This window comes from Magnolia sinica, chromosome 18 (assembly GCF_029962835.1).
Source record: "Magnolia sinica isolate HGM2019 chromosome 18, MsV1, whole genome shotgun sequence".
In the NCBI taxonomy this organism is placed as follows: Eukaryota; Viridiplantae; Streptophyta; class Magnoliopsida; order Magnoliales; family Magnoliaceae; genus Magnolia; species Magnolia sinica.
In genome coordinates, this window is record NC_080590.1 from 27,477,592 (window position 1) to 27,549,680 (window position 72,089).

Consider the following 72,089-nt stretch of genomic DNA (forward strand, 5'->3'; position numbering starts at 1 on the left):
ACCGTCCAAAGGCGAGATAGGGTAGCCATAACCATGTCCAAGAAGTCGTTTTTGAGGGATATGGATGGTTAGCCTTTTAAAATTCAGTTCAAACACAGCTGTTCGTGCGTTTCTCGCTGCAAAAAACAGAGGTCGGTTCTGCTAGCCGACCGACTCTCCTTGCTTTATAAAAGGGAGAGAGAAAGAGAGAGGCGGAGGGGAGAGTGCAGCCGTGGAGGCATCTTTAGACGTGGGGATCCCAGGGCAGCCGTGGAGGTTTGGATGTGGAGGAAGAGAGAGAGAGAGAGAGAGAGAGAGGCCAGCTTCAAAGAGTTTCATCTCTTTTCTTCTTTATTTTTTTCCTTTCTGGTAATGATTTTCAGAGATTTTAACTTGATCATGTCAGGCTAAACCTCTTAGCTAGGGCTAAGAGGTGAAGCTTGTAGCGTGATTGGGGTGTTAGCTTTGCTTTGATTTATATTTATTAAACTCTCATTAATTCTAATTTGATTATAAGGAATATTTTTAGTTTTTAATGGTTTGTTATGACTCAAATTACAATAGATCTGCAATAGCTTGAGATATTCTCTTTTCATGTATTGAGATTGTGAACTTGAGAACCATGTTGTTCACCATCGTCTCATGGGCATAGTTGGGTGATGGAACCCTTCCTAACTTTCACAATTTTATCATGATTGGCTGTGAGATTAGTAAATTGTTATTGTTTGTCATAGTCTCCTGGGCATGGTTAGGTGACGGAATCACTTCCAAATCTGCACTAATCATATCTGTTGATGATTAGATCCATGAGACATTCAAAGATTTGACAAATCTCTTCTTACCAATTGGATAAGATACGACTCTAATTCCAGTTGTGTCTTTGAATCAATGCAAGGTAGTTTCCCAATTACTATAAGTAGAGGTGGGCATGTTGGACTCCAACTGGTGGATCCGACCCGATTCGACCCGACTCGGTACCGTTCTGAACAGAACCGACGGCCTAGATCGGCCTTGATCGAATCTGTCCATCCAGATCCGATCTTTTTTCGGGTCGGATTCAGATAGTGGTGTATCCAAACAGAACCGATCCGAAAACCTAGACTGAAAGGGTCCGACCCGACCCGACCCATGATGTAAATATCCCTCAAATCCTATTTACCACTCACGCATCTTTTGGCTTTTTGTTTGGTGCCAAAAAACTCCGCGTAACTCTATTTCTCCATCTCTCTCTATATTTGTCTCTCCCTATATCTGTCTCTCCTTGTCTGTTGAAGAAGAAGGCAAGAAGAAGGCTAGCTAGATGTCTTGCAGTAGATCAAATCCCTCTCTTTCTGTCGTTTGGTCTTGGAGCTTCATGGGATTTCTCTGTTGGAGAGAGATATACATTGAGAGCTGTTGCCCGTTGGGTTTTGTTTTCTCTGTTAGAGAGTGATTTACATTGAGACGGTTGGAGAGAGATATACACTGGGAAATGATGTATAGCTATATGAAAGAGAGAGAGAGAGAGAGAGAGAGAGAGAGAGAGAGAGAGAGAGAATAGTAGCAGTCATTGATTAAGAATGGCCGGCAACAGGCTCTCGTATTTTGTCTTGTCAGTGAGACCCGGAAGTGTATTGGTTGGTGTAACATTAGCAAGTTTTGTGGGTCTAATTACGAGATATGTGTTATATCCAAACCATCCATCCATTTGGTAATATCATATTAAGGCTTGAGACAAAAAATAAGATAGATCTAACCATTAACTGGACCACACTACGGAAAGCAATGGGGGATTGAACGTCTACCATTGAAACCCTTTTTGGGTTCACATAAGTTTTGGATCCATATGAAATTTGTTTTTCCTCTTTATTCAGGTATTTGTGACCTTATGAACAGATTGAATGGAAAATAAACATTATGGTGGGCCCTACAAATTATTTAACGGTGAAAATCATTATCTCCACAACTATTTGTGGTGTGGTCCAGATGATCTTTGGATATGATCCATTTTTTTAGATAATGCTCTAAAATGATCTCTGAAAATAGATGAATGGTATAGATATACTAACTACATCACTGTGGGGCCATGTAACTTTGATCTCCTTTGAACCGTTCGTACAAGTCGGAGCTCAAGGAGCGTCAGTGTTCATGTTCACATGACACGTGCCTAGAGCAGCTGTATAGCTGTAATGAGCTGGGATTGCATACTGAGTGACTCAATACGCTTTTATCATATCGAGTTAAACTCAGTTGGGCCTACCACGAATGTATGTGGGTTATCCACACCATCCATCCGTTATTACGTATCATTTTAGTGGTTGAGTACAAAATATAAGTATGCCCAAAGCTTAAGTGGAACACACCAAAGGAAACAGGGGGAATAATGACTTCGACCGTTGAAACCTTGCTAGGGCCCAAAGTGATGTTTATTTGTCATCCAACATGTTCATAAGATCACAAAGACACAGATGAAGGGAAAACACAAAAATCAGCTTGATCCAAAACTTTTGTGGGCCTCAATAAATTTTCAACGGTAGAATTTCAATTCACACTGATTCCCGTGGGGATGACCAACTGAGATTTGGATATATTTCATTTTTGGGCTCCAGCCATCAAATTATCTATTAAAATGGATGGACGGAGTAGATAAAATATGTAAATCATGGTGGACCCTATAGATCAGTACACAATCCACTTCTTAACGAGCTATAGACGAGCACGACACGTATTGTATAGCTGTCATGAGCTGTAGACAGCAAGTACTTAATTAAATTAGAAACAGATTTTGTACGGAGTTATTTTATCGCACTGAGTAAACTACGTGGCCCGTCTTGAATTTTTTTTGGGTTTATCCACACCGTTCATCAGTTTTTTTAGATCATTTTAGTGATAGATGCCAAATTTTAAGTATATTTACTAATCAAGTAGATCACACCATAAGAAACAGTGGGAGTAATGATTTTCACACCGTTGGAAAAACAGACGATCCTAACCTCGCCCAATCCGATTTGACTCGGTTTTCCTGACCGAGTCGGACTCGGATCGGCTCAGACCATGAGGGAATCGGGTCAGTTTGAGGCAGATGACCTGGACTCGGTTCCGGATCGGATCGAGTTCGGGTCAGGCCCTGCATATTTCAGTCTAAGTCGAGTTGGACCCAATCCGATCCGACTCGGTCCGATGCCCAGCTCTAGCTACAAGTGGATCCTTGGCACCCTAGTTCCCTACCTTTGAATTCTCTAAGTTTTAGATTACTATTTCACCTTTATTCCCTCATATTCAGTTGATTTAGATTTCATCTTATTCTAGTTCTAGTTCTGGTTATTTTCAGATTACGTACAAGTTTCAATCCCTTGGGATTCGACCTCGGTCTCACTGAGTTTATTACTATATCACAACCCTATACATGGGGAGTAAATAGTCGACATAAGAGAAACCATCGTAAAAAGAAAACGTAACTAAAGAATGATCTAATTAAATAGGAGAAGGATCTAAAAAGACTTTTCAACTATCCTAACCCTTGCAATAATGGAAGAATGAGTTGCAATAAAATTCTATAAATAGTAGGGGAGTCAACAGAGTAAGATCATTTCAAAACAATCCAACACAACAACCAAACAAATCTACCAATTTTTTTTTATCAGCTTATCCTAAGAGTAGTGGTAATTCTTAGCTATAATATGTTGCTATAATATGTAATTGTAATCCAAATCTACACTCATGGACTAGATTTGTCCTATATCACACAGTGCTTTCAAGATACACATTCTCGCAGTTGCTCTTAGTAATCGATTGTGATTTTTTTTTTTATCCTTTTTCCTTTTGTTTGATTGCATTGGTATTTTGAAAGCTTTTTCTTATAGAAGACACATAGTAGTTTATCTATGAAGGAAGGACCCCATTCTCCAATTATCGCTGAATCATTATCAAATTCTACAAGTGGCTGAGTAAGGGACTAATCTTCTTAAAATCTTATATATATTTATATTGGACGTATCTGTTTATTCCAACGCTTGAGGTCGAAGTTGATCAATTACATTGAGTTGCTATATTGATTATGGCATGGCCGCACGTACTATGCACCTGACAAAAAGCAAACCGAAGTATAGCACCTTCAACCTAATTTATGGGTAAGAGATTGTACAATGTGAGACACTAATCAAGATGGACGAATTGGATCTTGCATGCATTTAAAGTTCTAACACATGGTTAGATATGTAAAGGAGCTTCCTTCTATCAAACCTTCCGTTAGAAATTGCCAATTTATTTTTAGAAGTTTGCTACAATTCCAATGTATCATTCGTCATAATCACAGCTGTTAAATATGGGCTTAGTTTTAGTGATCCACAATGTTTACATGATGGGCCTCAACGTTGATGGGACACCCCAAAATAAAAATCTCATATTAGAATCTTTCAACACGAGTCACATTAGTATGATTTCTAAGATATGTACCACAACCAAGTCGACCCAGATGAAAGGTGATGTATGTATGGCATCCGAGCCATACTTCATGTGTGACACACCGTGCAGATCATCTAACTAATATAATCAGGCCATTCACTTATTAAATGGGCTTCTCATTAACCAAAACAATGGACAACCTAAACTACAATTCATGATTTTTATTTTTATTTTTTAAATTTTCAGACTAGCTTTGTTTTTGTCATGGTCCCCAAAATATAGATAGAGAAGTCCTGTTGCCTAAAACAAAGTTGGCCGACTCATCACGAAACCACAATATTAATAGGACATATAAGTATAGACGACCTAACATTCTTTTGTGGGGCCCATCACCAGATGGATGTATCAACATCTCGTTGCTCATGTGCACACATGTAAATGAGTTGTATCGTACACACTCCCTCACGTGAAGTACATGTGCCACATGGCCAGTGCGTTCTACAATGTGTGGCATAGGACATAGGCAAACATCAAGTGGGTCAATTTAAGGTAACTCATATCTGAATTTTAAAAGCCTGTGACCCTACGGGAGTTTCAACATCTTAGTATGAACATATCCATGTGCGTTCCCATTCTCTCTTACCATTTTAAGGTATGAGCTCAAAATAAGGCAGATTCAACACTAAGTAGACTACACCAAAGATGGCTCTTGCATTTAATGGTTTTGCTTCTTACATTTGGAAGCACTTAACTGAAATATTGTAGCCCAAAATTGGTGTTTTAATGGCTAAAATTAAAATGCATTATGTCACTTTTAATACCCTTCTTAATATATGTGATATTTGACATAATAATTATAATAAACTCATTATTTATATATATATATATATATATATATATATATATATATATATATATATATATATAAAATACACACATGTATATTTAGAGTCATGCTCACTTGCACACCTATGCCCGTGTACACCTTTGCACACTTGTCATGCACGTCTAATTCAATTGGTCCATGTGATGCGGAATCCCATGGAACCCAAGGGACAAATTTTCATGCTGATCTAAAATTCTAGTGGGCTATAGAAAAGAGAAATGAAAATAAAGGGAGGAAGCTATTTTCATTGTTCATGGCCCACCTAAGTTCTGGATCAAAGTGAAAATTGAGCCTAGGGTTTCATGAGGTACTGCTTCACGTGGACGGATTTTGGAGTCACATCACATATGAATATATGATTTCTCAAAAAAGTTCACACGAATTTGGTACAAATTGGTGTGATTTGGGGTGAGTGCATATGTGTGTGTGTGTGTATACACTCATTACCACCATTTACCATCAACCAAACAACCCCAGATGGGGTTGCATACAATCCACATCAAAACACCAACATTGTCTTGGCGTGCAACTCTCCCTTTACTGACAGTGGAATGTTCCTAACCTTTTTAATAAGTGGCATAGAATAGAAAAATAATAGCCATCTGAGCCGTCCAATCAAGGCCATTGCTGATGGTGCATAGCATAAATGTCACACTGATCAAATGACCTTAACCATCTAATGAGTGGCTATTAAATGGATGGTTAAGAATAAAATGATCAATTTTCATAGATAAAATCATATGGTTTGGATCATCCTATCAGGTCTGATAGGATGAATAAATGATGGGGCTTAAAATTTAGGTAGTCACCCTGCATTCATGCCAAACACTCAATTTCCATACATCCATGTCACACATCAGCAATAGTCCAAGCATCTTATTTTACTGGGTATGCTGCATAGAAATGCTCCAATGCTCTTAGAGAGCTATAAGTTATAAGTACCCTTAGTTGTATCAGTTCACTTTTGACTGTTCATTTGATCAACCTGGACTGTCCATTAAGTTCAAAATAAATTTCATACTCTATCAGACCAAAAATTGTACTAATTGGATTATCTAATATATCTTTGATTTGGCCTCATTTTTTACGGTCATCCATTTTCGAAGCTATGGATTGGATGGTTAGAATTGCCTAACAAAAGTGATTCTTTAGAATAGTAAATAATCCGTAATGGGCTTTGACAAATAGATGGATTAAATGGTTGATTGGATTTATTTTGTATAAGTGATTGTAGCCATCCATGTAAAATAACATTGATCTAATGGTTCTTATTCATCGGATTGACGTGATGTTTACATGGTAGCTCATTAAATGTGTGCTTAACCTAATGAACAGTTTAGATCATTGGATTGGACAACCTTAGTTTCCCAGTGCACCTAGGAGCACCATAACTTATAGCGCTTGAGAGCACCGGAGCATCTCTCGTATCCGTACATGGTGAAAACTTTTCCAGAACTCATCACAGTGGGCCCAAAATGTGAACCGTCCATGTGACGAAACACCCAATGAAAACCCTAAGTCCTGACTTTCACTTTGACCCAAAACTTTTGTGGGCCATGGAAAAAGAGAGAGACAAATCAAGGGAGGAAATAGATTCCTCTCCAATGGCTTACTAAAGTTACATCCAAATCTATAGCTCAAGTGGTAGATTGAGTGAAAGATACCTCGTTTCAACACTGAGGTCTTTGTATACGGTGAACCGTGATGGTGATTCCACGGGGTGCTGCATCACATAGCTAGGCGGTTCATATAGGTTTAGGTTTCACAAATTATTTATTTATTTATTTATAATTATTATTTTTTTTAAGAAATAATATGAAAACCTGATGATGAAATCCCAATCTAAGGAGATGCTTTCACGTTTGTCGCTACCAGGAAAAGCATGCACGTGCAAATCGAGAGAGCGTACACCTCAGTGCATGAGACAAGCATGCGTGTGGGAGGGTAATGGCCTACAACACTTGTTTTATGCAGTGCCAAAACCACGCGAGCTCCGTTGGGGCCCGCCATGCTGTCTATATTCGCAGAATGCGAATTGCCTGCGAATTCCCAAAAAGTTCATGCGCTTAGAAGCTAGATGGGGCCACTGTAATGTTTGTGACAATCTATCATGTTCATTCATTTTTTCAGCTTATTTTAAGACATGATATAAAAATAATAATAAAGCAAATTCAAAATTCAAGTGGGCCGCAAATCAGAAAACAGTGAGGATTGAACATCCACTGTTGAAACATTTATTGGGCTGCATAAGTGTTGGATTAGAGTTATGTTTTTGTGTTTTCAGGTTAAAATGACCTTATCAAAGGTTTAGATGGCATATAAACATCATGATGGACGTAGGGAGGTTTCAACGGTAAGCATTTCCTCACCTTCTCTTTTTCTTTTCATGTCATTTGTCTACTTAAGTTTTGGATGGCCTCATATCTTAATTAATGTCCTTAGACTGGTAGGAGAAAACAGATGGACAGATTAAATTTCTCACAAATGTCACAGTGGACCCCACCTAATTTCTCACCACAATAACTTTCTATAAAAGGGTTTTGCAGGCTGTCCATGTTCATTGTACATACAAGAGATCAACGGTTTAAAAGCTCGACCATGTGAAATTCTACCAGTAACTCTAAAGTCACGTAGAATAGGTAGGTTTGGATAAGATTGAATTTTTCTCAGGAGAAGGACTATTTCCCCCTCTCTACATGAGACTTCAATTATTTATTTATTTTTTATTTTTATACCAACAAGGCACCTACCAAGTAAAACCATCCCAACTAACCATACTATAAAAGTATTGAAAAGCAAAACAAAAAACAACTGCTCATTCACCAGAATTGCACGTACCAACTTACGATTGGATATCCTAGTTTGATGATCTAAGCCCTTGGTCTATTGTTTCTGACTATGAATGGACCACCTCTAGTATTTTTATTTTTCTCTTCAAGACGAAGAGAAATCTGACTATGAATGGACCACCTCTAGTATTTTTATATTATTTGAGATTTATTGGATTTTATATATCCATCCATAGTAGATACCAGTAGAATATTAATGGTCTGGATTATTTAAAAATGGACCATACTTGTCAAAATTGAAACCCAAGTGTGCTAGCCTATCCACCACTATGAGGGCATGTTATTGCAAACGGTCCAAATTCCCCTCTAATACATGTTTTATGCAATAGTGAATAAAACACCAAATCTCTGTGGACTCTACCATGTTGTAGATGTAAAATCAACTTTGTTCATCAGGTCAAAATTATTTTGACCGTGCATATAGAAGTTAAGTTCGATTACAAATTCACATGGGCGATACCAATGGGAGCAATGTTAAAAAAAAAAAAAAAAAGTTCCCAAAACTTCTAAACTTAAACAATGTGGCCCCACTTGAGTTCTATTTCAGTTTGATTTTTCTCTTTTCATCCTGTTTAGTTACACTTGATTAATGGCTTTGATGAAAGATCCTTATCAGTTACACTTGATTAATGGCTTTGATGAAAGATTAGCACCACGGCGGGCCATGCACAAACTTAGTAACCGCATTCCATCTTCATTGTTTCATGTTGTGTGATTCATATGAGTTGTGAATCTAGCCGATTTTTTACCTTAGAATGTAACATGGAGGATAGAATTTCTCAAACAAAATCATTTATGTACACAACATAGCATGACTCACAACCTTAGGGTAATTTTACACACAATTGTTCTAGAGAAGTCTAGTCAATGAAAAAGCTCTAGTTTCAGGAGGACCAAAATACTATACTACACTTATTTTAGGTGCACCTAAAACATTGAAGCTCAATGGCCCACCATGTTGTTAGTTGACAACCATTCCTTCCAACAGGTGTGCCCCTAATTTCTAAGCTCTAGGGCAAAAAATAAAAATATAAAAGAAAATAAGAAAAAAGGAAAATGTAAAACTCAGGTGGGCCACACCATAGGTCACCTAATGGATATAGCAGATTTCTCATATACAACACGGTGGATCTGACATAGATTGGGTGTTTTACCACACTGTCTAAGACTAGTGTAGCAAACAATTCAAGTTTTAATTAAGACTGATGTTGCCTGACACATGCAATATAACACCTAGGGTTTTTGAGACACCATGTTGTATAGGTTAAATCCATTACTTACCATAAATCCATTACTTACCATACATATTTAAAAAAATAACATATTCATAAAAGACTCATATGGGACATACCAATAGAAATAATGTATAATTGCGCATAAAACTCTTAAGTTCATGCATCATTTCTTACTTGAGTTTTCGATAAGGTTGATTTTTGTATATCACTTTCATCCCGGTTATTCACACTTGATGAATGGTTTCAATGAAAGAAACATCATGGTGGCCTTCGACATTGACTTGTGGTTGGCGCTCCATCCCCATTGTTCCCTATGATATGGCTCACCTGAGTCATAGATCCATGGTGCATTGTTTAGAATCGAGGAGCATACCTAGCGAATGGAGTGGATTTCAAATATACAACATGGTTGGCCTAAAGAGTTTGGGTGTTTTATGCAGGGCATAAGATGGTAGTTGTATCTGATTAAAATCCTTGTTTCCATGTGTGCAATGGGTATAACTCTTAGGATGGTTTGCCACCATGACCCATCCATCTGATGTATGGCAAGCTCAGCGTTATATATTCCAACTAAATTATAGGGGCTGTAGATTGCTAGCGAAACCCTTTTGCAGGAACTTCCTTTGATAGTAAACTAGAGGGGGCCACTGTAATGCTTGTGAGAAATCCACCGTGTCTATCTATTTTGCCAAATCATGTTAGGATATGGACAAAAAAAATAAGGTAGTCCCAAAACTCAAGTTGGCTACATGATAGGAAAAAGTAAGGATTGAACCTCCATTGAACTTTTATGGGGCCACATAAGTATTAGATCATATTAATAGTTTTGTGTATTCAATGTTTTAGCAGTGGAGATAATTACATCTCCCAATAAGTTTGGGAGACGTCTCTCCCTAATCTCTCTCTAACTCTCTCTCTTTTGTGCAAGTATTCGTACATCCGTACATACAACCATTTACATGAGGTCAAGTCTGTTTCTTTAGGTTTTGGAGAATCCTTTGTCACATGACGTGGCTCATATATTGAGGATCATAGGTTGACAAAGGCATTCAATTGGTTCATATTTTGAGATTCCTTGTATGAATGAGAGAGAGGTAAGGCTTATATTTCTGTTTCTCTTATATCTATTAAAAAATAAAGCTCCGTGTTGTTGCCCCGTAGAGTAGGTATATTGTCGAGCCACGTAAATCCTTATGCCCCGTCTCTTGTTTTAGTCCAGCTCCTTTGTCTTTTGTTTAGCTATTATATTTTGTGTTTTCGTTTCGCCTACATTTATCACGTGCAGGCATTTTTTTTGTAACAATTAGTATTAGAGCAATTGGTTGAGAAACCTTTTAGCACAATAATCAAGATCGGTTTCAGTGTTTGTTTTGCAATTACATTTCAGATGCATGGATCGAGTTCTATCAAATTCGAGGTGTTCAAAGTTCGATGTATCCAATTATACATTGTAGAAACTGAAAATGAACGTGGTGCTGGTGAAATAAGGATGCACAATTGCAATTCAAAGAAAAGAAAAGAAGCATGTGAAGATGAAAGATGAGGTATTTGATGAGAAAAATTAATTAGCCATAATTGACTTTCTTCTTGCATCGGATGATTCAGTTTTCTTCAACGTATCTAATTAAACTACTGCAGAAGGTTTATGAGACAAATTACAAAACTTATATGAAGGGAAATTGATGTTGAAAAAGATATAATGGGTTTAACACCCTGATTAGCAAATTGGCGGCAGCGGATGTAAAGATTGACGATGAAGAAAATGTCTCACTTTTGCTCTATTCATGTCAGATTCATGGGATGGTTTGATTATGAATCTTAGCAACGGTCCAGATCTCACTATGGAGTCAATCATGTCCACATTGCTTACTAAAATGTCTCATAGAAAAAATGCATGAAAAATATGCTGATAATACTATGATAGTTAGAGGAAGATCCACTAAGAAGGGTACTAGTGGGAGAGATCAAATGAGATAAAAGTCTAAAGGGCATAAAATAGGTAAGTGTTAGAATGACGGAAAGAATGACTACTTGCGCAAAAATTATAAACTCGATAAAATAAATTAGGAAAATTACAAACCTAAATCACATGATCAAGCATCAAATTCAAAGGGCTCCCAAGAAAATTTAGTCGAGAAAGACAATTCATTTGAGGATGGGAAAATGTTGTCTATAGTGATTCTACAAGAGAATTTAAGCCATCAATGTATCTTAGATTCAGGCACTTTGTTCCATATGACTCCACATAGATATTGTTTCTACACATATCAGTCATGTGATGACGACACATTTTACATTGGTGATAATAATGTGTAAAATTGTATGGATTAGAGATACCAAAATTACAATGTTTAATAGTATCATGCGTATGGTTTTTTGGTATGTGATACGTATCAAACCTATAGAAAAGTCCTCTGTCATTAAGAAAGTTCGATGAAGATTGCTATAAAATTTATAGTGAAACTAATTGATTAAAATTTGTAAAGGAAGCAATGGTGGCGATGAAATGAGAATTAATGAGCCATTTAAATCATTTGATTGGAGGTACCATGGTTGACGATTCTATTATTTCTAATATTGTGACAAACTCTGCTACAATTTGACACAGGTAATTGGGTTACATGAGCAAGAAAGGACTAAATGTACTTCTTGATCAAAACTTACTTCTTAGTTTAAAGTTTATTAATTTATATTTTTGTGAGGATTATCTATTTGAAAAGCTTCATATAGATCATCTTCCTTCATCCATTATCAAAAGTAAGGATGTTTTAAAATATTTATTCTGATACTTAGAAAGCTCTAGTTAAATCTTTGAAATGTTCAAAGTACTTTGTTTCCTTTATTAACAATTTCTTCAGAAAAGTACGGGTTTACATATTGAAAAGAAAAAATTGTGTTTTTAGTTATTTTACTAAATTTAAAGCATTAGTTGAAAATCAAAATGGAAAAAAAAATGTTTAAGAACTGATAACGAAATATAATACACATCGAAAGATTTTAATAATTTTTATAGTGAGCAAAATTGCAGGTACTAATACCAATACCACCAAACTTATAAGTTTTGAATTATGATTAGATCCTTAAGGGGTGAATATAACATTTTAAAATTATTTACTAATTAATTCAATTAAGCTACAAAGTAAGTTTAAGATCATAAATTGTAAAAGATACAATTATATGTGTAAAATAGTCAATACTGTGAAATAGAAATGTCAAGTGCGTGTGCACTGAAATAAATACCTATTATATAATCTATTCATGCATCAATAAAATATGAAAGAATCAAACCACAAGTATAAATAGAAATGCATCATCAATTGCAAATACAATGATATATAATTGTTCAACTACTTGCCTACTCTACTCTCGGATGATGAACACAAACTCGAGTTTTCTAAATTACACAATCTCACACGGTTTTCAATATGTTCACCATTAACTTTTACAATCCCACACAAGGACTCACATATATGCTCGTTAGTGGCCTACACAAGGTCTTACTCGATTAGTCCTATATAAGAATTAATCCATACACACACCCGTCGGTGGCCTACATAAGAACTTACATGTACATACCCATAAGTGGCCTATACAAGGACTTAATCGAGTTTAAGTCTCAAACTCTAGAATGGTTCTACATAAAAACTAAACACGAACACACCCGCTGGTTACCTGCACAAGGACTTTGACTCCAAATAAGTTAACTCTAAACAAAAACTCTTATAAGTTTGGATGAGCATCTTGATAACACAAGTCTTGAGATATTTCTTCAATCTTGAATCGATTTCTCTTTAGCTTCCCCTGTCACGCCCCAAAGTCGGAAACCAGGCTCACAAAATTCCGATCGCCGAATCCGGTGCCGACAGCCTCCATAGTACCCCATTCTCGGTTCTTAGCGCCCATACACCAGGTTCCGATCTTGGGATCCTGCAAGGAGGATTTTCAGTATGAATTTTTTTTTTTTTGTAATGGAGCATAACCACAAGCATAACTAAGTCACAAAACAACATCACCACATATTCACTATATCAAAAACTTTAAGTACAATGCGTATGAAAGGAAAATACAATATAATGAAAGTAAACTCCAGAAGCTCGGCCGCACGCTCCAAGCTCAACACTGCTGCAACCTAACGCCACCTGCACGCATCTATTGTGCATAAGCTTATAGAAAGCTTAGAGGGTAGTGAAAGTGTGTGTAAGGCGAGTGCCAATTATACAATATCAGAGTAATGCAGAGATATGCGGCTAAGTCCATGAATGCTATCAGTTATACCAAAACTATGTAATGCAAGGCATAAATGCTATCGACCATACCAAGGCCATGCGATGCGAGGCTTATGTAGCCAAATGTCATATGCGAGATATAAAGCAAGCGTGTCAGTACTCATCAAGTACACATCAGTATAGTTCCTCTCTAGATATCACCGGGGTCTAATACACTCACACTGACTGCCTCCTCCCTAGCTGCACAGTCAAGCAAGTGGAAGAGACCACACTATCCGCCTGACCAGTAGTCTGTCAATACCTACCCGGCTCGTCGATAGCGGACTCATTTGCGAGCTGGTCAAACTCAGCCAAGCTTATAGCCCCCTCACTCGGGCGGATAAGGCTACATCCCCTTCTAACCGACCACGACACAGTGGGAGACGCGGCCTACTGGTATTCGGCACTCGGGCGCTCGTGTATCCACTCGGTCTAGACGTTGGAGCATCTCTTGGTACCAAAAAGGTTATGTGATTTTCATCTAAGGACATCTTAAGTGCCCACAATGCTAGAATCAATATTTTCGGTATCCGATACGACCATCCACGATGTGTCTGTGGAGGTCACGACCTTGATGTCGCTAGGGCGAGCAGTGATCAAGTCACATATATGCGAGATGCATGAGTCACACCATACAATCATGCAGTAATCCTACGCGTACTACGCAATCATGTGGGGCACTCCGTCTCATAAGGAGTCCCGTAAATGTTTCAGCCCAACGACTTAGCTATGATCAAACATTCCTCATATCAAGCATACATATGATGCGGATGGGTATGAATCATAAAGCTATACTAAGCATGTTATAAAGTGATGAATTATCAACAAGTATGGGCCTATCAATGGGCCCTACAGAGAATTATAATGCGGACATTTAACCAACATTATTCTTACAATGTGGACGTCAAACCAACATTGCTCCCAAGGCATGGCCTGCCATAAATACCATTACATAAACCATGGGGAATCACACATTACAATGGACCTATATACGTCTCATTGGGCCTCGACCCGTAGGCCTTAAATACATCAAATGGGCCGCCTTATATGGGCCTTATATAAATCGAGTGGGCCGCATCAATGGGCCTTATGTACATTGCAATGGGCCATATCCCATTGGCCTTTGAATACATCACAATGGGCCTCGTAACATGGGCCTTACATATATCAAGTGGGCCGCATTAATGGGCCTCGCCAAAGGGCTTTATGTACATTGCAATGGGCCATAACATATGGGCCTTAGAATATATCAAAATGGGCCTAATCACATGGCCCTTATGTATCTCAAATGGACCACACTAATTGGGCCCCATGTATATCAAATGGACCGCACCAAATATAAGTGGTGATAATGATTTCCACTATTAAAATTCTTAAGGCCCACCATAACATATGTTTTCCATCCCACTTGTTCATTCATTAAGATAGTGATAGATAAAGTGGAAACAACTATCAGCTTAATAGGGAACTCCTATGGCCCTTAGAAATTTTGAACGGTGGACGTCATTGTCCACTACCTTAAATGGTGGGGTCCACTTGAGCTATGGATTTGACTCAATCTTTAGCTCATGCCCAAAAATGAGCTTTAGAAATGGATGGACGGTTTGGATGCAGCAAATGGATCATGGTGGGTGGACGGTGTGGATAGAACACATACATCAGGGGTCCACTAGCCGTCCAGCAGCCCAGCAAACGGCTAGACGGCATGGAAAAACACATACATTTAGGTGGGTTCCACCGTCCACCTGGACGGTGTGAATAAGGCACATACTTCACTGTGGGTCCCATGTGGGGCCCACCATAATATTTATTTGCAATCCAACCCGCTGGTAAGGTCACACGGACCTGCATGAAAAGGAAAAACAAATTTCATCTTGATCCAAAACTTTTGTGATCCCAAAAATGGGTTCCAATGGCAGACGTTAAAGCCTCACTGTTTCCTACTGTGTGGGCCACCTGAGCCATATATCTGCCTGATTTTTGGAGGGGGACTACTTCAAGAAGGGGCCCACCATCTGAACGGAATGGATGTTGAACAAACACCATGGTGGGGTCCATGGCTGGACCGTGGGTCCCTGGCCCGTCAGCCCACAGCGCAAGATGCCTGCGCATCCTCTCCCTGTTAGCAGCAGTAGCAACGCTGTTGTTGTTGTTGTTTTTTTTTTTTTGTTAAAAAAAACGAATTTTCGTGGTTTTTCAAAGGTAGGGCCCACATCAGCTAAATCCAGCCTGTCCATTGCACTCTATGGCTCAAGACTGTTCCAACGAGCCTAATATCCAATGTTTTTCGGCGCATAAAAAAATGTCAGGGTGACTTTCAACGGTAAAAACTAATGTTTTACATGCTATGGCCCGCCCGAAGATCGGTTGGACTTCATTTTTCGGCTCAACGCCTAAAACGATCCTCTGAATGGGATGGACGGCATGGATTGGATACATACATCAAGATGGGGCCTACACAATCGGCCCACCTAATAAGCTTGAAATCAAGCTCATATTTATTTTCACGTCCAGCGTCCCCAAGCTCATATTTATTTTCACGTCCAGCGTCCAGGGGACGCTGGACGTTCTGGTGCATAGGAACGTTTAAGGTGGGCCCTGCTCAGGTGGGCCACCACATGGCTAGGTGGTGTGGAACAACACATATAAAGTGGGCCTCACCTACCAATGACTTGGATCCAATACATACTTCGTGGTGGGGCCCATCCAAGTGGGCTACACGACCATATCATCACACACAAAGATAAATAACTAAAAAGAGAGGGAGAAAGAGAGAAGATAGAGGGACACGCGTGATGGAGGGACCCCGGCACTATGGGCCATCCGTTTCAAGCATCCAATCATACATCAAGTGGGTCCCATTGCATGTGGGCCCACCAAATCAAAAATTAACGGTGGAGATCCCTTCTCCACCAAGATGTAAGGTCTAGATAACCTCTTTTCATGAAAGGAAAATAAACATCATGATGGGGTCCATGGAGAATGGCCCCATCATGGAATGATCATGAGCATCAAGGTGGGCCATCAGCCACACCTAGGGTCCAAAGTGAGATCCATACCATCAATCGGTAGGCCTCAGTTGGCCCATCATCAAAACATGAAAAATCTAGCCTAATGAGCACCCACCATTCGATCTTCTTGGTCCGTTGGAATGCCAATCTCCTTGTGCTTCACTTTCATGGAGAGGATGAGAAATGAAGAGCTAGGATGATGGATTTTTGAGATGGAAAGGTGGGCCACGCAATTCATATTTTTCTCTCCATGAGAAGTCTTGGACGTGTGCACCTCTTGCTAGCTTGGGAGTTGTGTTGAGAAATAAGAGAGAGAGAGAGAGAGAGAGAGAGAGAGAGAGAGAGAGTTGTAAGGAGAGAGAGTGATGGATGTGAGTGATGGGTGAGGTGATGGTGTACTTGACATGTATGGGTGTGTAAGAGAGAGGGTGTGAGAGAGTTGACTTGGTGGTTGCTTGAGGATGGGGTGAAAGGTGATGTGTACTTGACATGAAGTGATTGATTGATGGGATTGATTTGACATGTTGTAGAGATTCTCTTGGGATTGCAACGCGTGGTGTTTTCTTCGAAATAAACGTCGGCCCACATCTTCCGGCCAAAGTATCGCATCGGTGCATGAGTCACGGCGTTAGAACCGCGGCGACGGTGCGGTCATAATGATATAAGTCTCGGATTAAGCCGACTCAAATCTATGGGATTCGACTTATGATCGCACGCAAACATTGGTTATACGTCGCAGGTTGCCGGAATTCGACGGGAATGATCGCGGCAGTCGACGGAATAGTACGAAATAGGATACGGGTCTTACACCCCCGATCTTTGAAGTAGATCTTCTTCAATTCCTAAATTGGTTACCTTGTAATGATCTTCCTATTAAAAGTGCCAAGGTAATAAGAGAATGGGATGATAATCGAATATCTTACAACTAATGGGATAGTTGGTTCCAAATAGAGATTCACCTACATATGCATTCTAGAGGATGATAGACATACGAGAAAAGGTGGCATGGGATTATCAATGGGCCCATGTAAGAAAAATCCACATCGAACCACCACAATGCTAATATGACATGCACGGTATACATCAATTGCGCCGGATCATGTTAAGAAATTATTTCAAAAATTAATTCATATAAAGCTCAAGTGGAAACAGGAAAGACCACTCTTGAAGCTTTGGTAAGGCCAAAAGCCAAGGTTTATGTTGATATTTGCATTATTAAAGGTTTAGATAGCATATAATGGCTATAACGCCATTTAAATTTATTTTTTCAACTTGTAAACTCATATACAACCAATAACCTCATACCCTTTGGGTAATTTAAGCAATTCTCAAGTTTTATCATTATGTAGAGCTTTCATCTTATCCTCTATAAACACTCTCTATTAGCTAGCATTCATAGATTTACATGCCTCTCGGTATGAATAATACTCATAATACTCTTCTATCATGCAAGTATAAGCCGTAACATAATTCTTGAGTTAAACAGAAAACTTTCTTCGATTAACCATGATTACTTTGATTTTCAACACCCGGTATCTCCTTTGCATGCTCTTTATCAACTTCATCTTTAACGATATTATCAACTTGTTGATCTTCTGAATCATGTGGCTAATTTGTTTGAAGATTCTAATTCAATTATCTCTTGTAACTCTGAGCTCGACAATTATATATCTTCCTGCAATAAATCTTTATTAAAAATCATATCTTTGTTAATTGTTAACTTGTGGATGGTAGGGTCTCACAATCTATACCCATTTGTTCCATCTGCATAGCAAAGAAAAATACACTTTTTAGACCTCACATCTAACTTAGTACTATGCTTTTTGGAATTTTATACATAAGTGTCACAACAAAAAATATGAAGGAACGAATAATTAATAGGTTTTTTAAAATACACCAATTCAAAAATCTTACAATCAAGTATGGTCGTATGAAAACGATTTAGCAATTAACAAGCCGCATTAATGGTTGCTACTAAAAAACACTGCTCGAGCCTAGCCGAACTTAGCATGTTCCTAGCACAATATATAAACATATGGTTCATATGTTCTGCAACTTCGTTCTATTGTTGAGTGTAATGTTTCTCAATGTCATGCTTGTAAGTGTATCGCTTGGTCAATAATGTGTGTGTATGTGTCTTGAGTCAGTTGAGCCCTATTAGAAGATAAAGACATCTGAAGACTTACATCATCAAGGCGTAAAGATTCAGATAAATTAAGGTGCCTTGGTGAACTTAGCCCTATATTCCTTTAGTTTTAAAACAACCTGTCTTTAGATGATTCACTTTAATAGGAAAACATTTTATTCATCATCCCAAGCCTAAGACTTAATTATGAATAAGTTTACAAAAGCTTAAAGAGATTTAGAGCTACTGATGGTAAGGAAACAAAATTAGCATAAATCAGAGATCCGTCGATTGATTTGACTACTTTATCAATTCTAGTTGATTCGATCAATATATATTGTCTATTCAATCAAAAGTACCAAAAAGTGTCCAACAACCAAAATAACATAAATTCAGACACATCAATTAAATCAACAATTCCATCAATTTATGTTTATTCGAGTCGATCAAATGATAGACTCACCGTTCGAATCGATAATTAGCTATTATAGATCCATTAAAGTACTTTTTCCATAAAATAGACATTTAGACATTTACAAAAAAGATGGGTTTTTGATGGTTTTAGAACCTCTATGTGGATAACTCTTATTTTCCTCATTTAAGCTCCAATTCATTGAGTTCATGTCAACTTCTTTATGATTCATCACTCTATATAAGCATTTCAAGATCTAATTGAAGATATACATATTCTCTTACATTCTTTAGAGGTTAAACACTAAATTCAGTCCTAACCCCTTTAGTGTGAGGTTAGTATCAGCGTCGGTGCTTTTTTATTTTTATTTTGTTAGCTGGTTAGTACACCCCGTTGTCAGTTCACATATTATTGTTAGCCACCCCCACTAGGGAATCGAAAGCAAGACCTCAGTGTTGAAACGAGGTATCTTTCACTCTGTCTATCACTTGAGCTATAGATCATGGTGTTTTAGCGTCGGTGCTAGAAAAAAGCTCCATGGGCCTAATATGATATATGTGTTTTATGCATGAGGTGTCCATTTGCCCAATTCATTCTAGGGCATAACGCCCAACAATGATGCGGGTCTAAATATCCGCTAGACCACACCATAAGAAACAATGGTGATTGAATGCCTATTATAAAAATAAAAAAGAAAAAAAATCATGGGCCATGAAAGTATTGGATCAAGTTGATTTTTGTGTTTACCCCTCATTTATGTCTGTGTGACCTACTCAACAAGTTGAATGGCAAATAAACATTACAGTGGGCCTCCTAATGTTTTTTTAACCGCGAGCGTTCAATCACCACTGAAGTGAGCTAGTAAAATGGACGTACGGAGTGGATAAAACACATAATGATACGTTATGGTGTGTACACAGCACCGGCTAGTACGGAGATCCCACTACTGGAGGGGTCGCCACCGAGTTCGTTATCAAGCATAGTAGGAAATTCCCATCCGACCCCGGTCCCCTCGCCACAGGAAAATCATTGAACGTGGACTGTTGGCAGGTCTGTTTTGAACCGTCCACTTCCATGAGCGGATTGATGGTGGACCACCGACAATATACATCATTACCTTAAACTTCCATCCTTTCTAATTCCACCTAATGCAACCGGCCAGACACGCCCTTGTGGTGTAGCTGCACTATGTGCTAAGAAATTTCTGACGCGCTGGCCAGCTTAGCACGTGTGCAGCGTGTGAATTGGAAGTAGATGCATTGACGTCATGTGATATGTTTTATATCCAAACGTTCCATCCGTTTGACGAGATCGTCTCAAGGCTTGAGAGGAAAAATAAGACAGAGGTAAATACAAGTGGACCACACTGTTAAAAGCAGTGTGAGATTGAACGTCTACCATTGGTCACAGAAGTTTTGGATCAATATAAAAAAAAATTTCCTCTTCATTCGGGTCTTTCTGACCTCATGAACAGATTGGATGGAAAATAAACTTTATGGTGGGCCTACGAATTGTTTAACGGTGAAAATCATTATCTCCACTGCTATTTGTGGTGTGGTCCAAATGATCTTTGAATATGTTTCATCTTTTTGATAATGCCTAAAATGAACTCTACAAATAAATGAACCGCGTGGATATAATAAATACATCACTTTGAGGCCCATGTAACTTTGATCTCCTCTGAACCGTTCGTACAACTCGGAGCTGGAGGAGCGTCAGTGCCCGTCTTCGAGCGACACGTACCTGCAGCAGCTATATAGCTGGTGTGAGGTACACCAGCCAATCCGCTTCCGTGTGAATGCGCGTGTGAGTGGGCGAATCCCACGCATGAGTTGACAAACTATCGAAAGCGGATTGCTTCCTGCCCCATGTGGATGGATTCGGTCCAGGTTGGGGTTCTGTGGGGCCCACCATGGTGTATGGATTTTATCCATGCCGTCTATCCATTTTTCCAGATTATTTCAGATTATGAACCCAAAAATGAGGTAGATTCATGAATCAAGTGGAACACACCATAGGAAGCAGCAGTGATAATGACACCCACCGTTGAAAATTTCCTAGAACCCATCCTAATGCTTATTTTCCATCCAAACCGTTCATAAGGTCACATGTATCTGGATGAAGGGAAAACACAAATATCATCTTGATTAAAACTTATTTGGCTTCCAAAATGTTTTTAACGGTGGATGTTCAATTCCTATTGTGTGGTCTACTTGAGCCTTGGATCTGCCTCATTTTGGATGGATGAACTGCACGGGTAAAACCCATACATTACGGTGGGCCCCACAGAGCCCCTGCCTGGACCGAGTTCGTCCAGGCTCATGCAGGACGCAGGCCGCCTGCCAAAATATCTCATCAGGCATAGTGCTTGTATAGGAGTCGAGGAATGCTAATCCAGCCGCTCATCTTGAAGCGCCAAGCATGGACGCATCAAACGTATCCACTTAGCTCATGGTTTGGATCTCGAACGTTCATAAAGTAAGCTTTACGGTGAAAGTTCACTAAGCCAAAAGAATAAGAAAAGTAGACCACAGGTGGGCCACACGTACAACGAAATAGATGGCCAGAAATGCTAATCAATGTCGAATATACATGCTTCCTTCATGATGGGTGGGCCAGCTTCTTCTTCTCTAAAAAATGACACGTCCAATCCGAGAACTTCTAAAATAAGCGTCCCGGATCCCACACTCGCCTTGGCACGTGCGGTCCGTTGGCGCTTGGAGTTTGCGCGTCTGTGTCTTGTGTCCCACAGCAGGCGGAAAATAGAACCTTTCTTCTGCGTAGGTTAGCTAAAGTACATCCCAACGTACTGTTACAGCATCTACATCGCGCCATTAGCCTTTAGATGAGGTCATAATCACATGAATCAAACCATGTACATGGTGGGCCTCACCTTGGATGGACGACAGACAAACCATAAAAGCTAAAAGATTGGAAAATTTCAACCGTTCGATCATTCAAAGCTATTCCTTTTGACGGTCTGTTTTAGCCATTGAATAATCAAAGGTTTGTAATATTTAAATCATTTTTTTTTCTTGGGAATTTCTCATCCAAGATATGGCCCATCTTATAAACGGTTTAGATCATTGAAGAGTTCCCTAATTCATCCTTTAACATCCCGATGCAACCGATTGCAATTGGTGGGGATGTATAGTAGCGAATCTCTTCTGCTGTGCTGTCTCATCTCAACGGCCAGGATTACGCGGCAGAAAATCCCATTAAAACCGAGTGAGTTCCATCGAAGGGAGTTACGGATCCGTTCCCTCTCCCTTCGGTCTCGCCTGACCTTTTTTCCCCTCTTGACTCGCCCACCCTCCTCTCCTCCTTCAACCCCCCGTCCGTCTCAAACCCTCGTACTAGAATTTTAGAAATACAATCCAAACGTAGAGAAAAACCCTAATCTTTCTCTCTCTATCCATCTTCTCTTCCATTTCTGCATATGTTTCCTCCGGAAACCAGAGCGAGATCGAAAATGCAAGTGATAGGAGGGCGATGAATTCAATTTCCTAAGGAAGATCTTCGCATCCGGTCGCGATGGATTTTCCAGATCCGAAGGAACCCCTGTCGATATGCCTGCCGAAGAAGAACTCGAATTCTCCTTTGTCGTCGCCTGTCTACCGTTTGATGAATGGCGCGGGCTCTCCTCCTTCGTCCTGGTTCGAGATCCGCCTTTTCTACGTCAGGATCACCCCCTGTGCCGTTGACGCCGTTCCCAACCTCCTCACCCTCTCCCACCTCGGCCGCGAGGTCGGAGCGGCCCTTGAGATCAACGGCTCCCGTATCCCCACCGCCGAGACCGCGTCCCTCACCCTCCGCCGCGATCGCATCGACAAGGAGTCCTCGGAGGTCACCTACGTCAGCACCGACAACGTCCGTGTAACTGGGGCCGTCGATTTCGAGGTGTTCGAGAAGGAGGATCTGATCCTCTGCGGGTCGCTCGAGAGGATGGAGCCCTCGTGGAAGAACGGCGGTGTCGGGTTTGATCATCACCATCATCAGGGCCTGGATAATGATTCAAAGACCGGGTGGAGTATGGATTGCTACTCCGCAGCGTCGCTCACAACAGGATCCTCCGCATTCTGCCAGCCTAAGCTCGGGATTTCCTCGCCCTCCATTGAGGTGTATGTCGCTGGTTGCTGCTCTGGATTCCCCCTGATTCTGACGAAGACGATTCATTTGAGTCCACGGCGGAAGCCTCTGAGGCAAACGACTCTCGACTCTATACCGGAGGATGAAGAAACGGGAAGAGAGTATAGGAGCATCAATGGCTTTCTTCGCAACCGTACGTTAGAGGTAAGAAGACAACTGAACTTCAATCAATCTCTTTTTCCTTTAAAAAAAAAATAAAATAAAAAATTCTTTAATAACAATGTCGCTTCTTTCCTTAATTAGATTTTTTTGATCGATTCGCTAATTAATGCCAATACGAATTATAATTTATAAGAATTTTTTTGGAAGGATTAATTTATGAGAAATTTCATCTTCAATGAATATTAATTTTTGAATGTATTCTTATTAATTTTTTATTTTTTAATATAATTGTTCAGTGGTGAATCATGGCAGGCATTTTGTCTTTTATATAGCTATCTGCAAAAATATAGATATGAGAAGCTTCTCCACAAAATAAATAATAAACGAGCAAATGGCAAAGAACTAAGATTCCAAAAAATAAAAAAGTTTAATATGTCCACATACAAAACAATGAATATCTTGCAATGATTATTTCAAATAAAAACCGCAATTGATGGGAATCCACATCAAGGTTCGACGATTGCACCTAGTTGATTTGATTTCGGATGCCAACTGTTTGAAGTGGGATTATTTGGCGATCATCAATACCAAGCCTTTAAAGATTGCCTCATGTTGTAGGGGTTGCCGATGGATATAGATGCACTAAAGGCAAAATGGTTGATGTTGCAGTTTAGATGAAGATGGCTTACCATGTTCTAGGTCTATTCCACACTTTGGTTTTTCTCTTTTCTAGCAGAGATATTCCTGGTGGCATCCTAGGGCTCTCCTCTTCTGGCTCTTCCTTGTGATTTCCCATTTTTAGCACATTCACATATGCTTGTTAGGCAAAAGGGTTATATATTTTGCATTCTCATTGGCGGACCCAGGCCTGGATAAAGGTGGAGGGTTGTGCCAAGTTGCTAGCTGCTGTGAAACTTTTGCCATAACTTTCATCATGAATCTTGACAATATGATGATGTAGAGACTTAGTTGCATGATCCTTGTAACTAGGTATTGCTCCTGATGGATTACGTGGTTTAACACACCACGGTGGTTTGTTGACGTGGTAAAGTTCTGTGGCCCCATTGTGATGTATGTGTTATATCCACACCATCCATCCATTTTTTTAGATCATTTTAGGGCATGAGCTAAAAAAATGGGGCAAATCTAAAGCTCCAGTGGATCATGACCTAAAATGATCGGCAGGAGGAGGATCTTGACAGTCGATAACTTCCAGAAAAGAGGCTTGATGCTCCCCAACGTGTGCTTCTTATGCCTCTCTATAAAAGAATCAGTGGATCACCTCTTCATCCATTGTTCTTTTTCCATGATTGTTTGGTCCAACATTCTCCAATCGCTCGGCCTGTATTGGGTATTGCCTCAGTCGATTGAAGCCCTTTTCTAGTGTTTGCACGGAGACTCGGTAATGCAAACCCGAAAGGGAAAGCAAATAAATCAATAAGAAAATAAAGAGATTGTGGAAAAGATCCAACAATCCTCTAGCAGGATGCTAGAGATCACAACGCAAGACTGTGAGCAAGCTCAACAGTCCTCTAGTCTAGAACTAGAGATTACTTTTCCCCCCTTCAACAGCCACCATAGAGAAAAGAAGAAAATTTCATAAAGAGAATATTGATCAAGTTGTCTTATTCCATAGGACAGAAGTCCTATTTATAATCAACCTTACAATCTGTAATAAAAGATATGAAATCTGAAAATCTATGAAATAGGAAAACTCCTAAGTAACAAAGCTTTTTATAACTGTGAGCAAGCTCAACAGTCCTCTAGTCTAGAACTAGAGATCACTTTTCCCCCCTTCAACATCCACCATAGAGAAAAGAAGAAAATTTCATAAAGAGAATATTGATCAAGTTGTCTTATTCCACAGGATAGAAGTCCTATTTATAATCAACTTTACAATCTATAATAAAAGATATGAAATCTAAAAATCTATGAAATAGGAAAGCTCCCAAGTAACAAAGCTTTCTATATTTAAGAAAATATCTAAAATAAGAATCTATGAAATAGGAAAGCACCTAAGTAACAAAGCTTTCTAAAATAAGAAGATACTTAGATAAGAAAATATTTAAGATTATTCCCTGTCTAAAAATAAAGATACGAAAGAAAGAGCAGATTTCCTAATCTAGAAATTTGAAAAAAATGGAAAGTGATGATGACTAAAAAAGGAATGTGGTCATTTTCTTGTACACACGTGCGGATTGTGCTCTCATGAGATGTGGGCCTTTTCTTCGAATCTTGATCCATCGGCACGTGTGGCCATTTGGTTGCATCACTCAGGTGGTTGCCCCTCTCCCCCACAAATGGAGACTTGCTTCCTCCCTTGGCTCTGCTGTGGTCCCTCTGATTTTAGAGAAACAACAGGGTATCTCGGAACCAGCAAAGTTCAGCTAATAGGGTGTTCTGTCAGGCCTTTTGTTTCTTATCTGAGTGGGAGTATTGATGCTTTTTCCTGGTTGGGTTGTATTTTTCTCTGCTCTTTTTTTTATTTTTTATTTTTATTTTTTAATCTGTTCCTTTTCCTCTGTGTTCTTTCTTTCTTTGTTGGCCTCTGGCCTTAATAAAATGCATCATCTTTCCAAAAAAACAACAAAACAAATTGTGGAGGAAGTAGGAGGGGATTGAGTTGCGGGATCATGGAAGCTTCAAAAAATGTTAGCACGTGTAAAAGCTTATTGAACAGGAGCAGGAGCAGGAGCATGGCTTGAAGTGTGAGCTTTTAGCTGAGTTTTGAGATTGTAATGTTGACATCAATTGTCTTGGAGATAGTGGCCAGATCCTAATTTTATTTTGTCTTTCTTTGTTGTCACATGATCTGTCTCAGTTTTGAAGTTATTAGTAGCATCCTGCCTGTCCGTGACCAATCCAACATGTATCTACCTTTTGCTAGTTTCTTTAACCTGTATTTCTTAGGATGGGGAAGGGCAATCTCAAGTTGCCACCATTGATTGCATTATTCAAAACAAAAGTAAGGCTTCATTTGCCCAGATTGCTATGATACAGAGATACTTCTACATACCCAAATGATAACGATATTGGTAATGGATACTTATTGGATATTTTCTAGGGCATCCTAGTAGTTGTTTCATCATTGTTGACATTAGTGGATTTGTGAAATTTAGTGTTCTAGAATGCCAAAGAAATTGTTTATAATCTAAGAAACTGAAAAAATATGTCATTTTTTTGAAACAATGATAACAAATTTTATTAAAAAAGATCTAAAGCTAAAAAATACAAAGAAAGATAAAAACAAGAAAGAACATAACTTACAACTCGAACTGAAACACTGGAAACTGCGCAACATCTAAAATATTAACTGCATGTGTCCATTCTATAACCTCTTGCCTAGCCCTTTTGAGAACTACTGGAGGACTGCACCTATGATTTTTAAAGCATAAGCTATTTCTTTCCAGCCAAATGGTCCACAGCCTGGCTAATAAACATAAGAACCAAACTCGTTTCTCAACTTTTGACCCCTGCCAAGCCAAGAAGAGTTGATCAACTGAACTTGGGAAAACCCTTTGGATTCCGAAAAGTGAGAGAAAGCCGCTCCAAATCGAATATACGAAAGGACAATGAATGAATAAGTGGTCCACAGACTCTGCATTATTGGAGCATAACAAGCATACATTTGGAACCCGTCACAGTTTGGGAGAACGACTTCTGTCGTGGGTTTGCTCCCCACATACACGAGTTCGAGTCCCCTCCCCGTGGATTGCCCGATGCATGTGGTTGGCAGTTGATTGCGTGCATCCATAGGGAATAGTCTCGCCTTGAAGGGGTGGGGACATGCTGTTGTTAAAAAAAAAAAAAACATACATTTGGAATTATCATTCCATGCTTTTGTAAGTTATCGACAGTGAGAACCTTCTTTCTGCCCACCAACCACGCAAATGCTGCTACCTTGGATGACACTCCATAAAACCAAACATGAGTTGTGGGACATTCACCCTGCTGTGCATACCCCCCTAATTCCTTGTAAAGATACTTTATGGAGAACTTTCTAGATTTGTCAATGAGCCACACAATCGAAGCTTCCTTCGAAATAGTTGGGAGCCTAGATGGCAAGAGAGCCAAAAGCCTTAGAAACTCCTCCTCTTCATCATTAAGGTTTCTTTTGTATAGAAGAGCCCAAATTGCTTCTTCACCTTGAATGGAAAAACACTTTTCTACGAACACATTCGCGTGTATGGCGATACGGGTCCGGCTGCTACGGCCCTTGTAACGGCCGTTACGGTTTCTTTTTTTATTAACACTCCCTGCCCCGAAAACCCTGTATCTACCTCGTAATGTCGAAAAGAAAAATCTGAAAAACTTCTATCTACCCCATAACAGACCATTATGGGGCTGTTACGACCCTTAAAGGGGGCGTACATGTCATTTTTTCCATAGCGGCTTTTATGACCATTATGACCCCGTAATGTGTAACGGTTGCCACCGTTACCTTTACGTAATGACCTTTACGGCACACCATGTTCCCAACCTACACATCTGACCAAAACCGGATCTTCCTACCATTCCCAAGTGAGAACCCCAAATTTTGCACTTTTATGAAAGAACACTGACTTCCATAATGAGGAGGCCCTATGCAAAGAAGACTCTTTAGTCCATCTACCCCCTTCCCCAACATCGTATTTTCTACCCACTACTTGTCGCCACAAGCTTCCTTCCTCTACTCCAAACCTCCAAACCCACTTTCCCAACAATGCCTTGTTCATTACCTCAAGATTGCACAATCCTGCACCTCCTTGAGTTGTCGGTTTGTACACTTCTTCCCAATTTGGCATATGGAATTTATGATTATCTTTGATGTCTTTCCATAAGAAATCTCGTCTGATCTTGTCTAGTTTAGCCAACACTAATTTTGGACATTTGGATGTGGACATAAAGTAAACTGGAAGATTGGATATTGTCGATTTGATCAGAGAGAGCCTACCACCCAAAGAAAGATGTTTATCCCTCCATAATGAAAGTTTTCTAAGAAATCTTTCAATTATTGTGTCCCACAATCTTTCAAAAAAAAATTATTGTCCCCCACAAATGCTTAGCCGGCTTCCCAATGCATAAGAGAAGCCCTAGATATGGAGATGGAAAGGAACCAGAGCTATTTCTGAACCGAACTGCAAAGCCATTAATTTCCTCTACTGAGAGACGAACCCCTAACATTTCACTTTTGGCCAAATTGACTTTTAATCTCGAAATACCCTCGAAACAATGAATTATTGTCCCAGATTATATACTTTCCCATCTTCTGCCTCGCATAAGAGTAATATGTCATCTGCGTATTGCAATTGTGAGATTTGGAACCCTGAGTTATCCACTTGGAAACTTTCCACTACACCCACTAACTCCCCTTGGTCTACCATCCTCCCAAAAACCTCCATCACCACCACAAATAAGTAAGGAGATAATGGATCACCTTGTCGCAACCCTCTAAAGGATGAAAAATATCCTTTCAGAGCTCCAGTAACCATAATCGAGAATTTTTCCGATTGAATACATACTTGCATCCAGTTCCTCCATTTGTCACCACACCCCAACTGCATTAGCATATAATCAAGAAACTCCCAATCCACATGATCGCATGCCTTCTCCACGTCGAACTTGCAAGTGATGCCCTTCTTTCCTTTCCTTTTACAGGAATCAATACATTCGTGGGCAATAAGAGCACTAATTGTCTACCCTTCACAAACGCCCCTTGAGCCTTGGAGATCACCCTCCACCCTACCCTCTCCTCTCTCCCTTTCACCTCTACAATCTTTCCGTGTGAATACTCATCCTTTTGAGAAGAGATTTGGAAGGTTGTGATCACTCATCAAGGCATATTCCGCATAATCAAAATCTTCTCACCCAAGCATGAGAAATGGAATCTCTTACTGAGGATGCTGTTTCCAAGAAAGGCTTTTTTTTTTTTTTTCAAGAAATCTATTTCCGCATACTAGGGATCTGCCTGTTCACGTGGCTTTTGTGTCTTGGGTGGCCTATCGATCATCACCCCTGGGTTGTTCGATCTCACTGCCCCCAGATAGCTACTTGCCACACGATCTGCATCAATTTCAATTTTGGGAGTTATTGTAAACGATTGGAGAAAATTTAGTGTTGGGATTTTGTTGCGAAACAAGAGGAACAAAACATAAATTTCATGTGATTAATTGTAAGGTGAAAAGCCAAGCCCCATTCTATTTTGATAATAGATAGGCTTGCCTTGCCAGAGGAAAGTGACTCGCCTAAAAGAGGAAGATGAGGATGGTCAGGTATTGTTAAAATCTGGAGAAATTGGGGCTAGCTTTGCAAGACTGTAAAGCTACCATGAGAATTGTTGGATGGATCATTGTTTTCTTCCTTCTCTTGATTCCCATTCCTTTTGATTAATTTGTGATGCTGATTGGTAAGTCCTTGAATTTTTATGCTCTTTCTGCTCATGTTCCGTTGATGAGTATCAATCAATAAACTAAACTTGCAAATCCGTCATTAAGGTCACGAGAGAGGATCGGTTGACTTGATTGAAAACTCATGGGCTTAATGAAGCTGATGAAAAATTGTAATGAAGAAGTAGTCCCTCCTAAGGTTGATTACTGGGATTCACTGCCTGTGCTTTTATTATTAATTCTACTAAACACCCTACTTTTTGTAAAGCCGCCGGGAACGCCCCCTGCAGTCCATAGGAAAGTTCCAATCTTGTAGTTGAGTTCTCTTTTCCAATTATGCCCTTCTTCAGAGAGGTATGCCTTTCTGATGTTATGCATCCCTACTGTTACCAACTTGGAACGAGCATTGGAACCCCATAACCATCCACGCCATGCATCAGGTGTGCCCCATCTTGAAGACTAATTGGTGTAAATATCAGGTTAGTCCATTTATCAGGCATGCCACGTGTTCATTGAATGTGAAACATTGTGCCAAGTCTTTTAAACTTTCTGCTGTTTCCTAAATGTGTGGTTGCATGATGAACTCACCAGATAGATTTTGTGCCATCTCATCTAGATGCTGGGGTCCAAAATGCTGCTCTTCTTGGTTGCATCTTGCTAGTTTGCCACATATATCCACAGAGCTGAGATATGGTATGGTGGTACGCTGAAAAACCCAAATATCGCAATCAGGACCCTCCATCTAGTGAGACCTATTATGGATCACCTATTTCTATAAAGGCACACCTATAGGCAATCCTAGTTTTTCAAAATCCCACACTTCAGTCCTTAAACAATCTTATTTTCTACCACCCAACGAGGTTTGGGCGAGTGGCCGTTACCGTGGGTTTGCTCCTTATAGGTGTGGGTTCGATTCCCCTCATTGGCATTACCCGATACGTGGTTGTTGGTGATTGCGTGTATCCGCAGGGATTAGTCTTACTTCAAAAGAGGTGGAGACACCTTGTGTCTTAAAAAAAATAAAAAATAAAAAATAATAATAATAATAATAAATCTACTATATTTTTGTAGGGCACTAACCAGATGGGTATGATTAAGTTTGTGGGATTTTAACATGGAGTTGACAAAGATTTTGGAAGTCCTTCAAAACATACATGGTAGTTTTGCAGCAGGTGCATCTATTCTTTTCTGTGAGGCATGTGTTGGCATTTTTGCAAGACCCTGCTTGCCTTGAAGAGCAGGTTTTAATACTTGTTTTCATGTAGGAGGGGCATTCCCTCAAATGTACTTTTTATTATTATTTTAATATGTGAATTTCATATACTGTCTGTATTTGCCGTATCCTAGTAAATTATGTACAAGTATGTTTTCATACAACACAGACAGGTTAAATTTTGTAATACTTATCTGCTTCTCTTTCCTTAATAAATTACAAATCCTGAGGTCATTAGATTTGTTGGATACTTTTGGAAGGCTCTATTTTTTACTTGGTATTTACAATGCATAAAATTATTTGGTAAACATGTGCTACTCTTAATCTTTCTTATTTTGGGATTTTCACAGGTCACTGACGGGGAAAGTGATGGATATGATTCGGAAGGGAAAATTGGGCACGATTTCTATCCCGAAGGTAGGTACTCTGATGATGATGGCCAGCTCACTTGGTTCAATGCTGGGGTGAGAGTTGGCGTCGGAATTGGCCTGGGGATGTGTTTGGGGATCGGCATTGGTGTCGGACTACTCATGCGCTCATATCAGGCAACGACCAGAACCTTCAAGAGGCGGTTTTTCTAACTCCCAGCGAATTAAGGAACCACAAGATTTTGTTTCATAAAGTGGTTGATTCCCTATAATATCTCATGTAGGTATGATGAGTTTTGGCACATGGGGTGGAGATTGTACAGTCTATTATTAATGATCGAGGCTTTCTTGATTAGGAAGAAAAAAAAAAAGCTCTTGAAAAATTACCGCTCTTTCCCATCTCATTCTTGTAGTTTGAGGACAATCTTTTATCCATGTATGTTGTTTTAATTGATAGTATGATTTCGTTGAATGTAACATAAATTGATTTGATTGTTCCAACTAGAGCTGTACACGAGCAGCAAAAGCTTGCTAACTCGCTCGACTCGACTCGAATAAGCTCAACTCGGATCGAAGCTGAGTTTGAACTGAGTTGAGCTGTTTTTTGGTGCTCGAAATGAATTTGAGTCGAGCTCGAGCTTGCCCTTGCTCGACTCGGCTCGACTCGAATAATACTCGAACTCGACTTGGTAGGGTATATATTCCCTTTAAAAATCAACCCAATCTCCCATCAGCCATCCTAACGCTTGTTCGGTCTCCTTAATAAAATAAAATAAAATAAAATCCCTCTCTTCGTTCCCCTATCTCTCATCAGTCATTACCCTTCTTACCTCTCTCTCTCTCTCAAGTTTTAGCTGCTCGATTGCCTCACTGTTCTTCTTCCTTCAACTGTCCGGCAACCTTTCTGGTGGCCACAGCGATCGTTCGGCGGTCTCTGCCCTGCCCGGTCGCGATTTCCCTTACCATTCTTCTTCTTCTTCTTCTTCTTCTCTCTCTCTCTCTCTCTCTCTCTCTCTCTCCCGCTCGCATTGCCTTGTCCAGTGGCCACCTCGCGCTGTTCAGCGTCCCTGCCCTGCCTAGTGCCTCTGTCTCTGCCATAGCTCGTTCGGACTCGAAAATTCTGCTTGAACTCGGACGAGCCGAGTACAGTTGTTGTTTCGAGCTTGAAGGTCGAGCCGAGCATGAGCTGGGCAAAGTTCGGTTCGGCTCGACTCGTGTACACCTCTAGTTCCAACAGCGAAGAAGATGGCATTTCATCTGTGGCTAGAACCACCCACTCGATACAACCAGATCCACAGCTCAACTGGCAGGCTAAGTGGAGATACCTCGTTTCAACACTTGAGGTCTTGGTGTCGATCCCTAGTGCGCTGCCATGTGTTGTTTTGCTTTAGGGGCCATGTTTGGTTGCACCACATGTCATAAAGTATCATGAAAATTTCCACCAAATTAGACTCGATATAAATTAAATTTTTATCCCTTGGGCCAACTCAAGGTATGGGACTTTTCTCCTGGTTTTGAAGTGCATCTGAATTCATGTGCGCTGCCATGTGTTGTTTTGCTTTAGGGGCCATGTTTGGTTGCACCACATGTCATAAAGTATCATGAAAATTTCCACCAAATTAGACTGATTAATCATGAAATTTCATTCAATCTGGCGCAACCAAACACAGCATTATCCATGGTAAAAATTTGTGGAATCTTTTTGTCTTTGAAGGGAAATGCTCCGTTACTTTCAGAGCATTGTAAATTATAGTGCTCCTATTTGCATATCTTCACTTGGACGGTAAAATCGAATAATCTGAACTGTATATTAAGTCCAGAACACATTTCATAAACTACCATGCAACATCACACTGATGAGATTATTTATTGGGACTATTTTATGTCAGCATATTTGCCTTCCATATTGAAGGACATTCATCAAATGGTTAATATTTGTCAGATTGTTGTCATATTTGCATGGTAACCTAATTAGTAGTCTGGATATGGACTTATGGACTGTCCAAGTACCTAAATGCAATTAGGAGCACTATAACATATTTGAACCAGTTACACTTACACATTTGTTAAGGGCTAACGTATCCTCCAGAACAGCCTGATGCAAGGCTATAATCGGTGGTGAACGATTTATTATTTCAAATCCGATTTTTGAATCTTGCTCTAAGCGGAGAAATGCTACCGTGATCAACGCAAAGGCGGATTGAAGTGCATATTTGCAACCCGGCAAACCATACGAAATCCATGAAGGCAATTCTTCCGGAATGGCTCGCTGAGAATATGCTTTGTCTACTCAATCATGTGGGCCACATAAGGTCCTTTGGCTTTATCTTGAAGACTTCCATAAAGCTTCTCTAAGAGTTAAAGAGGAACTGTTGGATCCCATCATTAGGGTCCTTAAAAAGCAAGTTGGAAGATGACACACAACCATCAACGAGCAACAAAAGAGGTCTCGACTCTCAACATCACCCACGCCAGACATGCCAACCTCCCCCATCTGAGCCGATTGTGAGCTGAGACCCACCCTGCTGATGACCTGGCGCAAAGTCCAGGTACTCATCAGGTGGGCCACCTCTATTAAGGAAAAGAATGGAGAAACTGCCAACCGGGCATTGTTCAGTGTTCGCTTGCGGCCCACCTGATGAGTCGACTTTCCTGATATTTGCTTCAGGTCATCTGCTCGGTGGGCCCACCCTATGAGTGGCTCAGATGTTCCATGAACGCTCCATGTCAGGCGTGAAGGTGCGTATGGGGGTCATCAATCATGTTGAAGTTTTTGACTCTTTTTAAGTTTTTAAAGCGGATGCGGATGGACGGGGATTGCGTGGTGACCGGGCACTACAGAGTGATTCGGTCACCAGTCATCAGACAATCCGCTTCCTCAACCGACATCAGTGCTTGTTCACCCCCACACGTGTCTAACAGGTAGTGCCTATACACGCTGGCACATGTGGGGGAGCATCTCAATTCTCCCTCAGGTGGGATATACCATCTACTGGGAAACAAATGGACGGGTGAAAGGAACTTAGTCGGTCAAGACGTCTCACTTTGACGGTGAGTTGCGGAGTGGCGTTATACGTGTTTGGGGGGTTATTAGTATACATCACCAACCTACGACGTTATTCACCTGGTTCTTATTTCTTGTGAGCAAAGGTACGTAACGAAAAGGATAAGATGAATGCAAAGGTAGCTAATGAAAAGGACAAGATAACTGCAAATGGTACTCGCGGATGGACATAATGTAATTGCATCATACTTATCAAGGATCTGAGCCGTTCATCATGCACGCTCCTCCTTTATATTTACTGGCCCGAAAGTTGCACCGTCTGCTCATCATGTGATCCACACCTACATCTAGAACATAAACCCTTGGTCAAATTTTCAAGATGCACACGGTTGACCCATTTGATGAGCAGACATGTGATTGTTGGACAAGGGAACAAACACGGTGGGCCGGGTTGATGAACGGCTCTCCGTCGCACGTGTGCGCTCGAGTCGGATTTATTCCCACTTGCACCGGCAGGTACAGCGGGACGCGGATTGCTTACTGATGGGATGTATCTACTGGTCGTGCTCTGTGAAACCACCCTGATGTATTTGTTTTATATGTCATCCACCTGACCTTACATGTCATTTTAGGGCATGATTTAAAAAAAAAAATGATCTCAGATGGACCCCACCATAGGAAAAACATCCTTAAAGCTTGTTGTAATGTTTATTTATCATCCAACCTACTGCTAAGGCTAATCAGATATTTATGAAAGGAAAACACAAATATCAACTTGATGTCAAACTTTTGAAGCTTCAGGAAGTGTTTTTAATGGCCGGTGTTCACTGATTATTATTACATGTAGTTTAGCTCACCTGGGATTTGGATCTACTTTATTTTAGAAGGGCTCACATAGCACTGACCAGTACCGACCAAACAGGCAATCTGGTACTGCAGGCCTGGCTTACAGAGGGAAGTGGATTGCATACCCACAATCATGTGGGCCTACGATCATGTGTATGTCTTATCCACACCATTCAGTCCATTTTTTTTTTTTTTTTTTTAAATCATTGTAAAAAGTAAAAAATGAGGCACATTTGAATCTCGAGTGGACCACACTACAGGAAAATAGTAATGATTTAATGTTTATCATTACAAACTTTGTAAGGCTCGCTGTTACACTTATTTGACACTGTTGTTGGTTAGGTCACAACACTTACGATGAATGAAAAACTAAAAACTATTAATTTGATATAAAACTTTTGTAGCCCAGGAAGTTTTTAACAGTGAGTGATTAACCACTACTGTTTCCTGTGTTGTGGTTCAGTTGAGATTTTTATATGGCCCAGGCTCATGCTCTAAAATGAGCTAGAAAAATGGATGAAAGGGAAATGGATAAATCACATTATTCATGGTGGGGTCCACATAACACCGTAGATTAGAGACTCACTACCGGCAATGTCATGGTAGACGGTAATTTTTTACTATAGATGCGACATAGCATCCACCATTTTTTATTTTATTCGACCCTGACAAAATCTACCTGACCTAGCTAAATAAATAAATAAATAAAAGAGGCATAAAAGGAAAGCGTCTACGGAGCTAATTTTTAAGAATGTGGAGAAGCAGACGCAGAAAAGTTCGTGATCGTTCACCACCAATTTTAGGTTGTAGTTTCTCATCTGACATCTCTTTGGCAAACTTACACACGACGGTCCAATAGCGGAGCTTGTCGACGTTGTCGTCGATGCAATATGCATATAAAATTATACTGATTGAACAATAATCACCGTCCATTTGGTATCTGACAAATGAACGATTACTAATACAGTTTGCAGCAGTCCAAAATGATAAAGTGAAATTAGATGGTCCGGGCTATGATCCTTTAGCAACGAGGCCACTATTCATTTGATTCTGATTGTGAAACTACGTTAGGCCCACCATGAATGTATGTAGTTCATCCACGCCGTCCATCCGTTTTTTCACGTCATTTTAGAGGTTGAGCCAAAAATTGTAGTATATCCAACGCTCAAATGGGCCATTCCACAGGAAACAGTGGGAATAATGATTTTTCACCGTTGAAATCCTTCTAGGGCCCACATGATGTTTATTTGTCATCTAACCTGTTCATCAGATCAAAATGCTATGGTGAAGGGAAAACACAAATATCAGATTGATCTAAAACTTCTGTGGCCACTAAGAATTTTTCAATGGTATACGTTCAATTCACACTGTGGTGTGGTCTAATTGAGATTTGGATATGATTCATTTTTGGACTAAATCCATAAAATTATCTGGTAAAATGGATGGACGGAGTGGATAAAATACATAAATCATAGTGGGCCCCACAGAGTTTACTCAGCAGGCAATCCGCTTCCGTGGATCAGGCACCACAGCTTAACAACCAGTGATGAAGCAGAAATATAGAAAAAATGCAGAATTAAAAACTGAAAAGGACACGAGGCCAGATCCCCTATAAAGCATCGGACGGCTAAGCTCAACCTACAACATGACGTGTGTAAGCTTCAGTATCTTTTACATAAAATCCAATCCGTCTATCATGTGAGACCTATCATTTTATAACTTAAGGATAAAATTTAGGCCGATCAAAAACTCAGTGGACCACACCCACTGGGAAAAGTTAGGATGCAGACGCATACCGTTAAAATACTTCGAGATTCTGCGTCGAACCCATCGTCCTTTGCATATTACATCTAATCCATTCAAAATATGCGTCCCAACAGAATGAATGAATACCCAAAACTAGACCATTCCAAAGATCAGGTGGGTCAACGCCAAGTGATTTTATAACTTGTATGCATGATTTTGCATGGTGTGTCCTACATAAGTTTTAGATAGGCATGATCTTTAGGACTAATGAGAACACGAGAGGGATCACACATGATGGACGGATAGGATTTGATGCATACTTAACGATGGGCCCCACATATCGCGTCGTGGGTTAAACTTAATCTACACATCATTGCAGTGTATCCCACTCAAAAGTCCCAAAACAGCCCCGGGAAGAAACACCAGCACCCAGCAGCAGATGGCTGAGGAAGAAAAGAGAGAGAAATGATGGAAAGCGGTGCGAGTCACAGAAGAACGGTGCACCCACACCACCACAATGGCACCACCAAATCGGCCGAGTCGACTCAGTCACTCCCGCTCGTCGTCTCCCTCAATTGCATCGAGGACATCGCCACGCTCGAGCAGGACGCCCTCTCTGGCCTCGCCACGGTCGAACACGTGTCCCTGGACCGCATCACCGATGGCCGGATCGAGCCCGCCGCGGCCGTCCTCCTCCACTCTCTCGCTTTCCTCCCCCGCGCCGCCCAGCGCCGCCTCCACTCCCGTCAGCTCATCCTCTGCCTCGGGTCCTCCGACCGGGCCGTAGACTCCTCCCTTGCCGCCGACCTCGGCCTCCGGCTCGTCCACGTCGACGCCAGCCGGGCTGAGGAGGTCGCCGACACCGTCATGGCCCTCTTCCTGGGCCTTCTCCGCCGGACCCACCTCCTCTCCCGGCACGCCTTCTCGGCATCGGGATGGCTGGGGTCGCTGCAACCGCTCTGTCGCGGGATGCGACGGTGCAGGGGGCTGGTGCTTGGGATTGTCGGGAGATCTGCATCTGCACGATCATTGGCAGCTCGGAGTCTGGCTTTCAAGATGAGTGTACTCTACTTGGATGTCCATGAGGTACACTGTAATTCCCCACCATTATCAAATCTCTCTCTCTCTCTCTCTCTCTCTCTCTCTCTCTCTCTCTCGTTTTTGATGGTTCAAGTACATTTTGAAATGTCTGTAATTGTTGATTCTTTCGAACTAAGACTGCATTTGGGTGTCTTGAGATGGTGGTTGGGCGGGATTGGTGTTTGCAAAAAAAATAAAAATAAAAATGCATAAACCAAGCATCTTGACTTCTCGATGAAATGAACAGAATGTTTATTTCAGGTGCAGGTTTTGATGAAAAACAGATGGTCTGCTCAATGTCAATTTCCTGTGCTGTTCCAATTGTGGTGTCTTTTGGATGCTGGGTAGCCTCGATATGTTTCCATTCAAAATGTTGTTTGAGGGCACTTCATTGGACAACTTCCACAAAATGGAGTTTCATTAAAAGGGGGTTCCACGATTGCAAGTGTGCTTTTTAGTGCCTATTTTGATGAGTGGGTGACCAGATGAGGTTTGCGAAAGTGCATCCAAGTGCTCAAGAGGAACTGCAGTTTGGTCCAAAATGGCATTTAAGTGTCAAACCCCCCTTTTGAGGGTGCATCCAAACAGGCTGTAAATGTGTTTTTTCCTGAAAGCTGTTAGAATGGATATTGAGTTCTCCTGTAAATTACGAGTCTGTAGAACCCTTTAAAGAAGACTTAGAAAGCAGTGTGAAATTACACGTTTTCTAGCTTTCTATCTAAAGACAATGGGTGGGTGGTCTACTGGAAAATCACCATTCGGTGAGATATGGTGGCATATGATGTTAGATTTGAATTGCTTGACCCACTTGGAGTACATTCCTATCTTACTGGTTTTCGAAAGCAATGCAAGGACTTTGGGGAACTTGTTTGGAGGAGAATGACAGGGAAGGAGTCATGGTCCTTCTGGGGGAGTTCTAGTCAGCAAAGGGAAAACTCTTGAAAGTGCTAAAAGAAATGGACGAGGAAAAAGCTCTTGAACTGTCATTCCATAAAAAGAAAACACGAGGAGAAAGCTCTTGAAGTCTCGGACCTTTTTGTTGGGCGAAAATTTCAAGTTGGAGGTTGTCATAAATGGATGAATTTAGGTAAAGAGATGGGTGAGTTTCAGTTGGAATACCATTGTATCAGAGGGTTAATTGTTGGGTAGAGATCTGTTGTTGTTCTCCTTTCACCAAAGTAGGGGGCCTGCTTAGATCATCGCAGGTGAAATGCTCTACTTGTACTTGAGCCCTCCTGCTTTTCTATTCTCAGATATGTTGTGGATTTGCCACAGATGTGGCATGAACATGCTATGGATGCGAAATTTACACATAAAATTGAAGTACCGAACGTGATATGACACAGATATGTTACCTATTCTGAAGTATCCAGGCATCATAGTTTTCCATGTCTTTTGGAAGTAGCTTCTGACATGGTTGGGTTTTGCTTATGTTATTGGTAGAGGTTGAAGGTGTTCCTCATATTTATGCGGAAGCAGTTGATATTCCCCTCTTGCATCAAGGTGGTGGATAAAAGGAAGGCTAGGGTGGTATTGTAGCTTGAAGTACAACAATGCACGGGTAGTGGATGTGTAAGTGGATATGTTAGAGGAGGTTCTTGGATGGGGTTGTCGACATGGAACATTTATCCAGAAAGGGGTATTTTGGTAGAGGCAGTGATATGTTAAAAACTATGTCAGTAACAACTGCAAATTCCTAAATCAGGCAAGCAGTAGGATTTATTTGGGAAGGGAAAGTGTAGGGTGTGGGAGTTAGCTAAAATGGGGCATTTATGACCTTTCAAAAGAAGGAAAAAAGTAAATGCGTAATTATTAGGGAAAGAATAATTTTGGAAGGTGCTCTAGCTGTTGTTTGGATATGTTGAAATCTCCACTTAAGAACTCAAGTTCCATTTGACTAGTGTTCTAGCATTTGGATTCCCATAGAATTGATCAGGTAAAAACTCTACTTCAAGAAGAAACGAGTAAAGTAGAGAAAATTAGTTCTTATAAAAGTAAATATTTCTGTCCAAAGTAAATATTTCTGTCCACGAACTCTCTTGCTTGGAACTTAGTGTCCGTGGAACTAATGTGGAGAGTTCCATTGTCCAAACAACCCTTCAATTAAAATATATCCTGGATCCTTGTGGCCCTTAATAGAGTGGAATGGCGGAGCAGGATTCAGGTAGCCAACCCTAGTCATGGTATGCCAAAACGGTTACGTAACAGTAATGGTTGTAACCGTTACGCGTAACGAGGCTGAAACGGCTGTTACACAAAAAATGACCTGCAATGGTCTTGAAATAGATCTTTAGAAAAAAAGAAAAAGAAAAAGAAAAAATAAGGAAAAAAAAGAAAGAAAAAAGCGAGGTCGTTTCAGCCCGTATCATAACAGTAATGGCGGCCACTGTTACCATTATGGAACATCTTGGCCCCAGTTCGTTGGAATGAGGCCTATGAGATGACGATTATATCTTGGATCCTTGTCTAATCACAAGATGATGGACAAGGAAGTCCATTTCCTTGTTTGCAGATTGTCATGGAACAACATAGGTCCCCTCATTGGATGGTCAAAATGCTTTTCTCCGGCAACTTGTATGGTTCAAGACTTTGTTGCAGGATCCTTCTAACTAGGTGCCACTCTTGCTTTGAATCTCCACTTTGGACACTCGCTCTCGCTCCTTCCTACCTATCTATACTTTCTTACATTTTGAAGGAGATGCTTCCCTGCTCCCGCAACCGGATTTGTTGCTGCTACTCTTCACGCTTTGTCCAACTATAGTTCAAGATTGGAGGCATTCTCATATGAACAAATTTATTTATTTATTTATTATTAATTGACTTTGAATGGGAAGCTCCTTTTTTTTTTTTTTTTTCTTTTTTGGAAAATGAATCATTAGGGGTGGAAATAATGGATTTCAATATTGTTGGCATCTTATTCAAGATTCAATTCCCATGGTTCTTGTTTGATCAACAATAAGCAATATCTGTTTCTTTATAACTTGGGCTTCATTGAACCTTTTCTAGGGAAAGGGAAAATCAGGACGAGCTTCTATTACATTTCCTCCAGCTGCTCGAAGAATGGATACACTTAATGATTTGCTTGCAGCAAGTGACCTTGTTTCGCTCCATTGTGCTGTATCAAATGAAACCGTTCAGATTATCAATGCAGAGTGCTTACAGCACATAAAGCCTGGTAATATTCTGGACATTTTTTCAATTCTTTTGTTTTTTCATCATGCAGCAGGTGTATTCTTTTCAAGTTATGGTTGTATTTAACAATGTTTTTGAGCTCTGTATGCCTGACTATCCCTTCGCATATAATTGAGGATAAATTTGCTTGAATGCAGGGGCTTTTATTGTGAATACAGGTAGCAGTCAGCTATTAGATGATTGGGCTCTAAAACAGCTTTTGATTGATGGAACCATTTCGGGTTGTGCGCTGGCTGGTGCAGAAGGGCCACAATGGATGGAAGCATGGGTATGAGCATTAACCTTAGGGTACGAAATGCATTCTTGAATATATGTGGTTATTGAGGCTTGTTCCATTACTTGAATTGGGATTACTTTCTAGAATTTGCACCTCTCCAGGGGGTTGTTTTCATTTGCTGATATTAGGTTTTTTTTTTTTTAAAATTTTAAATTTTTATTTTTTTTATTTGAAGATTTCTTTGCTGGTTTTGGTTAATCTGCAATGCCATATAGGTTTTTTTTTATTCCCCTTTCTTTCTTTTTCTCATACAAATGCATATCTGGTGTGCATCAGACCGATTGGTATCTGCTCCCATTCTATGAAGGACATTCCTGTATTTGAAAATATTGGCATACCTAAGGCAGTCAGAAAATATCTTCGAAGAAGTTTCGGATAGTTACCTGAATAATGTACATGAACTACAAAGCGTTAAACATGAGAGTGCACCGTACCAGTTTAAACTTTGGAACTGGGCATGCTAACAACCACTTCATTTACAAATATTTAGTTGATCACATGATGGAAGCAACAAGATTCACAAAGCTGCATAGAATTAGTCATTTCAAATGACATATTGAGAATTGAGTATGAATTTGAACCCTAACGAAATTGCTTCAGTTGTGGACATAAAACCTTATAGATTAGAATAGCACCTGTCGAAGACTCAGGAATTTTAATTGCTGACTGGAAGTGTGGATCCCACCAGGAGCAGATTTTGAAATTAAATCTTGATTATCCTGCAAAATTAAGATTTTATTTTACTAAAAAAATCAAATCAGAAAAGTTTCTTTGTTCATTTGACTCGCACTGATCTTCTGGTATCATTATTATGTGTGTGCGTGTGCGTGCATGTGAGTTGGGTGTCCGTGCAGAAGGCATGATCTTCTCTGGTTACAACACTCACAACACTTAGAAATGAAAACCTAAGAACAAACTCACTCTCTGGGACAGAACATGTTTTGCTATTCAAGACTTGTTCGCAAATGGGACTCGACTCTTAAGTTATAGAGCATTTGAAGTTGGTGGATTCGAAGGGCTTTGGAATCTGTAGAAATGAAACTGATTGAAGTCCGGACTTGAAGCTAGTTACAATCCGGAAGCTTACCTTGATGAACACCGTTTTCCTCGAATGATAAGTACCTTGAATCCACAATGCGAGAAAAATAATGAAAAAGTTGAGAATTTTATTAAAAAGGTATCAAAATAAATGAGTTTGCATCCTTAAATAACCCTAAATAAACCTTAAGATGCAATTAGAAGAGACCCAAACAAATAAGGAAATAAAAACTGAAAAATGCTTAAATTTTCGATCAATCGACTTGACCACTTGACCTGTCGATCGATCAAATTGAGCAAAAAAGTATCCAACAAACTTTTCAACTAAATTTGAATTTCCATCGATTGATCGATTCAACCAATGGATCAATTAATTGACTCGATTGGTATGCTCGATCGACCTCAATCGATCGAGATATGATGAATTTTGTTGATTTCCTTCTTGGACTTCTTCTGGTCTATTTATTATAGGCACGTGCTTGCTTCACGTCCTACATCAGATCCCCTTCACTTAAAAAAAAAACTCATCCTCGAGTTATCCTCCGATTCCGGTTCATGATACTCATACAGGTCCGCCACGTTGAATGTGCTCGAAATCCCCATGTCGTTAGGACAATCAACGACATAAACTTGTCATTGATCTTGTGAAGTATAGGTACTGGTCCGATCTTATTATTCTTCAGCTTGTTGTACTTCCTGGTTGGAAATCTTTCCTTTCGCAGGTGAACCATAACGTTGTTGCCCAAATTGAACACCTTTGGACGTTGATGTGTGCCAACCCTTTCCTTGTACTTGTCATTGGATGCTCTCAAATGGGCCTTAACATCAGCGTGTATACTTAGTATTCAGTCCACCATATGTTCTGCAGCAACGCTCACACCTGGTAGCTTGGGCAATGGAATCAAATCAAGAGTGTTTAGGCACTCGTTTGCACACAACTTCAAACGGGGATTTGTCGGTTTTGCATATTGTTGAACGCAAATTCCACTTGACCTAAGGCAAAATGCTGATTGTACGATTCACCACCTTGGTTTACCCATTTGCTCGCGGATGATATGCATTGCTGAACTGTAGCTTGATGTCAAATTGCTTCCACAAAGTCCTCCAAAAGTGACCGATGAACTTAGTGTCACGATCTAAGGTGATAGATTTTGGGACTCCATGTACTCGAACCACCTCTCGGAAGAACAAATTTGCAACGTGTAGCGTCGATAGTCTTCTTGCATGGTATGAAATGAGCCATCTTGGAGAATTTGTCGACCACAACAAACGTTGAGTCCATTCTACGTTGGATTTGTGGGAGACCTAGCACAAAGTCTATAGACAAATCCTCCCAAGGATCGTCAGGGACATGCAATGGGGTGTATAGGCCCGTGTTTTGTGACCACCTCTTGGATGCCTGACACGTATGTCATCGTTGCACTGCTTTTCTCACGTCTTGTTTCAGCTGTGGCCAATAGTAACGTTCCTCCAAGAAAGCTATTGTCTTATCTCACCCTAGGTGATCGCTAATGCCATCTCCATGCCATCTCCATGTACCTCTTGGATGACATGGTCTCTCAAAGGAATACCATGGGACAAGGTTGATATGGTGTTGAAAATCTCGCATGGGAGGCAACCCGTCGGGAAGTTGATTAGGCCAAATTGCTTTAAATTTTTGCAGCAACAATTTCAGTTTCTCGGGAATAACTGTGGGCTCTACTTCTTCGCCCTTTACAATCGGTGCATAGACTTGACCCGTCTCTTTGGATTCCTCCACAAAGTCCTGTATGGCTAAGAGAGAACGCCCTTCTATTTTGGAAGTTTCGGATTGCTCATTTGGGTCCATAGGGGCGAGTATGGTTTTTCGGCCATCCTTGATGAAAATATACACATTATCTCGTCCTTTATGAGTGACGTCATGATCTGATTGCCACGATCGACCAAGTAGTATGTGACAAGCCTCCATGTCAACTATGTCGCATGCAACTTGGTCCTTATAATGCTTATCAATTGAAATAGATATAGCGCATTGTTCAGTTACCGTTGTCTCGCTGACTTTCGTAATCTAGCTGATCGTGTGTGGGGAGGGATGTCTTCCTGTTTTTAGTTGCAACTTTATCATGACCTTGGAGACGATGTTCTCACTACTCCCGCTGTCTATGATCACAACACAAACTTTTCGATTCAACGTACACCTTGTTCGGAAGATGTTATATTGTTGTGGGTGTACTTTTTTTAGTGAATACAATAGATGTCTCACTATTAGGGACTAAACGTGATCTCGTGGAGTCCAATCTGCTTCATCTGGTTTATCATCCACTGCGTGATCCACTTTATCAACATCCGGGTCTTCCTCTACGTTTTTAGCTCTTCCATCATTAATCGCGAGGTTAGCCACTTGTCGCTGGGGACACGCGCTTGATAGGTGACCCGGTTGGCCACATCGATAGCAATGTTTTGGCTTTGGACAACCACAAGGGTTTGGGATCTTGCTTGGACTAGCAACAGTAGTTGCGCCCCTTTGGAGTCTCACTTGCCAGATTCCTGACTCTTGGTTCGCGGGTGTAGGAGGTTGAAGCGCCCCCCTACAGGTTTGTTTCCTTGGCCTGTGGTGCTCCCTGCGAAGGACCCACAGTGGCTACCCTATTAGTAGGGTAGGCCCGTGTGTTGGATCGCTCAAGTCGCGTTTCCGTTCGGGTGGCCAGCTTCATCACTTCATTCATCATCCAATGGGTTGCATATGAACTTGATCCTGGATTGCAACATGCAACCCGCCATTGAATTGGACAACTTGCTGTGATTCAGTCTCGAGCAAATCGTTCTGCTCCGCCAAATGGCAGAGCTCTTCTGCGTAATCTCTTACTGTTCGACTACCCTGTTGTCAATTTTGGTATTGTTGGAACAATACCTGATCGTAGTCGCTGGAGAGGAATCACGCCCGCATGAGTTGTTTCATCCGCTGCCACGTGTGGATTGGTGCCTTCATTTGTCTCATCCATGCGAGCTTGCCACATGTGGATTGGTGCCTTCACTTGTTTCGTCCATGCGAGCTAAAATTGCTCCCACCAAGCCAAAGCTCCGTCCTTCAACTTGTAAGCCTCCAATTTAACCTTTTTCTCTTTTAGGATTTCCATGTAGTTGAAGAAATGCTCAACTTCAAGCAGCCAATAGAGGAAGTCCTCAATGTAGAGTTGGTTGTTGAAATTGGGAAGATCGACTTTCATCCTGAATTCTTGATCCGTTCGATCTACTCGATTGCCGACTCGGCCGGGGTGTTGGATGATCATATCATCGATCTATTCGTCGCTAGATCCCACATCTTCAAGCATGATCCTCTAATTCCTCGCGGGCATCTTCCCTTGATCAGCACGATTGCGAATTCCAATGCTTATGAGAGGTGGATTATCGCCACGAATATGGAGTTGCCATAATGCCTTCGTCATACGATCAAGAGCAGCCTGCAACCCTTGCATGACTTGCTGATTCTCCCGTTGCGCTTCCTTGAAAGCTGCCGCTGTTAAAGGATAATTCCTTGGAGCACTGTCCATGGGATTGTTACCCGATTTGTCATTAGAAGACATCGATCCGAGGAGAAACCTCGCTCTGATACCAAACTGATGTAGGGATGGGTGTGATGAGGTTAAACACCGTTTTCCTCGAATGCTAAGTACCTTGAATCCACAAGAGAAGTTTCTCGTATCCACGAGAGAAATAATGGAAAAGTTGAGAATTTTATTAAAAATCTATTAAAATAAACGAGTTTGCATCTTTAAATAACCATAAACAAACCCTAAGACGCAATTAGAAGAGACCTAAACGAATAAGGAAATAAAAACTAAAAAATGTGCAAATTTTCGCATTACGTCGATCGGTCGATCAATCGAAAGGGTGTAAAAAGGTCCAGAGACTAAAATCCATAAAATAGAATTTGTTCTGATCAATCAATCCGATCTGTCGATCGATCAAACCGAGCAAAAAAGTGTCCAGTAAGCTTTTCATCTAAATTTGAATTTCCATCAATCGATTGACTCGATCGATCTGCTTGATTGACCTTGATCAATCGAACTATGCTGAATTTTGTTGATTTCCTTCTTGGACTTCTTCTGGTCCATTTATGATAGGCATATGCTTGCTTCACGTCCTACATCGTGAACAAGTCTTGAATAGCAAGACGCTTTCTGTCCTAGAGAGTGAGTTTGTTATTAGATTTTCATTTTTGAGTGTTGTAATCGGAGAAGATCCTGCCTTCCGGTATCAAAGCCACCGAAGAAGTCTTTCCGGTATATACAGTATTTGTAATTAGTTTTATCAAGTAGTCTTGTAATGGAGTGAAATCAGGTTACATGTGGGTGTGTGCTTATATGTGTGCGTGCACATGCTTGTACGTGTTTGTGTGTGTGCTTGCGTGCATGTGTGTACGGGTGGGAATATAAATCAAAGCTAGAATCTTGAGAACATTGCTGTTTATTATAGGAATTAGATTGAGCTTTTGGATCAGATTGGTCTATCTTGGATGGTCTTCACATTAGTAAATTTCTTGTGATTCGTCTTCTTTTATTTTGTTTTATTTTATTTTTTTACTCATCTCTGTCTCTTATCATGTACACTTCAAATTCGGTCATTTCAAATGCATGAACACTATCTATTGCATTCCTTTTCTCTCTTCTGCTGAAACGGTTATTTCAAATGCATGTACATTATACATTACCATATCTGCTGGACTTGGATGTCAGTTGTGGTAGATGCTTGGATTTCAACTCATGTAAGCCAAGGAATTTAGGGTCCATTTTGGAGGTGGGGGCTGATCTAACCAATCCTGGCTTCATTTCAGGTGAGAGAGATGCCCAATGTATTGATCCTACCCCATAGCACAGATTATAGTGAAGAGGTATGGATGGAAATACGGGAGAAAGCTGCTTCTATATTGCAGACATACTTCCTTGATGGAGTTATTCCCAAGGATGCCATTTCTGATGATGATGATGATGACGATGAAAAAAGTGAAACGGGGTATGGAGATGATCAATCTGAGAAACGAGAGAAAGAAAGCATGTTGCAGGTTAGTAATGGCGAGCAACTTACAGATGAAAGCCAGTTAATTCCAGAATGCAGTAAAAAAGAGGCTGTTTATCAATTGGCAGAGTCTCGTGTGCAGTCTCATGGTCCAGGTGTTTCTCAAGATACCGGTACATCTGATGGAAAGCATAACAGGTCAGGGAAGAAGGGTAAAAAGAGGTCTGCACGTCATAAACCCCAACAACAGTCAGACACATTAGAAAGAGATGGCAATTATTCATCACAGCTAGAAGATGATACTGTTGTAAGTGGCAGAGATCAAGCATTAAGTTCCAATTCTTGTTTCGCTTCCCCAGAAGATTCTAGAAATAGGCAAACGTGCCCTGCTGAATCAGCTCCAGAATCAACTTCCATAAATCAGGCAACATTAAGCAAGGGACTCTGTATAAAATTGGGTGAGCTGAAAGATGGGTATGTTATAGCATTACACGCAAGAAATCAACCTGGATTTTACGTGTCCAGGCAAAAAGTCCCTGCTGGAGGATGGTACCTGGATACGATGTCTAATGTCACGAAAAGGGATCCTGCCACGCAGTTTCTCATTGTTTCTAGAAGCAAGGTGTAGTTGCCTGGGACCTTTTCCCCTTTCTTTAATGCATCCGGTCTCTATGATCTTTCAGTTTAATATGGAAACAAAAGTGCGACATGTAATGCTAATCTTATTGGTTAACTGATTTGGTATTTGAATTTGTTTATTCAGGACACTATTGGGTTGAGATCTTTTGCAGCTGGTGGAAAATTATTGCAGGTAGTGAATCTTGATTACTTTGCCTTAGTCCTTAATTGTGGTGTTTAGATGAGAGTGTGTGGTCAATGTTGTGAAATGTCATACGTGATCCCATGCGACACAAGGGGGACAATATGCATATGTTATCGCCAAGGTATTCCCTAATGGTAATGGTGGCCGTTATGGCTACCACCATTACCTTTACGATCAAAGTATTCTGTATCAGTAACGGTGACCGTAATGGTCACCACCATTACCGATACAGGGGCATAATGACCGTTATGACCCCAGTAATGGTTGAAAATTTTCTTTTGCTCAAAAAATTCTGAAAAAATATCTAGAAAATTCATAATAATGTAAATATTCCAAATATGCATTCATTTTTTGTTTTCAACATGTTTATGGTGTAACGGTACACTCTTTGGTGAGAGTGTTGTATCGGGCTGTCTAGTGAATTTGTTAACATGATTAATTTGTATCTAATGTTTACACATCACAATCAAGCATTAGAACTAGAAAAACAAGGTATAAATACTACTTTTTAAATCTTTTGAAAAGAAGGCCCTCGAAGCTTCTATAATGCAGGGTCATTTTCACATCGCCCTCAGTGTGAAAATGTCCCTGCATTAACTGTCCTATATCATTTTATTCTCTTAAATCACTTCAATCTACGGTTTTAATCTTAAACTTTATAGTAAGAGTAGTCAAAATCTGTTGTACAATGATCTAGGAGAGTTTTTGGAATGAGAAAAGTGAAAAAAAGAGAGGAGAAAAATGGATTTAAATAATGAAAAAAGTGGTCATTTTTCGATTGTTGCGGAGGTAACGTTTGTTATACCCCATAACAGTCTTTACGGGCACCATAACAGCCGATATGGTCCCAAAAAGCCAATTGCCCCGTTTCACCCCCATATCACATAACGGTCATGGCCATTACCTATACGTATCAGCCTTTACGGGCGTATCGTAATGGATACGGACTTGTTTACGATATGTGTCATAACGACTGTTTCGTTTTTTTTTTTTTTAAAATTTTTTTTTTATTGAAAAAAAAACTGAAAAACCCATATCTGCCCCATAACGGATCGGATGAGGCCATTACGTCATACCATATTGATTGCACAACCCTCAAAACTTTTTTTTTGAAAAAAATAAAAAATCTGAAAAATCAAAGCAAAATGGAAAAGAATTGTAAAAATACTACAAGTGAGGGGAATTGTTTTATATCTTTTACACTATAACAAGTCAACTAATGACTAATCAAATGAATACATATTTATGGGAGGGGGGATAATAAAAATTTTTAAAAGTTCCAACTGTTGGGACATTTTCCCATTGCATACAACATAACCAAACAATGATGGCTTATGCGGCCGCATAAAGCTCAACAATCCAAAAACTGCATATGCTACTATGGCATATGTGGTCCATACTTTCTTTTGGAGACTATGGACTGCAACAGGGAAAAAAATGCAGTCCACACTCTCCAAATGGCACATGCGATCACATAATTGCTTATACGGTCACATATGGCAGCACTGAGCATGATATCTAAGTACTGTCATTCTTTGCTTTTACTCCTTTGTATGGCATTCACATATGGTTTTTGCATGATCCCTGCCTCAACATATTATGACATTTGGTATCAGAGTGGGCAATTGTTGGCAGATTTTGAGTCTATATTGTGTCCTGATGGCTTCGAAGAGAGTGACATAAGGTCCCCTTATATGGTAGACGATGTCATTAATCAAGTGAGAGATCCCTAGTAGGCGAGTAAAAAGGGAATACGAAGACTGAATCAACCTTTTAACCCCGGAAATGTCCTTTTTCATAGGCCCTAAAAGACACCATAGAGTCCTTATGAATAGTTAATTAGGAGTTTTCCTACTCTTAGATTGATCGGTCAATCTAATAAGATCATAAATAGCAGCAACTCTTATCTACACAGTTTTGGCCATATTGTAATGGCAAAAAAATAGTAGAAGTAGATCCAGCAAATCATTTCCAAAATCTTCAGAGAATCTTCAAAATCAGCAACTGCAATCTTCCAAGAAATAGAAAATAGTAGTCTCTAAAGTTCAGACACTGAAACAAGAAGCAAAAGGTACAAAATTCACCACATTCTGGGCCTTGCTCCAGCATCAGCATGAGTGGTCTGTTTTGCTAATTTCCACACGTGATGCTTGTCCGTTAATGGTTCACTTCTCAAGCAGTTCTCCCTGAGCAACAGGATTACTAATAGTTCTTAGTCTCTAGTGTGGACCCTGTCCAGCTGTGGTTTTGCTAGCACTCCATTAAGGTCCATGGTTTTGTATAACCTGCAAACCATTTGAACTCAGATTATGCCAATTTGGTTAAACTTTAAAAAATGTTAACTGTGATATGACATTTTTTTAAAATTTAAAATTTATTATTATTATTTTTAACACACGCACACACACTGCCACACACTCACGCCTTAGTGGGATTTCACCACCTATGGGTACTCGAACCCTTGACCAGGTGTTGAAACTCCTAAGAGCCTACCACTGGAGCAAGAGCAAGGACCCGTGATATGACAACTTGAAACCAATGATGTGGCTGTTGATCTTGCGCTTCAACATCCTTATCGTCCAACTTTTTGTATCAGGACTTTGGTCCCTTTTTAAAAATCTCTTAATCATTTTTTGCTCTTTTATATATATATATATATATATATATATATATATATATATATATATATATATATATATTAGTGTCGTAGTGATGGATGTCTGTGGCATTGATAACTTGGTTTACTCCTTTCTTGTATTAGAACTTGGTTTACTCCTTTCTCGTATTAGAACTTGGTTTACTCGTTTCTCGTATTGGTGTTTTTCTTGCTAATACCATTTAAGAGGCCTTATATGGTTTTCGTCTCTGGAAGCTGATTTTTTGTGAATCATTCAGGAAATTAACAAAATTGGCTCATTATGGTAAAATTTAGGAGCTCATTACCGTGGTTGCTTTTGGATTTGTTTATGGTTGTTTTAGATATTTCCCCTACAAGCATTTTGGTAATAGTCGTTCATGACAAGCAAGCAAGCAATTTTTCTTGTTTTATCTAAGGATCCAGCTACATTTTCCATTTTGATTTTTCAGATAAATAGGAGAACGGAATTTGTATTCACAAGTCACAGCTTTGATGTTTGGGAGAGTTGGACATGGGAAGGTTCTTTGCTTGAGGAGTGTAGGCTTGTCAACAGTAGAAATCCCTTGGTGAGTTTATTTGGTGCTGTTACATTTTTCCTTCGCAGTAAAGGGTCACATGATAAATTTTGCTGGTTTCATAAGATTTACAAGGTGCACTATTCATTTGGAGTTAGTGTTGTTGTTGTTTTTGGTGGTGTTGGTGCTGCTATACTGCTCATGTTCTTATGGGAAATGCTAACATCCCACCTTCATGGGGACGTTAGCAATGTCCCTAAAGTTCTTGAATGCCACTTGGAATGCCCAATCGTTGATTTGAACCATCCATTCACTCATACACTAGGGGTAAGCCATTGTACAAAAATCACATCAATTGGATGATCCTATACATCCAATCAATACCATGGAAAATGGAGGGCCAAGATTGATCAGAGAAAATTAGGTCCAATCATCACCTTGAAACATCTATTTGATAGATCCAACTGGGTTAATTATGATTCCGAAGTAGCACTTTGATTTGATGATTCTAACTATGCGATCCGTGGCTTGTAAAATGCGGATGGTGGTAACACTTTTGCTCCATTTAAAGGGTTAGGATCACGATCGGCATGATTCTTGCACCATGGCTTGGTCCCAATGGTATGATTGAATGAACTGTCCTGATTGATAGTTGGGTGTCCCACATGTTATTCAAAAGCTCTGGGGATGTTGCTAATGTCCCCATGAAGGTGGGGACGTTAGCATTTCTCTGTTCTTATCATTGTTCTTCAAGTTATTATGGTCTATGAACATGTGGTTCTGTACTGAAAATGGTTCTTACCATTAACATTTTGTGATGATACCTTGCTTATAGGACATGGTAGCAAGATCAGACATAGTAGGTAATCTTGTAGTGCTCTATCATGCATCAAGCTGTTATTGGGTGGAAATCTAATCCAATTTGAGGCTCTTGCCAGACCTCATTTGCTCATTCTATGGAACCTAGATTTGGCACCACGTAGAGTTTCTACATTGAGAAGTGGAGAAAGCTAACCCAAAATATCTGGGATGATGATTATGATGATAATGAATTGAAAAGAATTCATTTGTAAAGGGGAATAATCCAGTTCCCTTTCCCCTCATATTAGTGCATTCTCCTTCCCATTTAGGTTAACCCTTTCCAAAAGAATTTTGCACGATTGCTGGCTATTTGTTGCTCCTGTTGCCACTTGCCACCCTTGTGCCTCATCACATGGTGATTTAAACTGTTCAATCTAGTGAGCCTCCCTTGGAAAATATTAAATATCCCACTGAACAGAGATCCGTAACTGTTTATGCAAATGTGTTGAGATGGAGATTGCTGCTTTTAACTGTTCTTTTTATAGATGATGAAGATATTCTAATTGGCAGAATTTTTGCCACTTGGCAATCAAAAGTGAACATGCTGGATGAATTGTCTGGATCACCATGTGCTCAGGCTCAAGTGGTGAGCTACGTGTAGTTCACTGCATCACTGCATAAGTGGAGATGGGAATACTGTCAATAGCCAAGGAGTTTTCAAGGGAGATTCTTTCCATTGGGGTTTCCTTCCCCATAGTCTGATTAATATTTATTTAACATAATTATTATTATTTATCAGAAAAAGGAGGCAAGGAATGCTGGAAAACCTCTATCCAAAAAGCAGTGAATATGAACAAAATGAGTTCATTTACTGCCATGTCATTCCTGTTGTCACGTCACACACACACATGTTTGAAGTTTTGGTGAACCAATGATATGGGTTTCTCATCTGCTACCATTTGTCTCGAGATGCAGGCCGCTTTGGATGTATGCGTTGAGATTCTTGCGGTGGTGGGTGAAGATGGAGTTACTCGCTGGCTGGATTAGGCGACTCAGGAGGAACCTGCTAGTCCCCAACGCCACTCAACTTTCAGTTTGTATTCCCACGAGAGACTTTGTAAAGTACTCAGTTGAAAGTGAGAAAAACAGGTGAATCTGCATTCTCCATATGTTGTGGGCTTCTATTTAGCTATTTGAAAGTTATTTTAATGTATAGAGAGGATTTCCTTTTGAATCTCTCATGTAGTCCAGTGATCTATTGTATGTCCTTTATAAATGAAATAGTGATTGATTCGGATGCAGTAGTGTTTAAAAGTTAAAAGCCTTTGTTTCACAATAATCACACGAGTGTTAAAGGTGCATTTAGATTGATGTAGGATGATGATCAAGCACGTTCCTAACACACATGGACCGGAAGAAGCCCAAAGAGAAATCGACAAAATTCAGCATAGTTCGACCAGTCTTCAGATCTGGTTGACAGGTTCAAATTCCGTCAGAAATTTTAGATTGCTTGCTGGCTGATTTATGCCAGTTTAGACAGGTTGAAATACCGTTCAACAGGTCAACAGATTGGGTCAACAGGTTGCAATTCACAGAATTCCCTGTTTTAGTCTCTGGACATTTTTAGTCATTTCAACAGGTTGATGGACCGCAGAAAATTGCACGTTTTCTGGAATTTTTTTTTCCTTATTTGATTAGGACTCTTTTAATTGCATTTTAGAATTTGGTTAGGGTTATTTGAGGATGTTAAACTTGTTTTTAGAGGTAATTCTTAAATTGAACAATTAAAACTTCTTAGAAATTTTATTTCTTCTTGTGGATTTGAGATTTTCTTTGGTGGATTCAAAAGCACCTTGTGGATTCAAGGTATTTATCGATTCAAGAGCACCTAGTGGATTCAAGGTATTTATCGATCAAGGAAGATGTCAATCGACCTCATCACCTTATCACGCCCTTCCTTGTGTCACAGATGCTATATCGAATTGGATTGCAGTTGTTGGCCTTGCTACATTGTAATGTACCCAGCATTCATGTTGTGGATGTTGGCTCCAAATTGCAATCATACTTTCATGTTCGATTTGGAATTTCAACTTCCAAATTACACACACACTAGGAAATGTTATCAACTCTTGTTGTTTTCACTCAATAAAACTGAATATTCGCAATTGAATTGGTCTGTGCATCCAAACACGGCCTAAATATTGATAAAATCAAGAGTGCATGTCTCAATATTAGAAATGTGTTTTTCATTCTTTGATGTCATTCTGAGATAGTCTCTTGTATTATCAGAGAGAGGATTTCACAAGGGATCATCACCCCTCTTTTTCTTTCTAGGGTTCGTTTGGTAACCAAATATCATGAAATGTTACATGATATTTCATGATTAATCAGTATAATTTGGTGCAAAATTTCATGATATTTGGTGCAGCCAAACATACCCTTAATCATGTATCCATCAGACTGGGCCAGATATGCACGGCGTTCCCCAAACTCATGCTGGTTGGATGACCCAACTGCTTGTTTGATGAAAAAAATGAAGGGCTGATTTTGGGTCAGGGCCTACATATGGTGTGGCCCGATGGAGGAGCTGTCCCAATCTCCCACTTCCCCTCAATGTGGCCCGATCTGCGGGTTCCTAATCACAACGTTGTCTTGGAAAACCTTCCAAGTGGGCACATATCTCCAGCCATAGACGGGTATTATGTCAAAGCTGGATTATCTCACTCACCAATCCAAGGACTTTTGACAAATCACATGGTTAAAAAGAAATTGAAACACTGATGTTTGATGAGGAAAGCCCTCCAATGGGTGGCTAGGATTGCTCAACATCAGTGATTTATTATTATTATTATTATTATTATTTTAAAATATATTATTATGTCCTATCAATGAGTGTTAGTTAAGTATCGAGTTGAGTTGAATGAGTCTTCGAGTCAACCCAACCCAGCTGAACATTGAGCCAAATCGAGTTTTGGGGTTTTTGAACTATGATAGCAAACATATCATTACATGTTTGAAGAATCTGAAACCACACACTAACAACACTAGACAAAAAAAAAAAAAAAAGGAAGAAAAGAAAGGAAAGAAAATTATAAAAATATATGAAAGTAAGAAACATTCTCCTAGAGTTCATCATCTCTTCTCACTCTCTTCTTTCCACAGCTCAGGCCAATTCTTTTGAGCTTCTTCCCATCCAAGCAATGTTCCCTTCTTATCAGGATCCCAACTAGTTGATAAAGTCCCGTAGGCAATCCCCAGCGCTGACGTTCCAAAGGCTAGCAATGCTGTCAGAAATGGTAGCCAGACAGGCGCGTCCCATACGCGCTGCTCCTTGAGAACTCCTAACAAGTACAGTAGGCCAACGCCCGTTGCCATGGGAGCTCCCACGTAGAACACGATCCGGACCAACATCCTTTCGAATACCACTTGCGGTATTGCGTCCTCGTCCTCATCTCCACCCTCGTTCTTGTTAGATGCTTCTTCTTCTTCTTCTTTGTCTTCTCGTCTTCTGTACTTGTCCGGGACCGGAACGCCGAATCCTTTGGCACCGGCCTGTGGAGGTCTTGCTCTTGCAGAGTATGGTGTATGTAGGGGATTGTAAGGGCTGTGGATGGCTGTAGGGTGTTGGGTTGGGCTTCTTTTCATGCATGGAATTGTACTTTTGGTGTAGAGAGGTTTTGACCTTAGACAAACCAAAGTGTTCATGTTTGAATACAGCCCTATCCTGTGTTTTGAATGCAACACTAGATGTATGTATGTGTTACGGTCAAGACTCTTATGTTATTTTTTTCACCATTTAAAAATTGGTGGTGGCTCATTCTCCTCATATTTTACACTGATTTGCAGCTATCCAGACCACTCAAATTGTAGACGGAGCATGTCTCTAAAATCACACTATTCAATCAATTCTAACCATTCAACTCTTGGTCATTAAATGGATGGTTAAAAGTAAAGCAGTGAGTGCTCCAAATTCGAAGGACAGAAAGTCAGATGGCTAATACAATCTTCTCAGTGCAATTTGTTTGGTGACGCGTCATGTACAGTTGGGTTAGCAGTTTGGATGGTATGGATCGTCTTAAACCTTTGCAATGTGTACATTTGAATGTCACCGCCATTTTTAAAATGGTGTGGAACTAACAAAGGAGTCCTCCATGTATTACAATCTTATCGGAAGATATGAATGGATGTGCATTATGGGGCAGATATTTCTTCCAATATCTGATGTGAGAAGTTACATGGTACGAGGTCCATGTCTTTGTGGAGTATACAACGATTGTCGATTTGTCAATGAGAGCCCATGGTTCGGTAATCAAGACCATTGATCACTTGTGTCCCACTGTGGATTGTTTATGAGTATCAAATCTCCTTTATGGGTTAATCATAGCCTTCAGGTTTCTGGTCAATAGAACGTTCTGTATTCAAATGAGAAAGAGTAGTGACATTTGTAGATGACATGTCCCAATCTGGAATATTTTGGAGGCATGCCCATTCAATGCGGGACACAACAGACCAATGGTCTGGATTAATGGAACCATGGGCCCACTTGTCAGAATTGGAAACCTATTTATACTGCGCACAGATGCCGGCCGCATATGTTATAATTCCCACCTGATATTTAAGGATTTTTATTTTATTTTTCCTGGTTTACCTTCTTTTCCATAATGACGGATGTGCCCTTCACTCTGAAGGCTAAGATGCATGCTAAATGGGGAGTTATACTCTGGCAGCGTACGATGCTTGATACTCATAAACGCAGAAATTGTAAACGTGGCCAACTAAATTGGGTAGCGGACTGGGTACTATCCCTAGCAGGACCTGGCTAAAGACGGAAGGTCCTGTCAGGGGATCTGTAGGGCACACCGTGATATATACGTTTAATCTCCACCATATAGTCTACTTAAGTCTTGGATCTACTTCATCTTGGTGCACGCCCTTAAATGATAAAGAAAACTTAGACGGTTAGCGTGGATAAAACTCATACATCATGGTGACCCCTCAAAACCTTAGCCAGGGCTGAGCTGTAGCCATCTGGAGTAGTACTCACTCCGTGTCCACTAAGTTGAGGAAACCGTGGTATCTATTGAAACAGTAGGGCTGAAAGTTGGGCGGGTTCAACATTGGGTTGGGCTTGGGCAGGATGCATCGGGTATGGTCTCGAGCTTGGGCTGTACAAACACCAACTTGATAAAAGTTGGGTCGGGCTGGGGTTGAGGTCTCGGGTTACCCGACCCAACCCGAACCCAATCGATATGTAAGTTATAAATTATAACTGAGTGCGGATCATCTGTGTCGAAGGCACAAGAATTTCCATGCCATTGAGTTTTCATTGGTCCACGTCATTTTCGATGATTCAAAGCTAATGAGATACGTTGGATTTCTCTCTCCCAAATAGATTGCGTGCTACACAACACAACTTTTAAAGTAGTAGTTGTCCTATATTTTAGCTTATTTGATTAGAAACAATGAAATTCTTTATGATAAATAACTACATATATAATTAATAAAATTATATGTACAAAAAATTAGACGTATATTGAAAATATAATAGATTAATGTAATAACGAAAATATTAGCATGTATCCACCCGAGCAACCTGACGGAGCCCACTTGGGTTGGGCTTGGGTTGAGAATTCCCAACTTGAGGTTGGGTTGGGTTGGGTTAGAGTTAAGGTATAGGAACCTTGGGTTGGGCTAGGGTTGACCACCAACCCACCCCGACTTTCAGCCTTAAGAAACAGGACCATTTGATATTTTTCATTTTAACCATTGAAAAAAATGACCACCATATCTGATGGTCAAACTATCTTGGTCTAGCTCTAGTATTGTGAGCCATGTCCCTTGTTCATATTGGAGTGATAAAAGTCCAATATGTTGGACCGAAATTTGGCCATGTGGTATGGGCCACGTGTGGAACCTGTGTGAGATTTTTAAGATTCATCGGCATGTCAAAATTATTTTACTGTCCTAATTAAACTAAACGCCATTGACTATTAGTACAAAGATAGAGCAGTGCATAATCAAATGGTCAGAAGACTAACTATCTATTCTACCAATTGTCGAGAGTGCTTGTAAGGTGATTTGTGGAGGTTGGGGCTCTTCCTCCAATATTTTTTTTTTTGCCTTGGAAATAAAAAACCTCCGAAGGTGCAATAATTATTTAATCAAATTGGAAGCAAAGATAAATGTGGAGAAGTGAAACTTACCATTAAAGCGAGATCATCACTCTAATTGCGAGCAATGGAGTGTTTAATGAAGTAGTGCCTTGATGAGTGAGGGATGAATAATGCTAAAGTTACAAACTACTGTCGACTCAACGTATGATCATAAGAGGGACAATTCGACTATGCTCTTTCGTTAGATCCGGTTCCCAGGCATAGATGGAAGAGAATTATAATCATTAGTTAAGACTAAGTTAGTCTGACATAGAGTAGAGATGGACCAAACTATTCTTAGAAGCTAAGGGTTCAACGCTGATGAGTGGTGCAGCTGAGAAGTGTCCTAAAGGGCTAGATAAGCAGTATTGCACTGGAGTTGAGTTGTAATTGATTGATTGCTGGATTTTTCGATTGATTCTGGGATCCATTCCGTTGCACTTTCCTTTTTTATTTATAAATTCCTTGCCGACATCGTAAGAGTAATTGCTGCTTACGTAGTATGGTGACTTCGTATACTGTTAGCTGTAAAGTAATAGTTACTTTCACTCGATTGTATCTTTTTTCGTCGAACGCATCCTTATTATGATAACTGACCATGCATCATACTTAATAAACCAGCTGGACTCCTGGTCTACTTTGGCCAACTCAGCACATATAGTATATGTTGGGATGATTTGGCTTTGTAGGTGTCCATATGTCTATTCGCATACCCACTTATTTTTTCATGTGTGCGTGCCCGCGTGTGAAGCCCATTGGTTGGTGATCTCAACCGTGGTCAACCGTAAGATACCCAAAAATCAAGCCGGCCCGTTCTTCGGGTGGGTCGCAATGTTAGAAAAACAGAGCAAACTTTTGTTTGCCAATCCTTTTATTTCATAAATTGTGTTAAGATCTTAGAAATGGACTAGCACCACATTTGTTCAAATCCATGACACAATGGGTCCCACCTGACCGACGGATTGGATTATGTAACCATGATCCATGATGGCACACATGGTGGCGTGTACGTGGTAGGGGCTTTGCCTTAAAAAAAAAAGAAGAAACCTTTTTAAGGACCCGTTTGTTTCCCCTTTTACCCCAGCAATGTAAAATAAATAAATTTTTTGTAGGTGTTTGTTTAGACGAGTAATAACCCGAATTTGGATCGTTTCTGTATTTGTTTTGATCTTATAAACATCAAATCAATGGCAAAAATAATATAGTGATCTAATATTGGATTCGTATAAGACTACCACATGCACTCCTTTATCCCATTCGGGTCCAAACCATATATGCAATGACCGGCTCGGAATATAAGCATACAACAGCCATGAAAATTGGAAAATGCGAATTGTGAAGTAGGATTTACATGCCAACACATATGGGGCAAGATTTCTTGATTTACTCTCCCATGCCTATAGTCAATTTTAGATATTCGAATAGAGTAAGGAAGATAGTGGCCTAGTTCCAATTATATAAATGAAAGAGGCAATAGGAAGACGCTTCAAATTGAAAAGATTACTATAATAAAACACATAAAAAATCAAGACATTCACTGAAGAAAACAAGATGCACTTGGCAATCACGTGCCGTCAGCTGGAAATGCATCTTAGCTGCAAAAGAGGATAACATGAGAAAAAGAAAACCAACAACAACTCCTACTAAGGCCTGTGCAGTGCACCTTCCCAAATTTCACGCCATGTCTGCGGCCTCTCTTTCATTGTGAGAGTTGTCGGAGACGTCATCTAAGGAATTCGAGGGAACAAGTTCAATAGCTTTGAAATCCACATCTGTTTGGGGTAGCAGAGTGCTGGTTTTCTCACTTAGTATGTATAGTTGCTTGAGTAGGATTCTGTGGGCTGATATGTCGGTTGGTTTTTCTTTTAATTGTTGAGGTTGAAGAAGATTGTTTGTTCCCGGGTAGAAGCCCCAGCTCTGTTTTTCAAAATTTCCCTGATGAGATTTATTTATTTATTTTTGCCATGCAACAAAATTACCAGTGGTGTACTCAAGCCTTTCTGAAATAATAATAATAATAATAATAATAATAATAATTGTTGATGTCAAAATTTGGACCACCCTCCGCTCAATGCATTGAGCCTTCGACGGACCTTAACCCTGCACAAAAGGTGAACAAAGGAGACCTTGACTAAGCTGGGGGACCCTCCGATGCCTAAGTCAGGCTAGGGAATCTGGGTCTAAATTGAATGTAAAGAGAGGGTTCGAGATATAGCGTACCTGTAGCAATGGGGTTCCCTCGTATTTATACATGCGTATTAGATGATTTGCGTTCGTTAATCTCGGCATGATTCGCTCAATTAGTGAGATATTGTGATTGTGGAGATTTCGTCCGTAATTTAGGGATTGTGTAGTGTGTCCTGTCTTAGAGGAGTGTATCTGCCGGTGAGATATTCGATCACATCCGCATTAGGCAATTTCTTAGTTTGGCACTCGGAATATCCGCATCTAGCCTCAGCCTCGGCCTCACCCGGCTCGAGGCCGAGTACTAGTATTCGAGACTGGTAGAATTCCCTTTGCCTCGGCTCTAGACCTCAAACTAAGGTGGCCTTGGCTCCAAGCCTCGAACCAAAACTAGTGTGCAGATTGACCCTTTTGTCGAGTTATTAAACGAGGATAGCGGCTATGAGCTGAGATGGGCTGAGAGAGGACTCGGCCCCGCTTATCCGTCACACATTTTCGAGGTCTCCCCTCCGAGCTTTGAGGTAGGTAGCTGGTTTAACTCGTCGAGTTGAATTTCCCCACAATAATAATAATAATAATAATAATAATAATAATAATAATAAAGTCTCTATCTGCGAGCCTATCCAGCCATGGCTCTGCTGGCACTCCATTAAGGTCCATGCTCCTACCTTTCCAAAAAGAGAAAAAGGTCACTAGTGTGGACCCTGTCCAGCTATGGCTCTGCTAGCATTCTTTCATGGTAACTCCAAACCTCATGTCAGTTACTTTAAAAAATGTTCCAGCGGTAATATGATAACTTGAAACCAACCTTGTGGCTGTTGATCTAACTTCCCTATCATCCAACCTTTTGTATCAGGACTTGGGTAGCTTCTTTAACATCTCCTAATAAATTTTCATTATCCGTTGATTTTTTTTTTTTTTTTTTTTTCTTACATAGAAAAAATGTCATTTTGATGGATAGCCGTAGAGCAGCTGATTTTGGGTGAATCATTCAGGAATTTAACAAATTTTATTCTATGGCTCATCTACATGTACATAAATACATATGCCCGAGCGTTACAACTAAAAACAAAAACTTCCCTAAAGTAGACTAAAATAACTACTACTTGTGATGCATTCTGGGTTCATATAAGCGGTCTAGATGAATGAACTGTGGGCCCACTTTCTAATTCTAAATTGATGTATTTTTGTTTTTTTGTATAAGATCAAAGAGTAGAATAGAACAACCAAACATATGGCCAGTTTGGTTATCACTTGAAATGAGTTCAGCTCATTTTAGTTAATGGCCATTATGTATTAAAGACCATAGTTTATACAAATTAATGGTTATCAGGATTATTTTCAACCAATATTATGATATCTAATATAAGTGGCAACCAAACATGCCCTACTTTTATAAATGAATATATTAAAGGATTTAAAAAATACCATAAATTCAAGAAATTGTAACTTGTTAGAATAGTTTCAAAGCTAGCTAAATTTCATTTCACATGACTGCTAATTGGTGGGGCTTAGGAATGTCTTAGGCCCGGATTTTGAACTGTTAATGCCAGGCTGTTGGGCATGGCCTATTCAGAAATTTGTGGTTACTAAGCCCAGGCCCGGCCCATTGATGGGCCTAAAGGGAGATTTTCCTCCCCTGAAACCCTAACCTAATTAGGGCTGTCAATGGGCAGGGCCCATTCAAAATATTTATTTTACCAGGACTGAGCCCAGCCCATCAACAGCCCTTGACCTAATTCAACTGTGCTAGGTTTTGCCTGACTTTGCAAGTCCATCCAATCTGCCTGCTGGACATGGGCTTTACTAGAAAGTCCTAATGAGTTGTTATTGACATTTACTACCGGAAGGTGCGTTTGGTTGTACCTAATATCATGAAATTTTTTACCGAAAGGTGCATTTGGGGGCACCAGATGTTATGAAATTTCACTGTATTTCATCATTAATCAGTCTAATTTATTCAAAATTTCATGATATTTGGTGTAACCAAACACACCCCAAACAGACATGGTACATGTTATACTAATAAAATCTACTATTTTGTCACTAGATCAATGGTCTGAAGTCACTCTTATCAAACAAAGCTATGGCTTTCTTTCAATTACAAAAGAATTTACTTCTTTTATATGGGCAGGGGTTGGTCTCTTGAAATTACACATGTTACAAGCTTGAATTGTTTAGGTACGTATCAGCCAGAGTTTAAAATATCGTCCCAAACTCCTGCACAGAGTGCTGAGTAAACTCTGTGAGGCCCACCATGATGTATGTGTCTTATCCATGCCGTCCATCCATTTTTCCAGCTCATTTTAGGGCATGATCCCAAAATCGAAGCATATCCAAAGCTCAAGTGGACCACACCACTCGAAAAATAGGGATAATGACATCCACCATTAATACCTTCCGAAGGCCCATAGGGATGTTTATTTGTCATCCAACCTGTTCATAAGTTCACACAGACACGGATGAAGGGAAAACAAAAATATGAGCTTGATCCAAACTTCTAATGACCCCAACAAGTTTTCAACGGTAGGTGTTCAATTCCACAATTTCCTGTGGTGTGGTCCACTTTGAGCTTTGGATATGCTTCAATTTAGGGCTCATGTCTTAAAATAAGCTGGAAAAATGAATGGTCGACTAGGACAAGACACATTAGGTGGGTCCCATTCAATCCCATCCCACATAGGGCGATGCCTACTAACATTAGTACAACAAGACAGAGCACACCCCCACCTTAAAGAGTAGAAATGATAAACCCTCAGGACTCTGGCTCAAGCTTTACTAGGCTAACTCTTGGGATGATTTGGCCTAGTACGGGTTCATATGTCTACTTCCAAATCTTTTTGTGTGTGTGTGTGCGCGCGCGCCATGGATTAGTCATCTAAACCATTGGCAACTGTAGGATACCCAAAAATTAATCCGTCCGTTCTTCGTTGGGTTGCAATGTTATTAAAAAAAAGATCTAACTTTTGCTTGCCTGTCGATTTATTTCATAAATTGTGTTAGATCTTAGAAATGGACTAGCACCATACTTGTGCAAATCCATTGCATAATGGGTCCCACCTAATGGACGGATTGGATCATGTACCCATGACCCATGATGGCTATCGGATCATGTACCAGTGAGACATGATGACACACATGGTGGTGCGTGCATGAAAAAAAAAGAACAAGAAGAAAAACTTCAACGACCTGTTTGTTCCGCCATTTACCCTGGCAGTGTAAATTAAATAGATTATGATTGTATTTTACATTATCTTACATCAGACAAAATTGATTTTTATTGTGGGTGTTTGTTTAAACATATAATACACACAGATCCATAGCTTAAGTAGTTGACTGAGTAAAGATAACCTCTGAGGTCTTGGTATCATTTTAACACAGTTCAATTTGAAAAGATTACAATCAAAACAAACAATAAAAAAAAGTACTAGTTTTAACTCAAAGTTTCAGTTCCGGTGGCTTGGACAAGCAGACAACCAGAAACTGAAGTCTCTATAGAAAGAAAAAACAAACAAAAGAAAGAAAAAATAATAATAAAGACATTTTCTAAAAACAACAAGATGTGCTTGGCAACCATGTGCCGTCGCTTGGAAATGCATCTTAGCCGCAAAAGAAGATACAAGCATATAACATGAGAAAAAGAAAACCAACAACAACTCCTACTAAGGCAACAACAACTCCTACTAAGGCCTGCGCATTGCTTCAGTACGCCTTTGTTCGCTTTGGCAGATACTAGGGCTGCATGAGTCCACCTTCAGAATTTCACACCATGTCTGCGGCCTCTCTTTCAATTTGAAAGTCTGCTTTAATAGTTGTTGGAGATGTCATTGGTAGGAATACAAGGGAATACTTATTGCCTCTTGAATGTGGGCTAAGATATGAAAGCTGCCTCATAAGTTCAGTAGCTTTAAAGTCGACATCTGTTAAACATTTTTACTTGTTAACTACAGTCATCCCAGTCGTAGTAGATTTCTGAATTCTTGCTTACGTAGAAAACGTAGAACAGACCATTTTGCACGGCCACATGGAATTAATCATTCAAATGATACAAGTAAGAAGTTGCAATGCTGCTACTACATAAATTAACCAAATAAAAATTTCCAGACACTGCAGTCGACTTACGTGGTGAAGTTAGTATTGATGGGTCCATTGAAAATATACGCATTGGATTCATATGTTTTAAATAGTTCTTAGTGGATCCAATTTTAATAAACACTCAAGTGCTATATCATCAAATTAAAAAAAAAAAAAAAACAATAACAAAAACCAAAAAATAATTTTAGATCATACTTTTGTGTGATCAATTGCGTGACGGCTTTCCAGTCATGGGATTTTATTTTATTTTTGTCATAATCATAATCAGTGAATTTTCTACTTGTAGATTGATCACAAGTCAATTTAATAAGATCCTAGATAGCAGCAACTCTTCTCTACAAAGTTTTCGCCAAATATTATAATGGAAAAAAAAAGAAAGAAAGAAAAAAAAACAGTGAAAGTAGATGTAGCAAATCATGTCCAAAAATTTGAGAGAATCTTCAAAACCAACAACGGCAATATTTCAAAAAATAGTAAATAGTAGTCTTTAAAATTTGGCCCCTGAAACAAGAAGCAAGAGGGCAAACTTCTTCACATTTTGGGCCTTGGTTCTACATCAGCATGAGTGGTCTGTTTTGTTAATTTCCACACCTGGTGCTTGTCCGTTAATGGTCCACATACTCTCAAACAATTTTCCCCGAGCAACACTATTGCTAAGGGGGCGGTTTGGATCATAAGTTACTTTTTAATAAGTTACTTATGTCACAAGCAACTTGTTTTGGTTTCTACTTATGTAATATATAAGTATGTTTTTGTAAATAGCATACTTTTTAGCCAAAAATTAGAAAAAATATGTTTAGTTTCCAACATCATAAATATTTATCTGTCAAGTGTGTTTGGTCAAACCCCAACATCTACCGTCCAGCATGTGGGGCCAACTTTTGATGTGGACCATTCATTATGTGGTCCCTACCTTTGATGTGGGCCATCCATCGTACAAGACCCACCTTAGATGCATGTGGGTCATTCATCACTAGAGTATGACCTTTAATGTGCACCGTCCATTATGTAGGGCCCACCTCTGATGTTGGTCATCCAACATATGGGGCCCAACTTCAATATCCATCCCCCATCATGTGGAGCCCACTTGTGGACTGTCCATCATGTGGGCCCCACCTCTTATTTGGTTATCCATCATGCAAAGTTTGCCTTGGATGTAAGCCACTCATCAACAGGGCCAACCTTTGATATGGACCGTCCATCATGTAGGGCCCACCATTATTAATTGCCCATCATGTGGAGCTCACATTTGATGTATACTGTCCATCATATGGGGTCACCTTAATGTGGATCATCCATCATGTGGAGCCCACCTTATTAATTGCTCATCATGTGGAGCCCACTTTTGATGTGGATTGTCCATCATGTGGGCCCCACCTTCAATGTGGGTTGCCCATCATTCGAGGCCCGCCTTGAAAGGGGTCCATTCATCATTATAGGTCGACCTTTGATGTGGACCATCCATCATGTGGGGCCCAGCTTCATTATCTATTGTCTATCATGTGGAGCTCATCTTTAATTAATGTGGATCATCCATCATGTGGGCTCCACCTTTGAAGTGGGTTAGTCTGCAATTGCAAGTGGTGAGATGCCATGGATATATATACACGTGCAGAAGCTTAGCGAAGCTATAGAATGATGGCTATAACGTAGAGGGGATGATTATGACCAAATAAAATTTTAGCCAATTAAAACATAATTGTCTAACTTAAACTAATATAATGATTAAACTAAGTAAGACAATTAACTCTAAGGCTTCCAAGCCAATAAAAGATCCAATTACATAAACTATAATAGATGTGTCAATCAAGCAAATTGCATATAAACATGATAATGTACATGCGTGTGTAGGATGTATTATCCATCAACTCATACCATTCATCTAATCATGCATACATATAATTCAACAATTAATCACATAAGCATAATTAAACAAGTACTCAAAGATAATCCCAAATACAAACATGTATAGTGGTTCGGTTTCCCTACTCCACTCCTGACGAAAGTACTCAACCCATGAGTGTATTGGATTTCACTATCAGAGATTTTAATTAAAATAGGTTCACCTCCAACCTTTACAATTCTATATAAGGATCGGCTTCCTCGAAGACTTATATGGTTTTCTATAGCTCGCCACGAACCTCAGTCCTAATTCAAGGACCTATGTTCACTCCCATCGGAGACTCCCTCAAAGACTAATACATACACACTCGTGTCTGATGGACAGTACAAAGACTTTGATTTAGATCCTACACAAGAACCTAATCGAGCTTGGCAATCAAACTCTTACACTTAATCCGACATAATGAAGGAGTATACATAGACTCACTCAATGACACTTGTCCATTTGAACTTCGTTGATGCGCCATCTGGAGTTGCTTGATCGATTCTTTCCCATGCTTCAATCAGCTCCCATTTTACTCAATCAATCATGATGCCAATGTTTTACCAATGCTTCAGCTCCAAGATAAACCACCTTTCATATAATACTCATTAGAGGTGATTAAGATAATAAGAGATTGAGTGAATCTCGTACAACTATTGAAAATATTGTAATCGTATAGGATTCACCTAAATGGGTGTTCTAGAAGATATAAACAAGGATTTGAATATTGGTTCAAGTTTAATCTCTAGAATAAGATGGAGATCAAACCCATATTTTTCATTGGAGATAAAATCCTCTTTCAAATAATTAATTACAAGGAAGATAACTTAGATCTTATAGACTTAGAGACTTAGGATGAGAGATATGATCATGGAATCACATAATCTTCTACTGTACAAAAAATTCATCAAAATGTCCAAGTATCAAATGCCATTTTATAAAAAAACCATTTTGCAACAGCTTTTTCAATAGGATCGAACCCTGTATCGATCCCATCGAGAAAATTTAGAATTATCTATGTATGGTTGCTGGACTCATTCTTCAGTATGATCGAGTGGACCTTCGATGGAATTGAAACCCATTGACAGACTGTCAATGGGATCGAAGTCCACTAAAAAACTACTGTTTTGGACAGGTATATTTATAGTAGTTATGCTCTTTTAGCCTTACTTATCATATTTTAATTAGCTTCCTAAAGCTAGGAAATGATAAATAAGATTTATCTATAAGGTAAATGAGGATTGTTTTATTTCAAGGGTTAGGTCATCAAGGCACTTCATTTACTTTTTCTATGCTCCTTGTCCTTGATGCTCTTGTCCTATTGTGTCTTCGGTCTTTAGCTTTCAATGGCTCAACCGACTACACGTGGACAAATTAGTGTACTAACACGCCCATTATACCTACCCATTTTAGATGTGGGTTATTTATCATTAATTGCTCACCTTTAATGTAGACCATCCATTATGCTTTGCTTATGCTTCAATTTTGAGCTCATGCCTTAAAATAGGCTGGATAAATGGATGGACAACGTGGATAAGATACATCATGGTGAGCCCCACATAGTTTACTCATGCAATTCACATCCCACATTGGGCGATATGCCAATAACATTATGACTGCAAGACACGGTACATGTACACCCCACCTTTATGGTGGAAATGATAAGCTGACCCGAATCTAGCACAGACTCTACTTGGCTAACTTAGCACTTTTTGTCTAAGTTGGGATGATTTGGCTCAGTACGCGTGTGTATGTCTACTCCTAAACTCACATTTGTGTGTGTGAAGACCATTAGTTGGTGATCTAAACCGTTGGCAACTATAAGATACCCAAAATTTTAAGCAAGTCCATTCTTTAGGTGGGTCACGATGTTAGAAAACCAAAGCTAACATTTGTTCATCTGTCCATTTGCTTCATAAATTGTGTTAGATCTTAGAAATGGACTAGCACTACATTTGTGCAAATGCATTACAAAAATGGGTCCCACCTGATGGACGGATTGGATCATCTACCCATGGTAGCATGTACATGGTAGGGGCTTTATCTTAAGTAGATCATGGTTGGGTCTTTACTCATGCCTCAGTGGTAGACTCACAAGAGTTTCAACATGAGGTCATGGATTCAAGTACCCATTATGATGAAAATCTACCATGGTATGGATGTGTCGGGTGTCAGTGCATGTGTTAAAAATAAAAAATAAAAAAAAAAAAAAAATCACGTTTGCAATTTACATTACCATTTTCATTATGTCAGACAAAATTGACTTTTTTTATGGGTGTTTGTTTAGATATAAGATGGTCAAGTGAAAAGCTTAATAAGGGCTTCTTTTGTATCTATTTTCATCCTAAGTATAAACATCAAATCAATGACAAAAATAATACCGTGATCCAACATTGGATTCGCATAAGACTACCACATTGATGTGCATAGGGACACCTTTTGTTGCGCAGCACGCCAACAACGCAGTGAATCGAGATCCAATCTCCGGTTTCACCCACAAATGATAAACAGGAAGAAATATAAACTAGAAAAAGAATCAAAGTATTTCAAATAAACCACAAGACAAGATATACGTGGAAAAACCCCAACAAGGGTAAAAAACCACGGATGCAAATTTCCACTATAAAAGAAAACAAAGATTACAAAGCAATATACTAACCTCTCCCTTGAAAAAACAAAGAAAACCCTTTGCCCACACCTTGGAATAACTCTCACCATACTTAGAAAAGCCTTAGAAACCCCTATTTATAGTTTAGACAACTCTCCTTTCGCACCCTTGTGAAAACCGACTAAAAAAAATCCGTAGTCCGCATCAAATCCGGAAACGAATTTGCGTAACCTCGACTGATCGAGTAGACCGCTCGACCGATCGAGCAGACCCCTCGACTAGTCGAGTATGGGCCTCGACCGATCAAGTACCGTGGAACCAAAAAACCTATGCTCGCTGGACTTTGAGTCGAGCCAGTCATCGACTGGTCGAGTAGGGCACTCGACTGGTCGAGCGGCCCCCATATTTGGCTCCACATCTCGACAATCTCCCACTTGGAGACACATTGCCATGAACCTTCGTCTTTTACATCCGGAGTGCACCACCTCCCCGGCTTCAAGCTTGAAGACCAATTAAAGTTGTACAAAGCTTCAGCTTCTCTTTTGTGACCGCCTTGGTCAGTATAACCGCAGGATTCTCACTTGTATGAATATTCTCCAAAGCAATCCATCCATCTTTCAGTAACGAACGTATGAAATGATATCTAATGTCAATATGCTTGGTCCTTGAATAAAAGGCCGAATTCTTAGCCAAGTGTATTGCACTCTGACTGTCACTGTATAGCTTGCAATCTGCTTGCTTCTTACCCAACTCTTCCATGAAACCTTGCATCCACACCATCTTCTTGCATGCTTCTGTAGTCGCAACATATTCTACTTCTGTTGTACTGATAGATACTATCTTTTGTAATTGAGAGACCTAACTAACTGTAGCACTACCTAGAGTAAAGACATAACCTGTAATGCTTCTTTTACTGTCGATATCTCCTACCAAATGTGAATCCACGTATCCTTGTAGCTTGATTTCCAATCCACTATAACACAACCCTATATCCTTAGTATCTACCAGGTATCTAAGGATCCACTTCACACCTTCCCAGTGTTCCTTCCCGGGGTTGTTCATGAACCTGCTAACAACTCCCACTGCTTGAGTAATGTTTGGCCTCATGCTTACCATAGCATACATGAGACTCCCAATAGCTAACACGTATGAGACTTTAGCCACGTAGTCCCGTTCCTCCTGCATCTTTGTACCTTGCTCCTTAGATAGCTTGAAGTGGTTGGCTAATGAAGTACTAACCAGCTTAGCACCTCCCATATTGAATTGATCAAGTACCTTGGCTATGTACTCTGCTGTGACAAAATCAGGTTCTTGTTTTCCCTATCGCGCTTTATAATCATGCCTAGAATTTGTTTTGTAGCTCCTAAATCCTTCATGGCAAATTTTTTAAACAGTTATCTTTTGAGATCTGAGATGTCCTTTATGCTTGAACCGTTCACAAGCATATCATTAACATACAGAAGAAGGATGATTTATGACATATCAAACTTCTTCAAATAGCAACAGTGGTCTGCATGACATCTCTTGTAACCGTTTCCCGATATAAAACTGTCGAACTTCTTGTACCACTGCCTCTGGGCCTGCTTCAGGCCATGTAGACTCTTCTTCAGTCTATACACTTTGTTTTCCATTCCTGGTGCCACGTATCCTATTGGATGATACATATATATCTCTTCTTCAAGGTCCCCTTGAAGAAAGACAGTCTTAGCATTTAGCTATTCTAGATGTAAGTCCTCTGTAGCCACTATACTCAAGACCATGCGAATCATAGACATTTTCACTATCGGTGAAAATATTTCAGTGAAATCGATACCTGCCTTTTGTTGAAACCCTTTTACAACCAATCTGGCCTTGTACCATTTCGAACCATCGTGCTCCTCCTTCAGTCTGTAAACCCACTTGTTATGAAGAGCTTTCTTACCCTTAGGTAGAGTGACTAACTCCCATGTACGATTAGACTCAAGAGAGTCTATCTCATCATCCATGGCCTGCTCCCACTTAACCCGTGTATCTGACTGTGATGCCTCTTTAAAACACTCTGGTTCACCATTATCTGTTAGCAGTAGATAATGTAAGGAGGGTGAGTATCAAACCGTGGATCTCCTCTCCTGAGTAGACCTCACAACCGGTGTCTGTAGCTCTGCCTCATAATGCTCCTGTGCATGATCATCTTGTGGCACTGTAACACCCGTGTCTGGTAATTCTTCCAACTCTACGAATTCTTTCTCCTAGGCCTTATTTTTCCGCACATTATCCTTATACATCATTTTTTCATTGAAGACTATATCTTTACTTGTGATAATTTTTCTATTTTCTGTATCCTAAAACCTATAGCCAAAATCATGCTGCCCATAGCCTATAAACGTGCACCTCATGGACTTTACATCTAGCTTGTTTCTGTGCTCTGCATTAATTTGAACATATGAAGTACAACCGAACACTCTAAGATGTTCAAGATTCACTTCTTTCTCAGTCCACGTTTCTTCTAGTAGCCCACCATTCAATGGTGCTGAGGGACTTTTATTGATGAGATATGCAGCAGTATTCACAGCATCTGCCCAAAACGTCTTAGGCAACCCTGCATGTAACCTCATGCTCCTGTGGTGCTCAAGAATGGTCATTTTAATGTGCTCAGCCACACCATTCTGCTGTGGTGTCCTTGGAATCATTTTCTGATGTTTGATTCCATTTGCTGCTCAATACTCCTCAAATTTCTTATCATAGTATTCCCCCCCATTATCTGATCTCAGACATTTTACTATTTTACCTGTCTCGTTTTCTACCATTACTTTCCACTTCTTAAATATATCAAATATATCAGATCGTGCTTTAAGAAATAAACGCATAGTTTTCTACTAGCATCATCAA

At 39.9% G+C, this 72,089-nt stretch overlaps 2 protein-coding genes across 2 annotated transcripts; one reads left to right on the top strand and one right to left on the bottom strand.

The window, feature by feature from the left end:
- The first annotated feature begins 22,377 nt into the window (after positions 1 to 22,377).
- LOC131232320 (C-terminal binding protein AN-like) lies at positions 22,378 to 53,598 on the top strand. The gene is made up of 9 exons (XM_058228556.1): positions 22,378 to 23,438; positions 31,325 to 31,552; positions 37,386 to 38,024; positions 41,025 to 41,193; positions 41,348 to 41,478; positions 47,339 to 48,142; positions 48,284 to 48,331; positions 51,431 to 51,547; positions 53,273 to 53,598. The coding sequence occupies exons 1-9, from the start codon at positions 22,680 to 22,682 to the stop codon at positions 53,342 to 53,344; spliced, it is 2,967 nt and encodes a 988-aa protein (XP_058084539.1). The 5' UTR covers positions 22,378 to 22,679; the 3' UTR covers positions 53,345 to 53,598.
- Positions 53,599 to 55,390: 1,792 nt separating this feature from the next.
- LOC131232850 (uncharacterized protein PAM68-like) lies at positions 55,391 to 56,103 on the bottom strand. Its single transcript, XM_058229344.1, has one exon. The coding sequence runs from the start codon at positions 56,000 to 56,002 to the stop codon at positions 55,430 to 55,432; it is 573 nt and encodes a 190-aa protein (XP_058085327.1). The 5' UTR covers positions 56,003 to 56,103; the 3' UTR covers positions 55,391 to 55,429.
- Positions 56,104 to 72,089: the final 15,986 nt, after the last annotated feature.

Coding starts and splice junctions, on each gene's coding strand:
- LOC131232320 (XM_058228556.1), top strand. CDS start 22,680: ATGGATTTTCCAGATCCGAAGGAACCCCTGTCGATATGCCTGCCGAAG. Junction 38,025..41,024: donor TCTACTTGGATGTCCATGAG/GTACACTGTAAT, acceptor AACCTTTTCTAG/GGAAAGGGAAAATCAGGACG. Junction 48,143..48,283: donor TCATTGTTTCTAGAAGCAAG/GTGTAGTTGCCT, acceptor TTGTTTATTCAG/GACACTATTGGGTTGAGATC.
- LOC131232850 (XM_058229344.1), bottom strand. CDS start 56,002: ATGAACACTTTGGTTTGTCTAAGGTCAAAACCTCTCTACACCAAAAGT.